The sequence below is a fragment of the Falco biarmicus genome, chromosome 4, assembly GCF_023638135.1.
Source record: "Falco biarmicus isolate bFalBia1 chromosome 4, bFalBia1.pri, whole genome shotgun sequence".
Taxonomy (NCBI): Eukaryota; Metazoa; Chordata; class Aves; order Falconiformes; family Falconidae; genus Falco; species Falco biarmicus.
The window spans coordinates 12,937,600-13,009,688 of NC_079291.1; the positions used below are offsets into that span (position 1 = coordinate 12,937,600).

A 72,089-nucleotide genomic window follows, 5' to 3' on the forward strand; every position below is an offset into this window, starting at 1 on the left:
CTGATTGAAAACTCTCCTACCAACTTAGCAGATATTTAAGTCAGAGAGATGCTGTGGCACATCACCTATGTGTGCACAGAGAGGATTCTAGCGTAGAAACCTCCCTGACCTCCTCCATGGCGCACCCAGATGCAAAGTACTCAATTATCTGCCATGGTCTTGTTTGCTTTGAAATCACCTTTTACACCTTCGTTATTAGCCATACAGACACTTTCATATTCTCATTCCTGATACATTTGAAAAAGGGTTTATTATTTGTTTTTATGTCTTGCAGCCTTTTTTTTCCCTGAGATATATATTGCCTTGCTTCACTGTATTTTACATATGGTTTCCCAAGTTTCTTTTTCTCTGTTTTCCATTTTACTGTAACTTACACCTTTTGAAAGGTTTATTTTACCTCATAGTAGTCTTCCATATGCTGGTGTGAATGTGTTATCTAAAAGTGTTATCTTTGTTTAAATGTCATACAGCAGTAGGATGTCATCATCATGGAGCCTTTAATTGTTGGGCTTTTCACCATTGCAGCCTCTGTAATTTCCTTTAACACTCCACAGATGGCATCACCTTTCTGGTAAGAAATTCTATGCCCTCTTTTGATGGGATTCTGTCTCTTCAGGTTCCCTTTTGAGTTTTGTCAACTTCTGCATTAGACTTAATCTGAAGATACAGAGCTCTTATTGACATCAACCCAGAGGTAATGTCACTGCAAATATTGTGCTCTTTCACATCCATTCTCCCCTTCCATAATCTTTCCTTTATATATTCTGCCAAAACCTGTCTAATTTTAACTGTCAGCAATGTGTTATCATTTTAGTTTACACAAAGACCATCTTTCTTGAAGAAGCTACAAAGTTTTCCCCTGTACTCACTGAATTTCAGCTCTTCCTTCTTACACCATTCTTACACCCATCAAGACAGCATCTCTTTCTGGCAGCGTACATGATTCTGGAAAACTATTTTGGAAAATATTTTTGTGCCAGTCCTGGCCCTTTACCTCCTTTTTAAAAGCTTGGATTTTGACTCCGTAACATGTTTCCTACTATTAAATCTATCATAGCTGTCCACACAATGATTCAACCACTGAGCCCTCTCCAGATTTCTTAAGAGCCTCTCTGGATACCTTGTTTTATGTTTGCACAGTGACCATACAAGCCACTCTCTGGTTGTCTTTGGCATTACAAACTTGGCTATCACCTGCTAAATGCTATCCGCTGGGCTCTCCATCCTATCCTGCTTCATTGGGTTTGGGTTTTTTTTTTGTCTTTCTGCTGCCCAGACCTGTCTGAGTTCTCTTGTTTTGACTTAACTCTGCTTTTAAGGATGGTGAGAATGTCAGCTCCTTGCCCTTGCAGTTCAACTGCCCTTTACTTGTAGGCTCACTGTATGCTTTACCCGAACCACACAAATTTTCTGAGTCACTCATTTACATATATGGCGGGACTTCTATACTAAAGATAACCTAACAAGACTGCTTTACTTGATTAGCCATCAGTATTTCTGTTTAATTAAGGATTATTAATTGGCTGTCACAATGTCCAATATTTTTGTGCAAAATTCCTAAGCCAGTTCTGTACTTCAGATGCAGAACTTAGTTTAGTCAGCTGCTTGATATGTGTAGATGTGTTTTGAACTAAGTGAAACACCAAGTTCCTGGTCTTTTGATGAAATATTGATGTAATCTGCTAAATTGTATGTGCTCTCTCTCTAGGCTTGAGAAGGAGAATAGGGACTGAATCATTGTTGTTGATGTGAGCACACAGATTAAAATTAAAGACAGATCCTGAATTATGTGGATAAATCAGCACTTCCACTTTAGCCAGAAGCTTTCCCTGTTACAGGGAACATACTGAGTTAGTAGGTGGAAAATCTATGTTACTAATGGAGTACTATTCTTTAAAGATAGAAGAGTTTTGATAAATATTATTGAGTACCACCATTTTTCTTTTCCTTTTTTGGTTAGCTTGTTGGGAAACTGAGTATCTTCTACAACAATTTAAAGTTGATTTATTCACATTATAACATGCTTTAAGCAAAGCTAAACATACTAAATCCCGCTTTTGTCTAAACTGGTACCTGGGTGTCACCAGCTCCTGACAGCTCCATTACAGCTAATATGTGAAATGCAGAGCTCAATAGCAGCAGTTGTGTAGGGAGATCAATCATTGTACTTCTTGTCTGTTATCTCACCATTTGTTAATCTATTAAACATTTCCTCTAAGACCTAGAAACTTTCCCTTTATTTTCTATTTCATAGCCTTTCCTCAAGACTTTTTATTATTTCTGTAAAAATGGCTGCTGCCCTTGCTTTACCTCTGTTAATGAGGGCTTCTTTTAAATACATACTTTGTCTGCTTTTATCCTCTTTTGCATTCAGGCTGCTTAGGGAAATGCAGATTAATGATTTCTCTTCTTCCACCCTCTGACTCTGACTTCCTCTCAGCCTTTTGCAGTTCCTTGCCATCATCACCTGACTCGCTGTTCCCAATTCTGAAGGTGCAGTGAAATTTAGTTTTTCTGATAAATCAAAGAAATGCCCTGACATTAACAAAATGAAATTTAAAGGAGTAAAACACAGGTCACTGCTCTTAACAGGAATTGTACAAGTGAAGATGAATAACAGCAGCAGCAATACAGAAGGATTTGGTTGCTTCAACAATCAGGAAGCAAATCTGTCTCAACAGGACAATGTGATGAAAGTCCCAGATCTCACCCTGCAGTGCATTGACCAAACTCTTGTATGGAAGACATAAGAAAATACTTTGTATACTTGGAGCATGGTAGCAATTGTTTGTTAGGTGCCACAAACCACATAAAATGTAGACCGACTGCAGTGAGTATTTGGCACCGAGTGCCATTTTGCTGTTGAGTAAGGTCCATAAGGAAGGGCTGAATAATTTGAGTTCACTTAGCCTAAAGATAAAGGTTATCTTTGCAAGGAACAGCAGCAGGCATGATAACAGTCTTCTCAGCAGTATCTTGATTAATAAAAGTGAAGTGCAAAGCAAGAATAAATATGCATAATTTACAGCAAAGGAGATGCAAATCAGATGTGAAAGGGAAGTGGTAAGGGTCATCATCAGTAAAAGTGAATATATCAATGTTTTCTGGGGAGGCTGCAGACTTGCCTTTTCTGGTGGCTTATAAGAACTTACTATACAAATGTCTCTCAGGGATAGTACGGGTATATTGATCCTGCTTCAGATGGAAGAACACACTGGATAAGCTCTTTCATTCTTCTACAATTCCTGATCTCCCCTTCTTTCCTTAAGATGCTTTATTCCTTGCTTCTGACTGTCCTGCCTTTCCTGCTAAATTAGCCAGTCATAAATGCTATCCCAGTTCTTTCTTGCAGGATGCTGTAACTGCAGTCATTGAAAACACCGGCATGAATTTGGGCAAGTAAATGAGCTGTACACTTTGAAAGCTTCTTTGCTAGGAACTCTGTAAATGTTATAAGCTGATAAGCACAGCTCTGTGCAGTGAATAATGTTACTGTTTAAGAAGCTATGGTGTCTCCAGAAGATTGTCCTTCCCTAAACTCTCAGAAATGAAGTGCTACAGACTTCCCCCTTTGCATCTGTCTGCAGCGCAGCAGTGTCGTTGTCTTTTCCTTACCCTGATCTGAAGCTGTTCCTGAGCTCAAATAAGTCAGCTCTGATTTTAAAAGTTCAGGACTACAAGTAAACCTAGGCAATGGCAGAGAAGACCTCGCTGTCTTCCTGAAGCGTGGCTCAGCATGCAGCAACATTTTTCCATGTCATGGTCCTCAGTGCAGTATATTGTGGGTCTGTGGATCAAAATGGTATTAAACATGTGAGAAAATACCTACTTTTATTAATCCTTGTGGTTCATGACTTTCTGTTCTTGGTTTCAGGTATGCCAGCATGCCTTGTGCCACCAACTGACATAGTGTTTGCATTGGACTTTCACACAGAAGTTACACCTCAGGTATTTGAAAGAACAAGAGAAATGGTAAGTGTAATAGTCAATGTCACCAAAATCAGAGACAATGACTTCCCTGCAAGAGCCAGAGGTGTTGTCCCCTACACCTTGGTTGTCCACAACCTGGTCTGCTTATCAGAGTCCTGCAAAAAGAATAAACACCTCAGAAGCTGTAAAAATCTGAACCATCAGAGATCTTCAAGTGCACATAATATTGGCAATGCAATGAAGTCGTTGTCAGAAACTTTTTCAAGTGAATTATCCGAGGTCCTAAGAAAAGAGTGAGCCACATATCTCAGCCAGATCCCACCACAAGTGTGTCTTCTATTAAAGACTGCAGTCCTGAAGTAGAGTGAATTAGATATTTTTCCTGACACTTTTGCTTTTAATGGTATCCCCGTCAATGAGAAATTGTTTAAGGTAATTAGTTTCCTTAGGTGTTGGGGGGTTTTGGTGGTTTTTTTGCAGTCAATAAAAAGATCTACACAGGCAAAGAAAGATGTAGAAGAGAACAGCTTGACAGTTTAACAAAGCAATGTGGAAGGGGGAAGGGAAAGATTACAAGCAGAACTGCAGATTTCTGTTCAGAATTAGTTTTATGCCATTACAGGATTGAAACTCCTGAATCTGGAAATCAGTAGTTAAGAAAACTGAAGGTGTCTAAGGCATCTGGTAAAGAATAGCCTGAATCTTGCTGCCTCCTTATGGTTAGTTGAGAGCATGAGTTGATAACAAATTTTTTAATTGTATAAAAAAAAAATAATTATGCTTTTCACACTACTTCCTTTCATGCTTTCTTGCTTCCTCTCTCCCCACACCTAATAAATTCTGATATGTTAGTCAGTTGAAAACAGTGTTTATAAGGTTTTTTGCAAGCCATGCCTTTAACAACTTCCTGCTGATTCTTACAAGGTTGTGTAAACTCCTGTGTCCTCTGACTGCCTCTCATAACTCAGATTAGTTCCTTGAATTTCTGTCTGTGCTGAGTCCTGCAGGGATTCATGGCTGCTCACCAGGTGAGAGTATTTCTGACTCTTCCTACATTTTTTTCTCTTTCAACCTTGAGGTCTACCCCGTGGAATAATTCCACATTACTGCTTTCTTTTCCATTTCAGCTATCAATGTAAACTCCTGTGAAAGGCTGTTTAACATCTGGTGAGAACGCTTTATTTTAAAATACCATGTATAAACTTTGGGGATCATATTCATCCTAGATGTGACTGGTAACAGAGAGTTTACCTAAAGATGAAATGGGTGCATAGTGTGTGGTTTTAAATCAGAATTTGTTAGGTAAAAATTTGTATGCAATAAAACCCCAGATATGTGACTCGGAGAGACTGCCAAGTAAGATTGAAACTGAGCAGAACACTGTATTAGAATACATGTTGCGCATAGTATTTTCCTGCAAAGACATGCAGAAATAGTAGATTTTCTTCAGAAGAACTGAACTGTTTCAATCTGTGGTAACTCCAGTAGCTCACTTACAGAAATTCAATTACTTGTTAATCAACACTTCAATTACTTCTTAATTATTTCTCAGTCATTCGAGTATAGATGGAGTATATATCATCCATCACAGCTCACTTCTGTGCTAGTTCACTCCTAGCTGTGAAAGACAAAACAAGTTTATCCACAGGGAATTTTAGCGCCAGCATCTGTACTTAAAGGAAAGGTGGTAAAGAGTTTGCTTCATTGTCAGCAGTGTGATGTGATTACACCGAAGTGATTATCTCAAGGTGTTAAATGCACTGATGGAACAAGTATAATTTTAGAGATGTAAGATACCTACCAAACCAGACTGCTCATTTCAGCACATGCTAAACTTTTAGTGACGCTGATGTGGTTTCCATGCAAGGAAACATCAAATTGATGGGTCCCATCACATTGCAAAGAGCATTCACTTTTGTGGAGATTTTGGCTGAGCGTTTCCTTTGAAAACAGAAATCTCAAACAATATCTCTGTGGGGAGCAAAAATAGAGCTCAGCATAGGTCAGGAGTAGATCTTATCTTCTCCTACCTGTCTAAACATGACATACATACTTGTATACTCTCCATTTATAGTCAGCACAGATTCATCACTTGCTCAAGAACCCTCCATTAACTGCAGACTCTCAGCCTAGACCCAAAACTTTTGTGTTGTTTTAGCTAAGGAAGATGAGACCTATTCAGTCCTCAGTGCTACTTCATGCGATCAAATATGTTGTTTCCCAGCCAACAAGCCTGTGAACACACCGATTCCAAAATTGCAGTAGGTGTTTTGTTACAGTGGAATCTGAACCATTCCTGAAACGATCTGTGCTGCAGTATGGCTAGCTCTTAGAGCATCCAGTGGTACTTCTATTAATTGCAATGCCTTATTGTTTAATTGCCCATTTGGTGGTCACTAGCTCAGAGAGAGTTTTCTGCATTAACTTCAGTGAATGTGGCTTCTGCCTCAGTCAGCATTAAGGGGCATGTAGCCCAGAATGTAGCTAATCCTCTAGGACTAGTTTGCAGGGCTGGATCTGAATGTAATAAAACCTTGTTCAGAAACTAAGCATGTGCAAGGTCATATTCTTCATTGTTTTATTTTAATGTGCTTTAACTTTTTTCTAAAGAGAAATACTAATTAATTTATATTCTTTTACAGACAAGTGCAACCCAGATCTCTGTCCTTGTAAACATCACGTGTTTTCCACTCCAGGAATATGTGAATGCTGCTGCCACCTTGGATAGTTCATGGAAAATGATCAGCAATGAATTCCAGAAAGTTAGAGACTTCCTGAACAAAACACTTGATGCTTTGGAGATCTCCCATCAGCATAGTGGAGATAGAGTAGCTATGGTGAGCCATCATAGTCTTCCAGAAGCAAAAAAACCCAAGTGGAATTAGAAATTTGATTTTACAAGCTGCTAAAGAATTAATGAGAGTGCATGTTACAGAATCCCTTCAATAGCTGAATGGAGAGCTGCTGTTTGCTTTGCCATAAAATGGACAATTAAAAATATTTTCCCAAAAGCTACCAGTCAGAGAAACTACAAGGATATCATTATTTGATCTGCTGGAGAATCCAGTGAAATCCAATTAGAAGCATTTTTTTTTCCATTGCCATTTTTCTGAGGTATCTGTACTTTGGGTTTGCATTTGTTTTTAATTAATTAACAGAAACCGCTGACCCTGTAATGTGTCCATAAGAAGATCCCAGCAAAGGCTTCTCATGGCATAAGCCACAAAGAGGTGTGAAGGATGTATAAAAGGGAGACAGATTCTTTTTTTCCAATCTCTACTGCTCTGCAGATTCTTGCTAGAATAGGTTCAGAGGAAATAACAAACCGTAACTGACTCAACACCTTGGCTCTCCACTATGGTCAGCAAATGGGTATTGAAAAGAAAGAATCTTTTGATTAAAAAAAATACTTTAATCTCTAGACAAACATTAAAAACTTCAAAAAAACTTAACTGTAGTTCTGCTAGCTATTGCTTCCCATAGGTGTAAATAATGTGTGTTAGGAATGCTGTATGCAGATTAAAAGATGCTTTTAAACCTCAGTAAGGTAACTTTGGGAGAGAGCAATTTGGGCAATGTGGTAATAAATAGTGGAGAAATAAACCCTTGTTATTGCTCAAGGTTAAGCGTATTGATGTTATGAACAGTAGAAAATCAAAACCTTTGAAAGTGAGTTCAAACTCATTATACATTTGATGGTAAACTTGATTTCTTTGTTCTTTCTTGACAGGTTCTTTCAACAGCCACAACCAGAAAATCTTAATGAAAGGCACAGCAGACAGCTTCCAGTGATCCAACCACTGGCCAACAGGCCCAAGGCTTTTGTGAGTCCAGACATTCATCTTTTTGATTTGAAATAGGCAGCCAGAGTGGAGTCTGTGCACTATACTGCTTACTTCCAAGAAAAAATTTGGGTGCTCATGTGCACGTACAGTAGCATGTGTTTGATTACACATACTTTACCTTTCATACTGGCTTGTTCCTTTTACACTGGGGTCCTTTGTGCTGAGCTGACTTGACTTTGAATGGTAGAAAATGAAACTGGAAACATAAAGACCCTTAAGACTATGGGCAAAGCGGGCAGGTGCCTGTGGTGGGAAATCACTTTCATGTGCAGGGCAGCCCCGTTGTCTGTGGCTGACTTGTTCCTGCTTTAGCCACTGCCAAGAAGGGGGCCAGGGTGTTTAGGGTCTCTTTTAACCCTGTCGAGTCCACCTCTCCCAGCAGCAGCTGATGCATCTTCAATTCCTCTCTTTGGCAGCAGGCATAGAAAGCCATACTCCTCTCCATGCCTCCTCTGCCCCCAAAACATCAGCAAGCCTTCATCCTTCCCCTCCTCTTCCCATCAGCATCGTGGGAGCTGCAAGACCCTTGCTAGTGCTGGGGAGAAGGGAGGAAAGGCAGATTCTGGGTCACAGGAATGGAGGTGGGCTGGAAAGGAGGACCCCCCAGGGCACAACCTTAAGGGAAAGGAAGAAGAGGGCTTTGACTTGGTGTGGGTGGGAGAGAGAAGGAGATGCCTTTAACTCGTGTAACACTACCTACGGTTCCCAAACCACCTCTGCATACTTGATGCTTTCTCACACTGTTGAAAGCCTTATTTTGCCTCTGGCCAGAGATGTAACTTCCTGCTACCTGAAAGGTGTTTTCCAGGCATTTGAATCTTCTTTATGGAGTGTCCTGCAACTGTGTGTTTTTTCTGTTAAGGATGACTAGAAATCCAGCAAAGTGACACAGGGTGGATGAAGTAACGGCTTAAGGCGTCACAGCGTATATTCAACAAAAGTATGGCGAGTGTGAGCTTTCCTTTTCCTTCTTTTAGTGTATTCGCTGTATTATACCAAGTTTAGATTTTAAATATATACATCTAGATGTAGCCATAAGAAGCTCTTTTCACTTCAGTGGATGAAGAAAGCACTTGGTAATTTACAGTATCAAACATGTATGAATTTTTGGTTTTGAAATATAGTTTTAGGATAGTCTTAGACATCATGGGAGTTTTGATTTACATAACCCTTTGGGAGCTGCTATAACCCTTTTAGTTAGTTAGGTGTTCCTAGGACAGCAGAGCTTAGCATTAGACTCAGGTTTAAAGCAAGCTGAATGCAAGGCACAAAGTACAGTTGAGGATGTGACACAAGGTTAAGCTGATCTCAAACTACAATTAACAGCCTAGTAGCTCTGGCTGCTGAGATTACAGAATCAGCGCAGAGGAACAACGGATATAAAGAAACCCAAGTACTAAACAGGGAAGCTTAAGTGGACTTTATTATAGTGATTAGAATGTACAGGGACAGTAGTGCACTGATTCTTATTTCGTTTCTCAGATTCAACATAGGAGCAGTTACACACAGAAGTACTTGTACCAGCTCTTTGCACATTTAGAATGTGTAATGTGGGGTGTCTTTTTAGCTCATTTTCTGAAGGATCCTTGAAGAGCAATGTAGTCACAAAACCAGGCCAAATCATTTCTCTAGAGATGGCTTGGTATTTCAAGGAAATGCTATAGATACCAAACATCTTTAATAAAATAAGTGATTAAGAAGTGCTAACAGAGTGGTAGGATACAGATAACTGATTTTATGGTCACCTTTATAAAGTCCCTTCTATTCCATGATCTGGAAACAGTCCTTGAAAACTTCATTATAACACTACTACTTTATTACAAATATTTACATACTATGTATTAGTACAATTTATTTCCACACTTTAACGATTCCATCCCTTGATGCAGTTACGATAAACCCTTGTGTGGTCTGGAAAGTTGCAATATCTGTGATAATATCATGATGTCCAACTGGGAGAGACTCTGGACCTTTCCGAGGGGCCTCATCAGTGGGTCCCAGTTTTTGCTTGTTTTGAATTTCCTGTACAAAACCAAAAAGTGATAAATATTATTTACAGGAAGGTGAGCATTTGCAGAAAGGAATTGTCACACATTAGGTTGTCAGTGTTAAAAGACCAAAAAACCTCTTAAACAAAAACCCAAACACAAAACCTCTCACCTGCTGGTAGCTTTCTTAGGACTACACCTGGGTTCATTTCTTTTCATCACACACAACGTAAGTCTTAATCTGAACTGACATTACAGCTCTCTGATTAGGGAAAGGATTTTTGTTTTCCCCCTCTTATATTTATTTCAATGACACTAACTACTAAGATTTTATATTCGGGGGGGTGGGGGGTGGTCAGCTACAGCAACACATACACCTTAGCTCCCCAAGGCTTTTATAAAAGCTGGTTCAATAGCATGAATGTAATTGTTTAAGAACTGCAGATGAAACACTACAATATTATAGTGCATAAGCAGACCCTCACTGACAGGTTTTTTTTCCCAGTCACCTCTGAAGTAGCATTCATTCAACTAAACTGAAATAAAACATTGTGCTACTCAACAATGAGCAACACCGCCAGTTCCAAAAGTCACTCTGACGTTTGTAATACAAACCATATTATTTTGGTCCCACTACATCTCATATTGCTTGGCTAATCCTACACAAAAGACATTCCAAAGACTGATCAAGGACAAAAGTGTTAAAACACTATATTTCAATATCCCAAAAGAAACATATGAATGGCTTCTGCATGTAAGTAGTATTTGGTAAGTCTAATTCTGTCCAAAACAACTGATTTTTTAATTTTGAAATAACTTCTTCCTAACTGCCTGAAGACACAACACTGACTCCATCCATAAAAGGTAATAGTTAGATAGATAGTTATAATTCAAGCCATGTAATTAATACATCAGTGATGTAATTAATATCACCCATGGGGCCATCCAAAAGGCAAAGCAGAATAGCTGTCTATCAAAAGCAAAATACCTGAACCACCTCTGTGCCCTCAATTATCTTCCTGTAGTAGGAAACAGATGGGCAGTTAGAACTTCCAGCAACAACATATGATCTCTCAGGGTAGGCTAGATCCCAAAACCTAAACGCAAAGAAACAAAATGAAGCCAAGATGTTCAATTTTATCAGCTTAATACAGCTGTTTAAAAGCTGTCTTGCACTTAGGATGAAAATGAGCGGGCACAAATGCTATATGCTTTCTACACTTAGTAGAAGAGTGATGCAGAGAAATCAACATTCATATCAAGCTTATACATAAGTTATTGTTTTGTTTCTTGTCATGCAGCTTATCAAGAAGCAGCAAGTTTTGCATATTTTTGCTGAGAACAATTCTCTCAGCATACTGATGATACTGACTGATGAACACATCTTCAGCATTATTGTTCTGACTCTTTGGAGCTTACTTAGGCAAAAATTTAGTACACCAGCAGGGGTGGAGGGAAGAGTGTCAAACAAAAAAGTTGTTTTATTACCTTATTTTCATGTCTGAGCCTGCTGTCAGTAATATGGGATTACCAGATGCTGGACTACAGTATATTCCGTGGATGCTGTGAGGAGACGGCTGATAGGGAAAAAGTGATACATAAAAATAATCACCAACAGCTGCTGCCATGCTTCAGAAAGGGAATACATTCTTTACCACATTCATCCACCCTATTTCCAAATCTTTCTGACAAATGCCAAGGTATTTTAACAGACCACATCTTAAATCTGTTGCATTTCTCTGTGAAATGTAAAGAAGGAATCTACTTTAACTCTCCCTAAAGCCTTTTTGGAATCTTGGAAATTACATTCTCAATGATGGCAAATGAGAGAGATTATTTTAAAATAATCAAGAAAGGAAATCATTCTGAAAAGCACAGGGATGCTCAATATATATGAAGTCATTAAGGGTCAGATACACAACAGAAAATTAGCTTGAAGCACAATGTTCCCTGCGCATAGAGCACATTACCAAAATGAACTCAACCTGCAATCTTTGTAGCATGTACAAATTCAAGTTTAGGTAGATCCCAGATCTGCATTTACAACATTTATAGAAGCAGATGTGGTTATTTTTGGGTTTGTGTTTTAAGAACAATATCCCCAATTAACTCCTTGAAGAAGAGCAACTTCATGCTTTAAAGTAGCAGTTAAGTGTAGCAAAGCCATTATATTACAGAAAGAATATGCAGAAGGAATATGCAAAAGAGCAGATGCTTACAGAAGGATGCACAATCCCAGAAACAGTACGTCAAAGTATAAGATGCTACACCATGAATTTTGACTTTGCCCTAATCTTTACAGGTTTGACCAGCCCACTGGCTTTCTAAGAACATCACTGGATATAGTGAGTGTTACAAGTACATTCCACAGATAATGGAAGATACCAATGCAGATTCAGGTTACACTGCTGTTTTACAAAGGAGATGTAATTTTGACAGCAAAACAATTATGGTACCAACATAAATCCCAGGACAAGTTCCTGGTGCCAAACTGGCAGGGCCACGGAGTCAGGTAACTGTACTGATGTACAGCATGGAGTCTGAGGTTGTTCTAGAACTGGACACAACAGAAACTGGGGAAGAAGGAGACCAGACCTGCAGTTCTGAAAGAGGCGGTGCACTGCTGGCCCACAAAGTGAAGCGTCGATCACCAGTTTCCATATCCCACATGGAGACTTCATTGTTGCCTTGGACAGCTATAGGAAACATATAGCCAACACAAAAAATATAAAACAGGTCAGTTGGTTCTCACTACTTGTTCTACTGATATGACATAGAGGGTATGACACAGAGACACTCTCCACTTGCTTTCTGCAGCATTTGTGTTAGTCTTGCTTTAGCAGTAAAGCCATGCACATGTTTTGCTTGGTTTACCACTTGGAAGCAGTTTCACTGTAGTAAAACCACCTAATTTAAGAGAATTTATAGCAAGTTTCATTTAATCTCCAACCCTATTAAAAAGGTATTAAAACTTCACCTTCCTACCTAGATAACTTCTCATCCTTCTTTAAGAAGGATGGATCATCTGTTCAGCAGGGGCAGCAGTGACTGGACAGCTAAGACAGCAATCCAAATTTACAGAATTCAGTAGCTACAATGAAGTTCCACACCTGTGGTTAGCGTGGACAGGCAAAGAATTCTGTTCAAGGGATTGTTTACATGCCTGGCAGCAACCTAGCAGGCAGGGACTTTTTAATAATATTCTGAAGTCATGAAATCTTGTCACTCATTTATACTTCAGCAGGGAAGGAAACACTAGAAAACATTGAGAAGCTTGCTTTATTTGTATGTTTTTTGAAGAAATTTCTTTTTTCTCCCAGGGTGGTTAATAACTAAAATAAGAAGTGAAGTCTAAGAAGCAAGTAAAATACAAAACTCAAATTACTCCCATTTTACAGCAACTTTATCAATTTTATTGTTGTAGGATTAGTTTAAGCTACTTCTCCACATCAGGATGTGTTCCTGACACAGACATTTCAAAGTATATGACAGTGCTACATGCAGTGAGGATGAAGCAGCTGTGAGCATACCAGATGAGGAATCTTAGGAGATTTTTGAAAGCTCTAACCCCTGACACAGCTGGGTTAGATGCAAGTGGGAATTGGAATGGGACCACCTTTCAGTCTCTGCTCTACAGAGGCACTGAAGGCAATGGCAGAATTCCCATCAAATTCGATATATGTCATGAATCTGGGTTTTCTCTTTTATAACATTTTGTCCTTAAAAAGTGATGTGGTAGACAGCACACTAGGAGCAATCCTCATGAGAGTTGTAATGCTCAGCAGACGAGAACTGTAAAGTCTGTCATTTTCATAATGTCTTAACACTACACCAGCCTCTCTCTCTTTATTTCAAAAAGCCACAAAGAGCTCAGTGGCAGAACACAAGTATGAACCTTCCCTTTTTCCTCTCCCCAAGCAAAGTACAAGAAAAACTACAAGGAATTTAAACCCCAAAACAAAACAACAACACAAACAAAGAGACCCTAACAACTCCCCTCAGGGCTTGAAGCAGAAGCTGAAACAGAAGCTGCTTTAATTACAACCTCTGGCACTGATGAGGTTAAGTTTAAGACATCTTTTACCTGCAATTACCCAGGACTGATAGACAGGATGCATGAGCAGGCGTCTGATTCGGGCCTTGGAAGGGTGAGAATGGCTGGAGATAGGTAACTGAAACCTCATGTCCCAGCATGCCATGGTACCATTGCTTGTCCCTGGTGAGAGAAAGCTCCCCAGAGTCAGGGGTATAAATATATGGGGGTTTGCCCATACCCCTTCTGCTCTGTTCTTCAGGAGATAGACTTAAGCCTCAAGTGCTTACAGGGTAGAATACTTCCCACAAATGAAGAGGTGTTTCTCTCATCTTGTTTGAGAAAAGCATATTCTAGTCAAATCAGATTAAACAAAAGCTTGATCTATAGTTATTTTAAACGAAAAAACAGAAGGGGGTGTGGGGCTGGAAAGAGGGAAGCTAACAAGACAATACAGGCTTACCAATACACAGCCAGCATTGGTGTATGTCCACAGCAAACGAAGTTATGAGGCCTAACTTCAAATCATGTTTCAGTGTCCAAGCATTGCTGCTAGATCGCAAATCCCATCCAACCAGAGATCCATTAACTGTACCATAAGCCAGTACTGACTGGGCTCCTGAATTGAAGTGATGCATATCTACCACACAGCCATCATCCTTCAGATCTAAGGACCTGGGTTAAAAGAATAACTGAATTTAGAAACAGATTATGACTCCCTCCAAGTTTAAGACTCTTTCCAATTCACCTGATGCTGAGCAGCATTTTCCTCTTCATGTCACTTCAACACATCTGCCACAAACAACTTGCCACTTTTAGTACAACAGATGCTTATGCTCTCTCAAATCTCTCTGCCCTGACCCATGCGCAGGACTGAGAGACCCAGAGCACAGAGCTATGTTTATGTCTGCAAAGAGCTGCTGACAGCATTTTACTAGCCCGTAGAAGGCTTGCAGGTCCTATCAGCAATCACAAACACAAAAACAGGCTGGGTGGAGAATGGACTGAGAGCAGACCTGAGAAGAAAGGCTTAGGGGTGCTGGTGGACGAAAAGCTCAACGTGGCCCAGCAATGTGTGTTTGCAGCCCAGAAAGCCAACCAAATTCTTGGCTGCATCAAAAGAAGCGTGACCAGCAGGTCAAAGGAGGCGATTCTCTCCCTCTACTCTGCTCTCATGAGACCCCACCTGGAGTACCATATTCAGCTCTGAACCCTCCAACATAAAGGAGGACATGAACCCGTTGGAGCAAGTCCAGAGCAGGGCCACACAGATGCTCAGAGGGTTGGAGCACCTCTCCTATGAGGACAGGCTGAGAGAGTTGGGATTGTTCAGCCTGGAGAAGAGAAGGCTCCAGGGAGACCTTATAGCAGCCTTCCAGTACCTAAAGGGGGTCTACAAGAAAACTCAAGAGGAACTTTTTACAAGGGCCTGTAGTGATAGGACAAGGGGTAATGGCTTTAAACTGAAAGAGGGTAGATTTAGATGAGATATTAGGAATAAATATTTTACTGGAGCAGGTTTCCCAGAGAAGCTGTGGATGCCCCCTCCCTGGCAGTGTTCCAGGCCAGGCTGGATGGGGCTTTGAGCAACCTGGTCTAGTGGAAGGTGTCCCTGCCCATGGCAGGGGGTTGGAACCAGATGATCTTTAAGATCCCTTCCAACCCAAACCATTCTGTGATTCATGCTCCACATTTATCAAATATTCACCTACCCGGGCAGGAACACTCCTCTTCATGTTATACTGCCAGCACTGGCATCACTCACTTTACTGTGTGTGCAAACAGATACCTTCAGGCACAAATGCAGTGTATACCAAAAAGGGAAACCTGGTTTGTTTTGATTAGATTCGGCTTATTTAATTTCTGAATTTAATCTCAAATAAGAGAGGATATTTGAGACAGATACCTTACTTTTACTTTGGACAGAAAAGAGGTCTTTAAGATGGTCGCTAGATTTGCTGGAGCCTAGATGTGTCCCTCACTCAAGGTGGAAGATTAAGCTGTTGAATCAGTGCCAAATACTCAAAACCTGCTCATATGGAGAGAGGTAAGAAAGAGCTAAACCATTCCCAAAGATTCCCCTAAATAGTGTCCCCTCCCCCATACCTTTGCTGCCTTACTCACATTAAAAGCTTGAGAGAAAAAATTGCAGGTCTGAGACCAAACCACATGTATGTTTGTAAACATTTATCTAATGACCTATAAAAGAGCCTCCAAAATAATTTTATAAGCATTAACATTGCAACAGAGGAGGTAAGAAACTACCAATCCCAGTGCATAAATAAAAGACTTGAGAGCTATTGAGACTGTTTCAAGCTGACAATGAATCCAGTGACACAGAAGGCACCAATAACGTAGAGCTATAAATTCTCAGCCCTACACAGCTGCCTTTCAACCCTTCTTTATGAAGCAGAGTAAGACCATAGATTACAGCCTTCCAGTACAGCCTGAGCTCAGCCAGCAGGAAGCCTAGAGCAAATCAAGTGATCTAATCAAGAAATATACTAACAGCCTGAGCTGTGCAGTGAGATTTAACTGCTCTAAGTACATACCTGCTTTGTATTGGATGAATTTTAGGAGATTTAGGGAGCTTTGAAGCTTCAATACTAAGAAGCTGGATGGCACCATTATCCGAAGCTATAGCCAAGTAATGAGAGCCTTGGCAGAATGTAAGTGTCTTTACATGTCCTCCAATCCGAGAGTATGTCAAAATTGATCTAAACAGTATAGAAAGGGAGAGGAAAAATAAGAAATGTTTTAATTAAATTAAAACAAGAAAAGAATTACTCCTCTCAAACACCTACTTCAAACCAATGGCTCTTGAGAGAGCTCTGAAAATAGCATTTTCTGAGTGTTCCAAGCTCAGAAAGCAACACGGCTTGTGTTGCCTCTGCAAGCTTAACTCTCCATCTTTGAGCCTCTGGGTTATAACAGTCTCCAACTGCAGAAGCACACATCCGTCTATCAGTAAAATGAAAGTCTAACCTAGATCTGTATCACATAGCATACCACACCACCCATGTTCCAACCAGCAAAACAGCTTTCCTGCATCAAGTATCAGTGGATGAGATAGTTAAGCAAAAAGCTAATTTGTTAAAAAAAATAAAAATAAAAATCAGATGGCTTTTAAACAACATGAGAATATATTTATGTATGTGTAGAAATGAAATAAAAAAGCTTGTAATTACTACAGCCACAAAGCAGTCTCTTTGCATTTACTAACCACTTTCTTCTTTTACTAATTGAAACAGCTGCATGTTTCATACATTTTTAGCTAATATTTTATAGCTGCATGCCAAGAGGAACAGCAGTATATTTCATTATTGATATCTCTAGCACACCCACAAGGGATTCATATCTTCCTCCCTGCTCTACTTCACTTCACAGTCCAAAACAGCATCCCCCAAATCCCATGAGTTATAAAGCTACCTGGTTGTAGTGGTTTTTCCTTCCATTTTTTGGCTGTTCCAGATTTTCACTGTGCCATCATTTGAGCAAGTGGCAAAAATGGAGTGTTCATCAGAGACCCGAATGCGGTTCACCGCAGACTTGTGTTCATGAAGATGAGCTACCAACAATCCTTTGGGACGCCATCCTACAGGGAAAACAAAACCATAACGGTCGGTGTTGATTTCATAACCTAATTAGGAACAAACAAATCTCCCTGATCCCATCCACCAACAGCTGTATTGGTATATAGTCATTACAGCTGCAAAGCACAGAAGGCGGCATTTTAAACATTAAAGGCAGAAGCCTACTTTTGCTCAATTCTAAACTAAACCCTACTGGCAGATCTGGGTACGATTTTTCTTTTAGTTGGGTTCCATGTATATTCAGTGAAACTAGAAAGAGTGCTTCTACATAGAGTTTGAGAGATACTAGTGCACAGTTCTGCTATCATGCAGATTGCTGTGCTGCAAATGGCAACTCAATACATGCCCAAAATGCACATGATGAGCAACAAATTTGAACAGTCTTGAGTTCCTGGATTGTCTGCAGAGTACTTGAATGGACAAGTTCAGTGTTGCACTATGTGCTATGCTGTCAAGCCTTATGAACCCAGGAAAATGAAAAAACAGCACTTCTAAATCCCACATAACATTTACTCAATTTCTTTTTGAAGGACTGAAGGAATTGAGCTGACACAAAATAACTCTTGCCAAGAAACTGCCAACATTTGTGTGACGTTTCTTCCTCTGAAATAAGCAACACATAAGTATCTGGCTGCACTTCTAACCAGCATCTACTTTAATGAAGGATTAACAGCAGATGAAGATAACAAAGGACAGACCACAGCAAATTTCAGAATATGACACAAACTTCAAATAAGAACACTTTTTCTGGCATCCACTCCCTTGTGTAAGGGAGCACGTCAGCTACTTGTATTGGGCCACGTTATTTCATAGGTTGTAAAAGTCTCAAGAAGACAAACACATGGCTTAGCCAAGCTCAGTCAAGGTTAGCTATGTTCAAACGCTATCTGGTTGGATCATTTTCCTGATGATTTTCTACTACTTCCCTTAAATTTACATGGTAGCTGTATATGCCTAGGTATGCATATCTAATGCTAGATTTACCAAAGACTTTAGCATCACTGCGTTGATTACTGCAAGCCTAGCTGGTACAGACTCTGCTCTCAATATCTGCAGTTTAAGCACAGGAACTCCCAACAGTAAAGGCCAGTGAAAAATCTCCGTATGGGATACCCAGTAACAGCAGAAAACACGAGCAGAAAATGCTAAGGACTAATCTGAGTAAATCCCAATATCAATTTGGAGCTCCAAATATAAGTTGTGGCCATATAAAGATGGTTAAATTATGTTTGCTGCCAGAGCCCTAATCAGCAAAACCTGACTGGCGCTACCAGGGAGGAACAAGAGGTAAAAATGTCTCTCCTTTCCCTCTGAAAGCAACAATGTAGTATGAGAATACACATCTTCTCTTTGTGGGTGGGCACTGTGTCACTGTCCCCACTGCTGGTGGGGACAGGCTCCTTTGTGAAAAAGCACAGCTCAAGCAGCCCACCCCAGTATGCATGCCACTGGGTTAGAAAACCTGGCCAAGAGTTTACAATACTCACAGGATGGCTGAAAATCTGGAGCCACCCCAGGCAGAATACATTTCTCACCTCCCAACACAGCGTTTCTCCTCTTGCCCAAACCAAGCTACAGGCTGTTACAGGATGGCAAGTTATCTGCCATACACCTGGTTACAAACAATCTGCTTCAGAAAACTCACTGGTAAAAGGTGCACAACCTGGGCTTCAGACCAGTGGTTTGGGTCCACCACTGCAAAGGTAAAGATCTAGGTTCCAGACCCTCTCTCATAGGTCACGTATATATTCAGCCAAATAGGTGTTCTGCATAGGAGGCACATTTCCTAAACTAATAATTTCCTCTTTTCCTTGTCTTTTGCATTTTTTCCCTGAGATTATGATATTTTGACTTTCTTGTTTGTTTGTTTGTTAATAATAACCTCAGTGGCCCATGATTTACCTGGAGGTGGGGGCTTGCTTTCCCACTCGGCATTCTCCATCATCTGTTTGGCAAGTCTCTCTGCATTACACTGTTCTCGCTTCTGCTGGATCAGCTGCTGAAGTTCAGTTTTGCAAGTGGTGATGCGTAACTGGTGTGCAGATGGGGATGCTGTACTGCTTAGTACCTGCATAGTCTGTTTCCTGGGTTGAACAACTGTTCCATCAGATGCCTGTAAGAGATAAGCACTTAAAAATAGATGCCTTACATTCCACACACAGATAAATCCTGCTCTTAAGATTACTGGGTCACACCAAAGGAAAATGTAAAAATCTTTTTTAATTGAATCAATTAACAATGAATTAGCATAAAAAAAATTCATGCTTACATGAAAACAATTTAAAATTATCATTTACAGAAAAGCTTACCCACTCAATTCTACCCCATTTGCCTAGTCTGTTCTGTATTCTATTTATAGAAACTGTAATGTGCCACGCACACCTCTATGCCATTAATACAGAAGCAGTTACTGCTCTCAAGACTGACAGAATTACAGGTTAGCTCTTGAACAATTATTTGTTTATATTGGGCTGTAAAAATAAAAATTAAAATGTGAAGTGTCTCTCTCTTGGTACAGAATGGATGCATTTAAAGCTAGCAGAACTTAAGCTCCAGCTAGTAACCAAACAGAAAACAGTGTTCCATATCAAGAGATGCCGCCACAGCTTTGAGGGCTCCCAGCCCATCCTTCTGTAGCCAGTACAAAGTATTACAGGTATGGGACGTTTCAATGCAGCCATGATGTGATACACCAGTTCCAAGTTAAAATCATGGCATCTCTTCTCTTCCTCATAGGGCATGCAATTTGAGGAAAAGTCTTCCCTGCCAGAACAGCTTACCTAATAACTGGCTAATCCACAAAGCCCCATCCCTTCGTGCAAAGCATATATTTGTTAGTTAAGCTCTTCTGTTGAGGTGACTAAAATTACTTCCATCCTCTCTCAATTCCTATTTCAAAACTAAGAACTCAAAAGTCAGCTACTCTGCTGGAGAACACACCAGGGAATAGCATGACCAGCGTCAAATAACCTCCAAACAAAATAAGAACACCACATCCCTATAGTCCCACTTGGCTTCAAAACAATTGAATCACTTCAGTTTAAAATGCAAAGATAGTATTTTTCAGGAATACCTGTGGAGAGGATGACAAAGTGGCACAAATGCCAACTGAGGACTCTGAACGGAGTGGTTTCCCAGCCTGGATGGCTTCAGGATCAGTAGTTTGCCCATGTCCTTTAGATATTGGCTGGGAGATGTTTGTTGGTTCCAGGGACCCAAACATGCTTTTCCATTCTTCATTTACATTTGAATCTTGCTTTACATGTTTTCTAGCTATAAGCAATTAGGAGGGAGGGAGGTGATGGAAAGAGGGGCAGGGAGGAAGGGGGAAACCAACCACATTATCATGACAACATTCACTCACGCTGGTCATTACTTTCAGGCTATATGCAAGTCCAACATATACGTGCCAGTTTATTATTTATATATAGAGAAAACTCTACTTCTACATTAAGTCAGCTGACAGGAATTTATGAGGCAAACAAAACAGAACACTTGCCACATGTGTGCACACCTCATTAATCCTACAACTGACTCATGCAATAAATCATTCCAGTATAGGGAAAGTTTGCACCTAGAAGGTCACAGGATTAAACTCCATGTGAAAATTTTTACTTTTTAAAATATTTATATATAAATAATAAATACATAGATAAATACATAAAATAATTATTTTTTTTTTTTTACAATTTATTACAGAACCATAGAATGGTTTGGGTTGGAAGGGACCTTCAAAGATCATCTACTCCAATCCCTCTGCAATGAGCACAGACATCAGGGATAAACTGGTAATATCAGAGTATGCAAATTATTGCCAGTGTCAAATACAATCAGTTTTCTGTCACAATTGCAACATCACCTGTAGATTCAAGAATGTTATCTGTAAACAGGAAACGTTTTTATTTTCAGCATTCCTTGGGAGTCACTTAAAACATAAAACAAAATTTGGGACGAATTTGATTTGGACAAAGTCAGTGCAGAAAAGTTAAAGGCATGAAGACTTTGCAAGGGACGGTTTTGGGTGAAATAAGTCAGTTCAAATACAGACTTCATATACACTCATTTTTAAATCCTGTCCACTACTGACTCCAGAGGATGCAAAAACATAAAATGAAAAATCCTGTGCTTATGTATTTTCCTTTAAATGATATGCAAGACATTTGCAGACAAGCATCTTAACTCTGGAAATAAGATGCCAATAGCTACATGGTTTGCAGATATTTCTGTATTTTTATGTCTAAAAACACAGAGCCTATCAGCAGTGTAACAGAGGATGGATTTACAAGCTTGAGAGAGCAAAGCAGATGCTCAAATACTGTATGGAAGAGAAGAATTTTGAGGATACAGAGAACTGGAACAGTTAGCAGCAAGTGGATTTCAAAGCTGAACAAGGAAATGTAAGAGGTTTTTCAAGCTGAAAGAGGAGCAGGCAAAACAGTAAAATGGGGGTAGATGAGCAGCTGAAGACCCCTAAGGCCAAGAAGCATGTACTTGATGGGTGAGCAACAGTTGGCACTCCTCTGTGTGAGACTTTCAGCATCACACCTAGGCCTCAGTTTTCTCCAGGTTACCTCAAGAAAACACCCTGGATTTTCACAGTTATAGAACTCATCACTTCTTGACAGGAAGCAGACAGAGCAGAAAGGTAGCCTTCATAATTGACACTGTTACCATGGGTCGCTAGAACCCTATTTGTCACAACCAGCTAGACAACTGCTGCATATTACTACTGCAAATGCAGTCAAACTGATTTAAATATTCTCGGGGCAAAACATCCCCATCTTCCGCTGATCCAGAAAGCATTCCACCACATCACATTTCAAATAGCAGCAGTAATCCTGTTATTGCAAACTCAGTAAGGATGGTGATAGTTATGTAGGCTGAATTACTGAGAATAATTGTTGAGTAAGTTAGACTTAATTCTCTGATTCCAAAAGAAAGGCTATACTTTATCTATAAAGCTCACAAAATGTACCAACCACGTTTGTCATCAGGCTCCTGCTTTGTTTTAACAAGATCCACTTGTCTTCCAGTTATTCCCAGAGCTGACAAGTCAATCACCCCTTTCTGACTGCTGTCGTGCAGATGGCTCTGATCCACTATATTGGCTTTAGCTTTATTTGATTTTAACATAAAGTCTTTCAGTGCTAACAGCTTGTCTTCTTCCTCCTCAGTCATCCCCTATAGAATAACAGGAGAGATAGTATCATTTGCTTTTGAACAAGAACATGCATCACAGCATGAAGATGTAAGAAGCAGTAAAATTAATGACTAACTCAGAACTGGAAGGAGAGCGCACAACCCCAGCATTCAAGACAATACTCTATCGCTCATACAAGATGTTAGGTAAGCCGCTGTGGTATAAGAATATCTTTCCTCCTCAAGAACAGGGCTAGAAATAGCAAAAGGGCAGAATAGCATTTAGTACTGAATTGCTGTCTGGTGCGAGCTGCTTAACTGCCACCTAGGCCGTACCTGGGGCCCGCAAGCCCTAGGGAAAAAACAAGACACACTCAGCTGCAGTTCTTCCTCTTCCCAGATCTCAATACTTTGTATGGGTGATTCTTTGTGCTTCCCTCTTCATATAAAAGCGTCAATACTTTCCAGCTTTGGTTTTGGCACTGCATGTTTCTCTCTTCCTAGCGTCGTAGAATGGTTTGGGTTGGAAGGGACCTTAAAGATCATCTAGCTCCAACCCTCCTGCCATGGACAAGGACACCTACTATAGACCAGGTTGCTCAAAGCTCCATCCAGCCTGGCCTGGAACTCTTCCAGGGAGAGGGCATCCACAGCTTCTCTGGGAAACCTGTTCCAGTACCTCATCAACCTCACAATAAAGAATTTATTCCTAATATCTCATCTAAATCTACCCTCTTTCAGTTTAAAGCCATTACCCCTTGTCCTATCACTACAGGCCCTTGTAAAAAGTCTGTTCCCAGCTTTCTTATAAGCCCCCTTTAGGCACTGCAAGGCTGCTATAAGGTCTCCCCACAGCCTTCTCTTCTCCAGGCTGAACAATCCCAAGTCTCTCAGCCTGTCTTCACAGGAGACAAATGCATACTCCTTTATCCGACACAATACACAGCACACGTTCTGTAACACTGCTACACCACAGATGTGTCAGAAATTTGAGATGTATTTTTTTATTTTAAGAACTTAGGTTGTATTTGGGAAATCCAGACACAAGGTTGCCCTATTTCTGGCAGATCTTTTTAAAATCTTCCTTAACTTTTAAAGAACTTGTCCTACAGGCATATACTAAAATCAATGAAGCTAATCGTTTGAAGTATTAGAAGGACTGGGAGTCCCTCACAGCAGCAACTGTGAGGTCAGGGTCTGTGGAAATGTACAGAGTCCAAAAGCATCTCAAGCCTGACTTTCAAAGTACAAATTAAAAAGAACTACCTGTGAAAGAAGCTTCTTCAACAGCTGTGCAATGGCAGGGTCCTCTGGTGGTGGGCAGTCAGGGAGAGCACCATTCCTCTTCTTTTGACGCATGTGAAGGTGTCGGAAAAGGCTTGTGATATCCTTTGATCTTAAGACGTAATCAAATATGGAACGGCTGACAGGCTCTTTAAGTACACTTAGCAGGACTATTTCTTTATCTATCTGCAATTCAAAAAAAAGAGACCAGTCATCATGGAGCACGATGATAGCCATATAAACATGAGAAAATCTAGCAGTAAATACTGTCATCTCATGCCTAGAGTGTTTGCATTTTTTTCTCCTATCATTAAAGTCAGTAACTGGATAGCTGCAAATATTTATATAAACACCTTCCTCTGAATGCATGTTCTGAAAAAAAAAAAAACAGTTTCCAGCTCAGTCCTTGTCCTGGTTTCAGCCAGAATAGCGTTAATTTTCTTCTTAGTAGCTGGTACAGTGTTGTGTTTTAGATTTAGCGTGAGAGTAATGTTGATAACACACTGATGTTTCAGTTGTTGCTGAGTAGTGCTTACTGTGAATCAAGGACTTTTCCAGTTTCCCAAGCTCTGCCAGTGAGCAGGTGCACGTGAAGCTGGGAGGGAGCGTGGCCAGAACAGCTGACCTGAACTATCCAAAGTGATATTCCATACCATAGAATGTCACGCTCAGTATATAAAGTGGGGGGAGTTGGTTGGGAGCCACCAATCACTGCTGGGGGAGTTGGTTGGGCATTGGTCAGCAGGTGGTGAGCAACTGTGTTGCGCATCACTTGGGTTTTGGGGGTTAGTTTGTTGGGGGTTATTTATTTCCTTGGGTTGAATTCCTCTCTCTTTCTCTCTCCTTTTCATTAAAATCATCATTATTTTTATTATATTTTACTTTATTTCAATTATTAAATCATTCTTAACCCACTAGTGTTAACTTTTCCCATTTCTCCTCCCCATCCCACCAGGGTGGGAGGGAGCGTGAGCAAGCAGGTGCATGGTACTTAGCTGTCAGCTGAGGTTAAACCATGACAGTCCTAGAGAGATGCTTTCTAGCTCACAATAAGGAAAAAAAAAAAAAAGTCACGTAGGACTTCAAAATTATTGCACATCATTGTGCCAATAACCTAGATTCAACTTCTCTCCTTTCTTGAAAATAAATACATGTTGGTCATGTCAGATTTTCTCCATTTTCTTTCCCCTTTCTGCCAGCAGTCTCAGAACAGTAACCTGGCATTGACAGATGGGATTAAAAGTTCTACTACTAGTATGATGATATTTCAAGCACCGTTTTTCTCTGTCCTACATTTACCCTATGAAAACACCAAGTAGAAGAGCTCTTCCCCTGTGTCAGTCAGATTACCAGGTTTCCTCCTATGTATACAAGGGAATAAGGATGCACAAACATGTAATTAATATTCAAAAGCATACTGGAAGATTAGTAAACAGTCGTAAGAAACTTATGAGTTAGGGCATAATTTAGAATCATTAACTGGGGAAGTCCTTAAAAAGATTGTTCATTACTACTAAAACAAACCAAAAAAAAAACCCCACCAAGTTTCTGTTTTCCCAGGTAACAAATCAATGTCTGTTTGTGTCCAGAGAACATGTCTGGACAAAGTCTTGTAGGCAATGCAGATTACTTGCAGCCCCAATATTCCTTTGAGTTTATATCTTTTAGTACTTGATCTTTGTTGTTTCAAGAGCACATCTTAAGATAACGGGGGCAGGCAAGCCGTATTCATGAAATAGGCCCACAGTTACAGTCCTACAGTTAAATAGCCAAACCTAATTCAGACTAAAATTAGGACACAAATGCTTGTACAAAAGTTGGAATACTCAAAGTAATTAATGGGAGATGTTGGGGTTGGACTGCAATTCTTCCTTCACAACAGTGTCAGAAGACCAGAAGACCTCGTTCATATAACGTGCTTTGCATAGCTGTCTAAATGAAAAACAACTTCAAAAGTGAGTCCAAAGTGAGGACTTCCTCATTGCATTCTAACTCAATGTTACCCTCTACTTGCTTACTATATTTAGTGTTGCATAGCAAAGAAAAATTTACATACTAAAACGAAGCAAGAAGTGAAAAAGACAGAAATTTAACAATCAATGCCTAAAACACTGCACAAGGTGTCTAGGGAGTTGTAAACAAAGAAAAATACTATTTTGATGAAGTTACCACCTCCATGGTTTACAAGAAAGTGTTAAACACATGAGGTACTTTTCAATATAAGTACTGCAACTGTTTCTTATCTATTTAAGCACTTGAGAGATGCATTCTGCAGGTCCTAAAATTATAGCAAAGATGCCTATATGATCATACTAGCAGCATCATGCAGGTCATTCCTAGACATGTGCTGTTATGATATGGCTTAACTCATTCACACAGAGAGCTCTGCCCTTACCCTTGGCAAAGCACTGAAACACAGGAGTAGCACTGCTGAAATCACAAGCACAGTAATCACTACTTAACAGACTGTTCGTGTTTTCAGAGGGTCAGGCCCACAGTTAAGTATGTTAGCGGGGCAGTGCTGGAATACTCGATCTTGTACATGAAGGCATAGAACTCAGAAACAATTGTTTCACAGCCAACTTTTCATGCCTTTTAGACTCCTAGAAACTAGCATAGTATCGCGAGAGTTTGATCGTAAACAAGGCAGAGGGGCTTGAACCAAAGACATATCTGTTGATTTTAGGCTTTGTAAAGCGTTCTGCAATTGGCAGCAAATTTGTGGAAGCAGTCTTTCAAACATAGACGGCAATGCCCATTCTTCAATGTTTGCCAGCAAGTATCGAAGAACTATATCGTCTCTAACCTTAACTGAAAAAACACAATCTAATATCCTTATCACCAGGACCACAGCCAAGACAGACTTTAAGAATTCTAACTGGTTTAGATACATACACGTTAAAGTTATTTAAGGTATTACCTGTATTATTGGTTGCGTGATAAAAGGATGGAGGTATGGCATGAGCTTGCAGTAGACATCAGCAATATTCAAATACTGTGCTACCACAGTGATAAATCCAACTGCACCGTAACGTATCCAAAGATTAGGATGACACAGGAAAGGTGCTGAAAAAAAATTAGGCTGTTAAAATACATCATTCATGTTAAATAGAGGGGAGCATCCTATATATGGCAGCCTATGATGACATTTCCTTCCCCCAGAATTATCCCCAAACTGAGTCTTCCCTACTGCAGGGCACCAAGGTTAAAACACTCATACTGAGAAAATTATTTCATTGTGCCTGTGCTGGTCAGCTTCCTTGCTGTTGCCAAACAGCATGTTTTTCCTATTTATTCATGTCAATCCCTAACTGTCAACTCCAGATCTGCAAAGACGACTAATCAAAAAATAAGCCTCAACCTTATTCCAGACAATTATGGAGAATCCTAATACCAGTGATTTTTTTTTTTTCTTTTTAGAGTAAATACTTTATTCTTTCCTTCTTCCCCTCTCTTCCTTGAATAGTCACTACTCGTACTGTAAGACTCAGAAATCCATTTCAATTATGTGGGTTTTAAGAAGTTGTGATCGAGGGACTGTATCTAGTCATGAGATATATTCACAGATCATCTGCCTCAAATTCTGAGCGCATTTGAAAAGCCATGACATTAGGAAGAAGCAGGCTACATCTCCAAAGATCAGTTGGTATTTTCTTTTCCATAAATAGCTGGTAAATCTTGGGTACACCTAAATCAAATTGATAAGCCTGATGAGGAAGGAGAGACCAACTCTGTATTCAGGGTTCTATTGAGTTAAATGGGGGGTTATGGTTTTAGAAATAGGATGAGAAGGGATTGTCTGAGGGACTGGCTTCCCTTCTTCCTCAAAGGTCAATAGGTAAGAGTTTGCAAGTTATGTGCCTGATCAACTTCCAGAAGTAACAAGGAGGTTTTCTTTATAGGAGGTTGGCATGAAGAACAAGGAAAGGCCTTAAAGCAGGAAGTTTTTGGACTAAGTGTTGTTTGCTGCTGTCCTGTATAAAATCAGAGAAGATGCCTCCAATTTGTTCCACCAAAATTATTATTTTAGAATTGGTTCTGAGCACTAACATGGTCCAACTAGCAATAGTTCGTTAACACAGTTTTTGTAGATTCTAAAACAGTACTATAGGTTTGCACATTGGACAGCTAAGCTGGCTGCAAACAGCTTTATGTAGTACTAAAATTTCTTAACTAGGAAAATAAGGCATTCTCCAGTATTCCAACTTACCAATATCACAAGCAAACTCGTAAATATGTGGCTTTTGCAACAGCCCCAACTGGCACATACAAGTAAGAGCATTGAGGGCTTTATAAATGACAAATTCTTCAGCATCACTGAGACCTTGCTGAAGTAGAGGTTTCAGTATCGATGAGCTCTGCCAGCCAACATAAGCAGCAACACCTGAAACATAAAAAGAACACATAAAACCCCAAAACTAGCACTTCCTTGCCTTTCCTCACCGAAGTTTAAAATTACTGTCCCACAGAGACATCTCAAAACAGATTATTAGTCATTAGAAAAAAAAAAAAAAAAAAAAAGGAAGCTGCTTTCCATTAAAGTCAGACTAATATTCTGAAAACTGTTTGATAAAAGCAGATCCTTGTGCCTGCAGAGGTCCTTCCAGAAGCCAGGCATAGATGTCAGCACACAACTGGCCAGCAGAAGCCTGAAACTGCAAGGCAACACCAGCAGCCTAAGGGGCGGGGATGCAGTGCCTGCATTTGTACATGGAAAGGACAACTGAGCAACAATGAAAGTCTCTGCTAGCAGGATTTTGTCTTTTAACTTAGCAGTGACTGTAATTTGGAAGACCTGAAAAGACCGAACTGGATACTGGGCTAATTTTCAGCAACAAAAACCTATAACATACATTCACTTAGCCACAAAATAAAGAGTCAGTAATAGTCAAAAAGGAACTTACAGAAAAATCTTCTAAAACTCTTCCAGCCTGAAACGGCTGCAAGATTTGCTGTTTAGTTAACTAGTCTCAAATTACTTGCTGGCATGAAGCCACTTTGACCCTAGTTTCAAAAATAAATGCAATTTTTAAATAACTTATTTCAAAATCTTAGAAGGAAGCCAAGACCAAAAGCAGCTAAGTGAAAGTAATTCCTTTGAAGCTGCTGGGTAAAAACGTATTAACCGCATCTCAGTAAAAGAGACTGCTTTCCTATCCTTCTTCCTTTCCCATGTGAAAACCACCCACTGGCCACATGAAACTGTCATTTGGAAATGCTTGTTTGGATTAGATAACCCACGTACAATAATTAATCTCTGGCAATGGTCAGGGAGATGGACCTTGTCAATTTCTATCTTTCCTCTAGCTTTACATCCATCAAGTGAACATTCCTTCCCAAAAAACAACTGAGCAAGTCCTCTTACTGTTCTCAAGAGAAAAAAAATGAGGTTTTCATTTAATAGCTCAGGCTTTTTGTTGCTATCGTCATTCGTGCTACATAGCACAGACTGTAACCGCCTCTGCTTCTAACTCAAGTTGTTTGGGACTGATAAATACCACAAGATTCAACGTCCTTTCATCAGAATCTAGATTAAACATAAAATTACTTTATCATAGTAAAAGTGATAAAGTTATAATTAATATACTTGCTCATGTATTAATGCTGGGCTTTGCAACTAATTGCTAAAAAAAGAAGAGAATAAGGTAGAAATAGCACAGGTAAGAGAAATCCCCTCGGTGCCGCTGTTACAGAAGGGCACGTGCCCACAGCCACAGGCCGTGGTGCCTGTACACACTTAAACACGAGTTTGAACACTCAGTTTTAAAGATGTGCAAAAGCTTTAAGTAAAACAGTGTGAAACAAAAATATGAGTTCTGAACTTTATCTGAATTCTTCTGTGGAGGTTTTGATACTGGGACAGGAGGAGGAGCAGCTAAAAATATAGTTTACATGTCTTGACTTTCACATTTAATTGCCTCACATCTACCTACATGTCTTTTGCAAGAAGGCAAGACACTGTGACCTGTGCTTTCACCACCCCATTGCTCCTTGCAAACAAATTCTGACAAGTTATTAGCATCGCATCTTGTCAGGGCTTGCCAGCACAGCACTTTGTGGCTTCCAGTCATAATGTAATGCGTGCCTACCATAATGGCCCTGCTGGAAGTTTGACCATGCTCTTTTTTTCTTGCCTTGCATCTGAAGTACCATTTCACCCCCCAGGTACTGCAATGGAAAACCTGGTCAAGAAAACCTGCAAATCCTGAGTGCTGACTCTCAGCAATGGTCATGTGGAATAATTTCCAACATTCATGGAACATTACATAAACTTAATAACAATTTTAAAAAATCTTACCAGTGATGACATCAGCTGTTAAGCTTTCTGAGATGACAGGAATCTTTAAGTGAGGTTTTAAGGCATTAAAAAAATGTTTCAAATTATAATTTTAGGCTATACCAGTACACAGTTTTCATCATGTGAGCAGGTCTACTGAAGTTAATGGGCCCACACACACGTGAAACACTGCATCTACTAGACAACTTGCAAAAATCTTAGTATTTACTTGTCACAATTCAGCTTTTTGAGTTATTTGCTTTAGCAAAGACTCAAAAATAAAAAGCATTTAAAGTTTATTGTTTATGTTAATCCAACTTATACTTAAATACCTCAGTCTCATTGGTATTAAGTATCTGGACTAAAAGAAAAATATACTTGTAATTACATTGTTTCATCTTCACTCCCAATAATTCACCAAAGTCTTTTCCTATAAATTATAGAATTCTTTATAAGAAAGGACCTTTATATGACTGTTAACAGTTTCCAGGATATGCAAAACTTATTTACATTATTATCTCGCTACTCTGTTTGGCTGAAACCCAACATTTACCAACAATGCTGTCAAAGAAAGCTCCTCGAAGATGCCAGTCATTCTTATCATTTAAGAAAGTGATCATATGAGATAGAAGAACATCATTGGCTTTCTGACGTCCAAAAAAGACACAGAGACGCGTTATTCCATTTTCCATCAGTGTCTGTTTCACAATATTCTCTGGGTCACTTAGCAAAGTCACAACTTTCTGCTGAACCATTTCATGCAAGGCTTGCAGCTCTGCAAGAGACAACACGATGAACATTTGGGTTGGCGAGAAGCATTATGTGCAGGCGTACTACCTGCTGCTAAAAGAGCTACACTCAGTAAGATGGGCAATGCAATATAGCCTCAACAATTCCAACAACTAGCTTACCAAAGACTTCAGACTAAGCAGGAGGTGGTGGCAAAGCCAAAAAGTATAGAGATGTGAGACATTCTTACCAAATCAATAAATTCTAAACTTGTCATAACTTCAACTAAGATGATCCAGCTTATTTCATATATATGTAGGTGAAATGCAGATGTGAAAAACAAAACAGAACCATTCAACTGTCTTTCTTCCTTGTGTTACTTCTTTCATGTCCATGCTATTTTGAGGGGTAGGGGACAGTACTTCTTAGAAATACAATTCATACTATGAGGCTTCCTCTGTCACACCTCAGCAAATCTGAGCACCCCATGCTTTATGTGAAGGAACTCAAAGGGGATTTTTTTATGTTTGGTTTTGGTAGGTTTTGTTTGGTTGTTGTTGGGGTTTTTTTAAAGTATCATCCTACAACTAGTTAAGAGATAATTGAAACATGCCTTTTTCCCTACCAAATGGAGTATGTGTGGGATGTTTACCAATTATGATTAGTCACAGATTGATCTACTTAGCCGAAAAGAGAAATGACAGTTCTTAACCACAAACTCTTCCCAGCTTAGAAGACTTGCCTGGCATTGCTCTGGAAATTTATGCATCACTGAAAGTCACCGGAGCAGACACACAGGTCACTCCTTCCCAAGGGAAAGGAAAAGAAAAGCCATCCTTAGGATTTTAACTCATTCTCTGTCCTACAGTTACAATAGCACAGATAGCAGTGTTACCACCCAACGGCATCCCAACATTCAGCTTCTTCAGGCAAAAAGACAAGAACTGCCAGGCATAGGAACAGAAAAGAAAGAATGACTGAAAAATACAGTACTATACCTATGGTAGAATCTGACAGTTTTTTTCAAAGCTAACACTGCTTGCCACTTCATCGGAAGCAGTATTTGGAACATAGCCATGTTTTCACAGCTGACTTGTTTACAGGACTGTGAGTGAAGCTGGATACAAAACCAGGCAGCCAGCACCACAGTCAAATACCTTGGGAACTTTTGGAGAAAAGAATGCCCATTTACACATTTTTTTTTTGTCTCTCACAATGCTCAGAACAGAGGTGTCTGCTTCTGCACGAAGCTGCAACACACATGCTTTGATACTAGTCAAGGCAAAGCATTCTTCCCATTTAACAGGAAGGCTAAGCTTTAAGAGGTGAGGAAGATTAGTACTAACTAGGAGCTTTGGCCCATGATTTGCTATTATAAGCAGGCAAGGTAAGCAGAAGTGACATTACCTGTGTCATAGTTATCACTAGGATGAGAAGTTTCATCCATTTCTTCACCATTTGGCTCATTTTCCATATTGAGATTTTTCAACTGTACCAACTCCAGAAATCTCAGAGCTGTTTCTGCCAACAACGCTATGTTTTCTGCAAAGGAAAACATTTTGGTTAAGAATTGTTCTACTTTGCCTATTTACATCAGTCTGACAATCCCCCCGATGAGGGCTTATAACCGTTGACAATACCAGTCATGATGGACAAATGGAACTGAAATTACACAACATTCTCTGGTCAACCCACTTCTGTTGGCCTGACTCCAGCAAAGCTACCAAGTATATTAAATCACACGGTATTTTGTCACAAAAACAAGGGTAGAAATTTTAAGTATATCAAGTGGTAACAAGGACTAACTTCAGACTTCCAGAACTAGCCCTAAATGCCACCTAAACTCAGGCTAATGACTAAATAACTTGATAGAACTTAAAGGCAAATTAACCTGAACTAACTAACATGCCCACATGGTAGACTGCAGCAAAACAACCGCAACAAACCACTGTGCCAGGATATGTGTCCTAGAGAGTAACAACAGGGTTACCCCTAAGCGCTGGATTCCACTTTTAGAGCATTTATCCCCAAATCCATCCATGTGATTTAGCACCGTTCTGCAACGTTTGGAAGTTGCTAACGCAACTCAGGCTATGTTATATGGGTCAGGCCACTGCTGGCACAGGAATGATCCTGTTGAGGCAGAAGACCCACTTAAGCAGCCATTCTGAGTGTCATCCAAGACAAGAGCAGCGTGCCAATGGAGCCTGTCCACAGCCCAGATCAAATCCTGTTAAGTCACCCCTCTGACCACTATCAAAAAGCGTGCTATAGTAACACAAGTTAATGTAATTATTAGACTACCTTTAAATACATTTATTTATTTGAAATTGCTTTCTTAAAAGAAAAGCTATCTGAAGTTAAGGAAACTTAATCAGACTTAACCACCTACAGTTCAAATAACTTTTTCAAGTTTCAGAAAATATTCTAGTTGTACTCAGTTTGAAAATAAAGTCAAAACCACTGAAGAACCTCTGTGTGAGCAGGTGCAACTGGAGTCTGTGGGTACTGAGACCTGTAGCCTTTTTGCACTTGCAGATAAGGAAACTGCATTTTGTTTCTTCTATTTCAGCTTATTTAACAAGTTCAGCTTTATATTAGTTTGTTTAAAGGTTAATTCTAAAAAGACTATAATTTTACAAGATTTGGGGTTTTTTTCTTATCTACAAATAAAAGTGAGTCATGAAGAAAACTGTTCTTTCATAAAGCCCTAAATGATCAAGGTGACCAAAAGCTGTTGGTTCCATTCATTAACTATGCATTGTCTTCAATAATTAGTTTTATCAGCTGACTTAGTAAACAAAAGAAAAACATCACCGGGAATTTTCAACTCAGTTCTACATTTATATCCAAAACAAACCAACACACTTAAAAATATGCTAGTCATGGCAAATAAGGGTACATACTAAATAGCAAACACAGGCATAACTAAAAAGTTTCTTCCTGAACCAGGCAGAACTCCTATCTGAATATCATGCAAAGAAAACATCTGCTACACTATAAGGCAATCTATTACATAACAAATAATGTAACTTCAGCCCCTAAATATCAAATTTCATTTTGTGAAACTACCTCTGAAGCACAGCAACACACTGATGCTTTTAGTTCCACATTTATTTCAGTTCATTCAGGCTGCTCTAAGCAAACAATCTGAGCTAATGAGATGTGAATTAAGGTAAATTAATACAAACAGCAAAAGGCAGGCAAGCTCAGAAAGCCCTGTTCACATATTTAGCTACACAAAGACCACCTAGACAAGTACTTTTCTTTGTTATGCTCTTGCTTATACAGGGAATAAAGCTGGGGGGCTTCCCTGAGCACGAGGCTCTAAACTGACCCTTACCTTAGCCATGGGCAGGCCTGCTGTGTTCTGCATCCAGCCTAGCCCAAAGCATATGTACACATTCTGTAAGTTGCTTTTACATGCAAAACTACAGAAAAGAATGAATGTTAATTTTAAAGACAGTTAATTCATCTAGCAGAGAGCAAACAGGTTTTGTCAACTATTTAAAATGTAATTATTTACTCTGGGTACAGATCTACACTGGAAATCCACCTGTTAGTATAACTTAACTCATTAATTATTAAGTTGCTGCCATCACCTGCACCAGTTAGCTTAAGTGAATACAGGTGTCTTTACCTGCAGTCATTTATGAGACTTCTGGGGAGATTTACTGAAATAGAAACAGCAAGCTCTGTGATGATTTTGAGCAGAGGAGAAAACAGTTAAGGAAACAGAGAAAAGCCCAAGACTGGAGTTTTGACTGGATTTCCTCTTACCAGCATATGCAAGTCTGACGATGGTGGCTTCATCCTGGGCCAAGTGTGCAATGCCTGGCAGAATGTATTCTGGGTAAATGTTAATATCATTGCGTGGCACCTCTTTGACGAGAGCAAGAACTTTAGTTAGTGTCCTCACAGATTCTGCCCTCACCCTGGGCACAGAGTCGTTGCTGAAATGTAACAGATAAGGAGTAATACGATCCAGAAGAATCTCTACACTTAATCTTGGTGCTAAATGAAGAATCAGTTCCAAAGCGGCCAGTTTTGAATCACAGTATTTCAGAGTCTGTAAACAGGAAGTTATCACAGACACTAGAATAACCAGCCCATTCTCTTTTGTCTCTCCCTCGGCTTTCTCTGTGCGATCATGCCCACAGAGATTGTGAATGATGTTATCCAGATCTTTACGTATGACCAATATACGCTCATCTGCTGACACAAATGTTTCCTTGGCAAACTGGGCCATGTAAGGCTGAAGGAAAGTGTAAAATATTTCAGGAAATGCATTGTTACGTTGCTGTTTCAAATAATCTTCAGCTGCTAAACGTTTATCTGGCTCGCGATGGACCATCTGAGTGACCTTGAGAAAGGCAGAAGTAGGAGGGAGTGGGAGAGAAAGATTAAAGGTTTAGACATTTGTAATACATAAACAAAACAAAAAAACCCCAAACCAAACAATAAATGATTTGTCACCAAAGTAGGTGAAATAGACTACAAACGGACCACACACATGGTTCTAATGCTGTAGTCTATCCTTACCAGTTCTCTGATACTGCGGTCTTCAATTTTGTTTAGGACTTGATCAGGGGAAAAGAGGCCATTTCTGTAAGCCAAAAGCTGAGATAAATCAAACAAGGGTACGCCTTCTGTGAAAAGCTCTGCTATTACACAGCCTGGGGAACGAAAAAAGAGTCAAGGATGTCAGAGGATTATAAACAGACACTTTAACTTCACTTTCTACATGTGGACAAAACCAAACTCTATGCAACTCTTATTTGCCTTATTTTTAATTGAGCTAAGTCGCCACATTAACTTGGGGAAAGGAGATGCATCTCAGGCTCCAAAAGCTGGCTTTTACACTTGATCCTTGAAATATCTCCCAAGTATTTTATTTCAAACATGCCAACAGTAGAGGAGTTTGCAATTAGGAAACATGAGGCAGTGACTTCAGCCACCTGCCAGCTGGAAAACACACCACCCGAAAAGGAAGCCGCATCACTGTCACGTGGAAGAAGAGTGCCAGTAAGTCAGCATGGATCAGGCAGTAGGTCAAAATTAAGCAGCCCTTTTACAGAAGGTAAGGAAATAACCTCTGCTTCCACAGTGATGCTGGGAGACTGCACAGATTCATTCACACAAGCTCATAAGCACAGTGAGAAATACTACAATTGCCAAACACAGCCCTCCCTGTTGTATGACACACAGTCTTTCCCAAGGTCCCACTCCCGCAGTTTGCTCCCAAGGGTCAGCATCTTGCTTTATCAGTGGAGTGCCCTAGAAGTCTGGCCATAAAAGCAGCTTGTAAAATGAAGTAACCGTTACCTTTAAATTCAGGTTTTTCAATCACTTTAAGAAAAAAAAAAAGCCAAACTTAGAGCTTTCAAAGTGCTGAAGACAAGCCCGAGACCCAAGACAAGCTCCCACGGTCAGACTCTTTAAGTATTTGTGAGTGAGACTATGACAGCAGCTTAGTTAGTTATCGAACCTCCCACCTGTGGGGAAAATGAAATGAGAATGGGCTTCTAAAGCCAATGTTGCCACATTGCCCTGAAAGCTGTCTCAGCCCCCAGGCAGCTGGATTTTAGGTGAACCACTGATTGGCTTCCTCCTCTTGGGTCCCATAAGGCATATGCTATGTGTCCCAGAACCTCAGCCACAAGATGATGGTCTGTGGCTTTGCAGAACCATGTCTTCCTCAGGGCAGAGTTGAGCCATAGAGAACAGTTTGTGACTTCCCTCCTCTGATAACACGGTGATGCACTTATGTAGCTTGCTGTATTGTGTCTCTACTTTTTCTGTGAAGGAAAGATCTGGGGTTGGGTCTTGCCTAAAAAAAGCAAGTTTTTCCGCATGCTGTTCTCTAAGCCCACTGTTAAAAAAACAAACAACGAAACAACCCCCCAAACCAAAATAAGGTTGTCTGCACCCCAACACACAATCATAAACACACTGCTTTCCCCTGATGGGTCCAAGTACCTGCAGAAAAGATATCCATGGCACGTTTTAGCTCCCCTCTTGTTCGTTGGTTGCTGTTTGCCAGGTCTACTAAAGGAGTTGAAGGGTCCCGCATGTTTTCCAGCTCTGTAGCAAACATACTGCCATCGACAAAGCGCTCGGGAGCAATGTAACATGTTCTCCTCCGTGACGTGTCAAAGAAATAATTGAAGTCAGCAGGATTGTCTTCAGGAAGGTAAGTTGGCTTAAAACTGGCAAAGTCAGTTAAAAGAACCCAGTTCCAGCTAGTCACCATGATGTTCTCAGTTTTAATATCCCCATGGCGGACTCCAGATTTGTGTGCTTGGTCCACCGCCGTAAGGATCTGGAAGGCAATCCACCTTTTTTCAATGTTGTTCAGGAACGGCCTGGTACTAATTCGATCATAAAGGTTGTCCCGCACGTACTGTCTGAAAAGCATGGCGGCCTTCTCGGACAGGGTCGCTTTCTGGAAGGGAAGGCAGTTCTGTGCCGAGTGCAGCCTTATTTTCAGCTCCTCCAGCTCCTGCTTGTAGCTCGTCAGGGGCAAGGTGGGGTCCTGAATGGCGAACACCTTCACCACCACCAGTCCCTCCCGGTGCTTGGCGCGGGCGACCTTGAAGAAGCGGGTGCTCCCCAGGCTCTTGTCGTATTCGAAGTCGTGGATGTCAGAGAAGTAGCTGTCCACCGAGAGGATCTGCGAGGGGGCGATGCCAGCCAGCTGGTTCCCCATGGCGGCACCTCCCCCCGGGCGCTGCCACCGCACCGCGGCTCTCCCGCGTCAGCCTGGGGAAAAAGCACACACAACGCGCCCTTCGCACCGGTCGCAGCCGCGGGCTCGCCCCACTGCCCCCGGGCCCTCTGCCCCGGGCCCCCCGCCCCGGGCGGGCCCTGCCGCCGCGCCTCCCACCCCTCCGCAGGCCCCGCCGCCGGGGCAGCGCCGGGCCCGGGCCCAGCGGAGCGAGGCGCCGCGGCGGCGGGTCCACCGTCCGCAGCGCTCACCGGCGCGGCCCGCCCGGCCCAGGCAGCGCCGGGACCCCCAGCCCCGACGGCGGGACGGAGCGAGGCGGGACTCGGCGCGGCGGAACCGGCACCGTGAGGCGGGCGGGGAAGGGGCGGCGCCGTGAGCTCACGTCCGGGGCCGCCCCGAGCCCCTGGGGAAAGGGGCCGGCGGCGGGAGCGGCCTCAGCAGCGCAGCCGGGGGCAGTGCCGCGGGCCGCCCTGGGTGTCTCCTGGTGACCTTCTTTTTTTGCCGGCTGTGTGCCCTGGAAGGGCTGCTTCTTGTTTTGTGCCTTGTAATGGGAGGAGGCGGCAGCAGCAGCACGGTCATGGCCGGGCACTTCGCTTTGTTTAGCAGCGTCGAGGAGGACCCGAGGGGGATACAGCATAGCCGTTGATATTTATTGATAATTCGGTATCATTTCTGCTCCTGTGAGGTGGGCACTGGGGCAGCGCGAGCCATGTGGAGCAAGAAGGTGCTGGGAAGAGAGCGGGCGTGTTGGTGGAACAGGCCTCAGCTGCATCAGCCAGCACCTTCCTTCTCTCTCTGGGCAAACGGAACTGCTGCCGTTCCTTCTCCTGATGCTCGGCAGACAGAAAAGTCTGTGGGGCTTTTGTAGATGATTTCATGGCTAGTGCAAGATGACTTCACTGCTAGGTCTGTCCTGACAGGGTTTCATGTATCTGAAATATGAGAAAAAGGCTTTTCATAGCAAACTCAGAGGGACACAAAAAGGGCGCCTTTCTTACTGTTCGACCTTAAAGTGCTTGAGAGCAAGAAGCCCAAGGCAGAGTTTGTTCATCCTTCCCTTTGCTTTTTGCCTTTGCCATGTTGTACCTATAACAGGTGACTGAAGAAGTGATGTTTGGGTCCCTCGCACCAGTGCCTGTACAACCAAAACCTGCCCAATATATGATTTCCACCAGCCATGCATGAGGTCACTGAATCGCGTTCTCTCCGAAGAGGCTGGGGCTGTGCTAGCAAGGGCTTCCTGCCAGCAGGACTCTCCCACCGGCAGTTGAAACCTGGATGTTCACCATGTCCCAGTACAGAAATCTTAGCCAGGCCTAGCGTTACGGTTAGGACTAGGGTGAGGAGAGTAAGAAAGAAAGCTACGGGCAGGAAATAGGTGCCTAGGCGCCTTCTAGAGTTGTAGCTTGCTGCTGGGCCCTTTTTTTCTCCTTGGGATGCCATGATACGGACATAACTGTTCCACTCGCAAGACCTTTACCTGGATGGCAGGCAGGGTATACATCGAGTGCTGCTGAGGGGGATCTGGAAGAGAAGGAAAACAGAGTCACTCTTCTGCTCTGCTTGAGGCTTGGCAGGTCGGCTTCATGCTGTAACACTGATGCTCTTGACCTGCTGTTTAGCTCCTGTCGTAGCAGGTAGAGAAGGGAATGTGGAGTCGTGACTTTTTGACTGAGATAGCAAGCTAATGGTACCCTGTTCTGATCACTCTTAATCGCCTAGAACTTCAGCCCCTCCTTTTAGGGCATGACATGGGTGGAGGCAGCTGTGTGGACGGAGTAGCTGCTGAAAGTCTGTGGCTAAACTGGACATTGATTGTCTTGTCAGTAGGTGGGTGATCAGCAAATCTTGGTTGGCTTGTCTGCAAAACAGTTATATAGAGGTTGCTGTCTCTGATGGGGAAAGGTAGTGGATTTAAAGAAAAATTTTCTTAGTTGAATCAGATGCATGGAGTACCAATTCAGAAGACAATATCTGAGGCTGTTCAGTAAGCATAAATCCCATGAAAACTACTTCAATTATGTTCTGGCTGCGTGTTCAATGAAGAACAGAACTTCCGTTCATGCTGTGACTTACTTCATGCTCAAATCATTGAACTATGACTGTAGTTACAGCAACCCCTAGTTAAGGTTTTGAAACTATCAGGGTTTGGTCAGAAGGCAGCCAGCTCACCTTGATGATGTGCCTATCATGCTCTTTGAACAGCAAACATGTTACTGCTAACGATGTTGGAGCCTACACCTCCCAAAACTGAGTGCACAAGTGTTTATGCTTCCCCATGACCCAGCACCCATCTTGGTTGTGAAGGGATGCCAGAGACTGCATAGTCAAGCTCCAGACTTGGCTGGAGAGGAGCATCTGTCAGCCACTGTGGCTTAGCTGTGCTCTCCTCCCTTTGCTCATAGGAGGTAAGTTCAGTTTTCAAAAGCGGGTGGGAGGTTTTGTAACTCCTGTAGGCAGACTTTGCTCCCAGCTAAGGTGTTACTGTCTCCTAGCTAAGACATATTGTCTGTGCATATGGTTGTGCTGGGCTAAAGTCACAGTTTAAGCCAGTTTTTCAGCCACTTGTCTTAGGATGACGGCCTCTGCAGCGCTGCCGGGCGTAAAGCATGAGAGGGCAGAGGTGCTCCGGCAATAATAGTTGCACATTTTCATGCACTCTAATTGGAGTTAACTCTGGTTAAGCTAAACTGGTCACAATAAATGGAGAAGGTACACTTGTGGCTTCAGAGCAATCAAATTGAAAAAAATGAGTGGCTTGTGTATATGCTCTCCTCCTACCATTCCTCCCCTTCCTAAGTTATATACTTTTCAGGTGCTTCTCTATATTAAAGACTAATAGAAAGGAAAACTTATCATTTCACTACGGTGTCTTTGGTCAGCACTTATTCAAATGTATGCAAGAAGTAAAGAGACACTTTGCAGTTCCTGTTGGCTACACTGAAGTTAGTGGAAGTGAAATAGGCTGCCAAATACATTGTCAACTTTTTCCCTCTCTCCCAAGTCTGATTCCCTTCTAAAGCAAACATCCATGGGTACCTATGGAAATGGTTTTGCCTTTTATCATGTCTTGAAAATGTCAGAACTGTGCTGCTTTTGCAGAGTTGAACTTCGATACAGAAAAGCAAAAACATATTTGTACTAGAAATCTCATTTAAATGGTGGACGAGGACTGAAAATACCCTGGAAACTCATTGTGCTCAGTGTTATACCCTACAGACTTCTATCGTTCCTCGCCCAGTATCAAGAATTTGCCCCATATGTAGAAATTCATGGGAAGGGATCAACATGCAGATTGTTTTAAAATAACAGGTTGTCTGTAACAGGGGGAAGAATTGTGTCTGTGAATCACAAAAAAATGCTTCATCAGGCAATGAAGGAAAAGGCACAGGAGACATAACTCTTAAGGAAACTCCAGGGTTTATGGAGGTATTCATGTGGTATAAGGGCCCTTTCTGAGAAAAGGCTTTGTTCGTTATCTCAGGCTGCCAGGCTGCAGAGTGATTATGCCTTAAATTGTAGTGAGGAAGCAACTAGCACTAAATCTGGCTCTCTGAGCTCACCTGCAAATGAATTCTGTGCACACCTGTCTGCAATGAGGAGCATGCCCAAAGCCTCCACATCTTAAGTACTGGGGAAGAAGATGATTGTCTCAGATGAGCATGGAGGGAGTAAACAGCTTGATGGAGTGTGGACTAGCTGCAAAGGTGCTTTGCTGTATGTAGACATATTCCAGAGCAGAACTTGGGTGGATAAGCGATTGTATATAATCAGCACTTATGTATGCAATAAAGGATCTCACTTGGAGTCTGTGATTTCATATGCCACAGTAAGAAACCAAAACTGATTTGAAAGAAAAAAATAGGTTTAATGAATCTCCACTCTAAAGCATCTTGGAATAAGAGAGTTTCTGAAACTCTCAAATCCATATGTTTTATTGAAAAGGGGCTTGGGAGGTTTTCATTTAAATGATTATGTCAGTGTTTTGGGTAACTTTTTGCTTTTTAAAAGGTTTATTGATCTATCAGTTTACTTAATCTGAACGGTGCTTTTTTCATTACTAATTTCCAAAGGGAGTCAAGATTTGTTCATCTTGTCCCTGATAAGTATGTGCAAACGTTTTAAAAACCTCCTGCAGCACCATTCTGCTCTATCAAATATTCTGACAGTCTGTCCTGCTGATTTAGCATGACTTCACCGCATGTGATATGGCAGTGATCCGAGGGACTTAAATGGGTAAGAGAAATGGTTTATAGAATACTTTCTTTAAAATCACCTAAAGGAGGACAATTGCCTGAAGTTTAGCCTCCAGACTGACGTACTGACAGATTTGTTCCCTAGCTATGTGCTAATTGTTTTGGAATGAGAATCACTTGCTCCTGGATGCTTCTACCAAAGCAGCATGTACAAAGTTAATTCCATAAAACTCAGCAAGAGACCATATGGAAGGGAAAAGTGATATTTATTTTAAACAAAGTTGATTTCAGTTACTAACATATTGTGTTATAGATGTCACTCCCTTGTACTCCCACACCATGTACTCGGAAGCATCAAGGCGTGTGCATGATACTTTCACACAAGCTTTTCTGTTAATGTTTCATTCAGACAAAGTTTAGTATTTCTGCCACACATAAAGTTAAACTATACTAGCATACATTCCCACCATTAAGTTGTACTAGAGCAGTTTTCTTCAGTGTCTGTGGCTACTTTTAACTGGGGGGGGGGGGGGGGGTGTTTTAAAAAGAGAAAGTGGGAAATCGTAAAGCCAAGCTCTAGTAACACCCTAAACATACCTGTAAGCTGTTGGTAGTGCTTACCAGCCACCCCCTGGCAACCAGAGAAGAGCAGGAAAAATGTTTTCTTTTACAGAACTATGGAAATTCACAGGGAGAAATGTCAGCCCATTTCAAACTTGAAGTAAAAGTCTAGTAACTCATTAAACTCAAGGACTGACCTATGTTAACTTTCCCCCTTCCTGCCTTTGACTCCCCTGTCCGAGACTCTGAAATGGCTGTTCCGTATTAGCCACAAATCAGCTAATAGCCATCTTTTCTTGGCCTAAGTCAGCTCCAGTACCAGCCAAACACCTTTTGCTCTTTTATGTATTTATTGGGGTTTTTTTTTCAAGACTATGGCTATTTAGTCTTCCTCAGAAATCCTGGGTACAGAACCAAAGCGGCGCTCCCAGGCAGTGCTTTATTGAATACGTACTGAGCGTGTTCTTCCATAAAAATCCCAACCCTCTGCTAAATGAGCTAATCCCGGCAAGATCTGAGTCCGCAGGTTTGAGCCCGGGGGAAGAGTCGCGCCCAGTCGTCAGGCGCGGTGGCACTGCCGCGCCGCCCCGCTCGGATCCGCTCCCTTCCCCGCGCTCCGCCCCGCCCCTCCGCCCGCCGCGCCCCGCCCCGCCGCCCGCCGCGCCCCGCCCCGCCGCCCGCCGCGCCCCGCCCCGCCGCCCGCCGCGCCCCGCCCCGCCGCCCCGCCCCGCCCCTCCGCCCCGCCCCCCCGCGCCGCTCCCCGCGCCGCTCCCCGCCCCGCCCCGCCGCGCCCCGCCCCGCTCCCTTCCCCTCCCCTGCCCTCCGCTCCGGGCAGCGCCGCACCGTTCCGCTCCGCACCGCTCCCTTCCGCGCTGCCCTGGCCGGGCGAGCAGATGCTTCACACCCCCCAGGGCTCGGGGGCTCCCGTCCAGCTGTGACCTCTCGGAAATGCGAAGTATTTCCAAGCAAGCGGACCTCTGCGGAGAGGTTTCGTGTGTTTCATCTGTTTAGTTTGTACGCGGATTAGAATGGGGGAAGGCCCAACAGAGTAGCTAGCACATTTCGGAAGTCAGTTTGTATAGGCAGATTTTACGGAAAGCGGAGACCTTCCCAAAACAATTGTAGCTCGCCATTTCCAGGGCTTTGGCTTCCCGTGCCTCACTAGTTCCTGTCTCAGCAGGCAAGAATTTTACCGAGAGAGGGGACTGACTCTTCAAGCATCTACTGACAAAAGGCTGAGTATTATGTTGTAAATGCATGCACATATTAAGCTATCGTTTGCTGGAATTTTAAAGGCAAAAGACAGTATAGAACTGGGCTTGAACATAACATTTCCAAGCAAAGAACAGCAAGCAGGTCCTAGCTGCTGTGAAACCTGGATCTATGTTTAAGTTTTTTAAAGGGGTTCCTCCCTTGCCAGGGAGATGACAGGAGTGTGATCTCTTTGAGAACAGGTACAGTGTGGAGAAAGACTGCTGTGATAACTCAGTTGTTAAGCAAGAGCCAGCTTGCCTGGCACACAACTGGTAGGAGAATTGGAATGGCAGCATCTGGGGTGGTGATGCAGGGCTGGGAACATCTGGTTGGCCAGTGGCATTAGTTACAGGAATGTCAGCGAAGCAGGCAGTGAAATAGTTATGGCCAGTCCCATAACTGAGCACAACAATTGCCCTCGAGGCCTGTGTGTGAGAGCAAACACTGTGATGCTGGGTTTGTCCCCATGAGAAAAGAGCAAGAACAGAACTGCTGCTCTTCATGATCTCCGCATGTGGACACACAGTATTAAAAACAGTTGCATCTTACTCTTTCAATGACAACTTCCTGGCAGAAGCAGAAGCAGTAATGTTTATGCTGTCATATCAAATAGCGCCCTTTCTTTTCCGCTCTTACCCTTCCTCACTGAAATACTAAAATATCAGGTAAAGCCATTCCTGGAGTCTTCTGTCTTGCTGGAGGCAGAGTTTATGTTTGGCTCTAAATCCCAGTCTGAATACAACATCTAGTATTGTCAAAGATTTTGGTTATTCAAATTTGAGAGGAAAATGGTTGATTCAGGCCCATCTTTAGTGAATGATCTATTATCAGATGCCTGGGATAGTTGTATCAGAGCATAATTACATAAATCTGTGCAATATTAAGTTGTTATCATTCTTGCTTTATGATGAAACACATGGCAGTTTCTGGTTTTGATTAGCATCTCCATTACCTGCTCTCAGTAAATAGATTTTTTTTTTTAAACAGAAATTGGCACGCATATTCACCTTCCACACAATCTAGTTATCCAGCCTGCTTTAATGTGTGCTGCAAGTAATAAATGAGCAGCTGCCATGGCTACTGTAGCCATACAAATACAAAGAAAAGCTTTTTAGTTTTTAAGGAGTGGCTGGAGTCAGGTAATTAACCCTGATTCCGCTCCTTGCACACAAAGCGCATGGAAGGAAATGCACAGGGCATCCCTGTGGGTTTTGCTTTTATGAGCGGTACTTCAAGGACTGCAACATCACTGCCATTTCTGGGTACAGCGAGAGAGTAAGAAAAAGCAAGGCTAAGTGCTACAATGCTCAACAGAATCCTCTCTAGCAAATCTAGTTGTGATTAAGTTGCTGATAACAAAGGGGTCTTAAAAATAATAGATTCATCTGGAGAGCATCCTTCTCCTGCTTCCTTTTCCCTGTTTTTCTCCTTTGGTCTAGTCTCTCCACTGCTTCAAGAAAAGCATCTCTAATGCGTCCAGGAGTGTGAAGGTGTTCACCAAAAGATTTTGCAACTTTTCTGAGCTCTTGGCTTTTTTCATATTGATGCATTGTCATTTATGCATCTTAATATGCCACTCCTATATTTTTAAAGAATCCCTGATATTATAGAACTATTTTAAAAATCACTTTTTTAACAGGCAGGGTAAACCACATTCTCATATGTAGCAGATTATTATTTTTCTGTCAGCTCACAGTAAGAGGTCTGATTTCTGTCTGCCACCTTCACTGGGAAGTTCTTGGTTTCCTATAATGAGGGTAAAATTGGGTCCAAGAGTGTTAAATTATATCTTCTCCAGCATAGAAGAGCACACCCAGGCTTTCAGCCATATCACTATATTTGCAAACACCAGTGAAATTCTTTTTTTGGTCTCACTGAGCCATGACAACATGATAGTCTCTTAGAGCTATAGATTGGATTTCAGGACAGAAATTGCTTCTACCAGCTAGTTCGAATTCTTGTAGAGAGGCAGAAATTCAGCCAGAAACTTGCTGCAAAACTGTACATCCTGCTTGAGCTGTAGGCCAAGAATTGCAACCTCTGTCTCAATAACAAAAAACACTTACCAGGAAAGCTACTGATATTAGTTTATTGGAGCATATTTTCTCTTGGTCTTTTTCATGTCCCATTCAGAGCTTACTATTCCTTACTTCACTTGCCTCTGAAATTCAAACCGTTAGTGGTTGCTCTTTAAAAGACAACAATAATTTTAATTTGCTATAAAATTAATCTGAAGCGGAAGTTGCATTTTCATTCATACTTTTACTGTTCATCTAGTATATTTTAAAGTGTATAGGGCTTTGGGCCAAACATTGGTATAAATCAGAATAAACACTTGGCTGACTGACTTGGGTATCTTCCGTCAGCAGTCTGTTTCTAGTTCATGGTTTGGCCCTCTTTGCAGCTGGGATACCTGTTTCTTTTCCTGCCAGCTTTTTCTCATGCGGTTTTCTTTCTTCTTTTACATCTTCTGTCTGAAGCAAAAATCCACCTTGGTTCAGCAGTCTAACATCTTTCTTTGTGATTCCTCAACATTCTTTCCAGTCAAGTTTTCAAGCTTCTTGGACTTCTGTCCCTGCAATCCACCTGTTTTTAAAATATACTGCTTATTACCTAGGTTATGTAATTCGCTGTAATTTATTTTGCTGAGACAGCAGTTAAGAGTGATAACTGCTGGCATTGACTCACATTGCTGTTTGTGCCCATCCTGCCTATCTGTTGACTTCAGTAAGGCTGGTCACGGAAGGTTTGCAAGCCTCCGCAAGAAAGTATGTGCAGTTCCTCCTTATAGAGGCCCTTCTTTTTAAAATCCCTGTAGGTAACATTTCATCTCTGTTCTCTCCCCACACCCATCCTGACTCCCCAACCGTGTTTTCTGTGACCCCACTCCTAAGGCATATTTGAGCCTTGCATAATGCCTAACTGGAGAGGAGGGAAACAGTGATGACAGCTAACTCCCTTAGCTGGCTGGGCAACTGGCTGCTAAACTTAAGAGGGGGAATCAGCTTTTGTCCTTGGTCTCCACCATCCCCTTCTACACCAGCACTGACTGCGAGAGCCAGCTCAGTAACTGGTGAGGAACTGATTTGGAGTGACCGGATGCCTCTAGGGAGGTTCAATTCTAGGTGTCTTCTGGGCTTCTGCAGTCTTTTAAAAGGCTGTGTGGGATGTTTTGTTGTCCTTCTGTTGCTTTTAACTGTTCCATGTCTCTTTTAAACTTGGGGACAGTATTTGGGTAGCAAGTGAATGAAATAGTCCTCTTAGCATCTTTGGAAAATAATACTTTGAAGAGCAGCAGAGAGCAACCTAGAGGGAAAATATTTCCCACGGGACTTGCACATTTTGGGGTAATTGTGTTTGCAGCCCTGGATCGTTTAGAGACTTTCTCAGCATGCACACTGCAGACCACCAGGAAAAAAAAAAAAAAAAGCAAAAGGAGAGGCTAAACAACTGGATTTTCTACTGTACTACCATCCACTGGCTGACCAATACACTCACTTTGAAAAAACGCATCGCAATTCATCCTGGTAAAAATCTGAGCAGTGAAAGAACAGCAACAGTGAGCTGCAGGGTAGGGACCACATCTACGTGGCTCAGTGCTGGTAAATTCACTCCGGCTATGAAACTGGAAAGAGGCTTTGAGCTCCTCTTGGGTCGTACTTTTGCGGCAAAGCCAACTGATGGCAAAAATACAGTAGGAAGGGACACTTGGGGAGTTATGGAAGATTATTAAGGGATGTGCCTTTGTAAGGAAATGCCTCTTCTTTGCACCACAGAGCCAGGCACAATACTTGTCCTTGTGCTCTTTGAATACAAGGACAGCCTGTGCCTCGTGTAAGAGCAGTGTTGACCATCTCAAAACATTTGCAGAGAAGCAAAGCACAGGAAGGGCCCACTCTACCACGTGCTGCAGCTCAGCTGCACAACAGCACTGTACAAGGAAAACATATTTTCTACCTTCAGTAAAAAGCTTATCGCATTAGAAGCAGCAGGACGAATTCTGCTATGCTTCCATTTTAAACTAATTGTGTATTGGGGTATACTCAAGATAATTTTAAAGCAAGATTTTTTGTTTCCAGCCTGCAAAAGATTCCATTTTCCAGCTGCTGGAAAACATCATGAGCTGATCCTGTAATGAACTCTCTCATGTAAGAATAGCTTTATTACCATTAAATGTTGCCAGCTCTTAGATTTGTGTTCTGCTGCATAAATTCCAAAAAGCAGCTCAATGTATTTAGGAGCTATTTCTCTGTTTTAAAAGGAACCAGAGTCTCTTCCAGGACCCAAGCCAGATCCTTTACGGTTTAAATGAAGACAGATTGCCATGAGCTTATTTCAAAAGATGAAGAAAAAGTTTTTGCAAAGCAATTTCTTTTTCCTTTTTTTCTTTTTTCTTTATTGCCTTCTGTTTTTAAGTAACAAGAACTTGTGCGCTTTTTTTTTTGTTCTGAAGAACAGTGAATAAGCCCAGCAAAATTACACTATTGTATGTGCCCACTAGTCAAGTATTAACATTATAATCAATTTTTTCCTTTGGCAGAGGGCAATAAAGGTCCCGAATCCCTTCTCCCTGATTCTACATACCAATTCCATAGGGTTCAGTTCACTTCAAACCAGGGTGGAGCTGTGTTGGAGGGACTATTGATGAGCTCTGGAGGATTTCTCCCTTCAGTTGTTAATTTGAATATAATCCAAGTCAGTGTTGATGACTTTAGGTCAGTTCTGTGTTGCCTGACTTTTGTAAAACAATGGAAGTCTCTTCTAAATCATGATGGGTGATTACTGCAACTTTTCACTTTTATTAGCAGCCTGAAGTACTAAATAGGAAAAAGAGGCAATTTTCTTTTCTTATCTAGAAAGGTATAGGCAGAGCAGCACAAGAAATTTGCACTGTTAGTCATGTTGCATATACCCATAAGAAATAGAATGGAATTTGCTACAGGCTGCAAAAGCACTTCACACAAATAAATTTGCCAAGGAGAACATCAGTTCTGAACTGTGTACCTTCCAAATATCTGGGAAATCTGCCTGGGCAACAGAGTATGTTGGATCTTAGTGGTCAGTGACACACGCATGTTGGATTTAACTTATAAATCTTTCCCAAAGGAGCTGGAGAATGGAAAAAACCCCAAACTATAATGCAGTTGGGCATTTGTCAGTTCCCATTATAAAAACTGGCTGCTTTCAGCATGTCAAGGCAGATTTAAACAAATGAGGTCAACTAAACAGTGATTGTATATATACATAAATTAATGCATGAGAGCTTCCAGTAATTTATCTATTAAAATGCTGCTGTGATTTTGACTTTGAGACGGGAAGTTCCTTAGAAGAATCAGAAGGCAGTATCCCATGGCAAACAACCAAAAGTGGATGAGTTCAAAGGTGCAAGAGGATATGTATTCAGTTTGTCCAAGAGGGAGCATGCAGCTGTGTCCTAATAAAAAGAGATAACTGAGTTTATTTGATCTCCTAGGATTGTTTCCTTCATAAACTATGCAAGAGAGCATTTTTTAATTCTGTGACTTTTTTTTCATAATGGTTTTCAAAACAAGGCCTAATGTCAAGAACCCTTCTTTTCTAGTGTTAGCCCTGACATTTATCTATTAGTGTGTTCATTACATAGGATCGCTCCTGCACTGCTCCTGGAGAACTTCAAAGCAGTCACAACAGCAGACCAGCCTGGAAGGCCACGGCTGTGCCTGGACTACAGGTTTCCCATGCATACTGGGCAGAGGTGTACAGAAAGGGAAGGAGCCAGGTCTGACATGACAGTGCTGGGAGAAGCTTCTAGTTTAATTAACACTTGGAGCACCAAACCATTGGACTCACTGCAGGGACTTCTTTCATTATCTGAACCTAAAATACAGTTTTGCTTGTCATGTCCTGACTAGAAGTAGTGTACCTACAGCATGCTGAAATTCCAAATGTATGTCAAAAATTTAACTGTTGTACCCTATTCAGCCATCACTTGGTGTTCCTCAGTTGAAACAAAACTGCTTTTTCTTCCACTTTTTCCTCAGAAAACCTGTTCACAATTATAATTTCTTAATGCAAGAAGGGCTGAAAAATTTGGCATCTGAACATCACCACCTTATGGCATGCTGTACCTGAGCAAAAATTCACCCACACGCTTCACAAAAGCGGAGTCCATGGAAGGAACAGTTGTAGCACTTTGAAGTGCTATTTATGCTGTCAGTTCTCTTTCCATAAATGTTTTTAAATCAGGGATTTAAATTAAGCACTCACATTAATCACTCTCAAACTAATCAGTGAATCAATTCCAAATCTGGCAGCTATCAGTGTGATAACAAGATTTGCTGCATGTATACTCCCAAATTTTGTTTCCACAGTATTTTATTGCAAATATAAAAAGGAAAATGCAGTTGTCAATTATCAGTGAAATAAATCCAGGATAAACTGAAGAACAAAACTTCAGTTTTGTTGATGAGGTGTATATACCCTCATCAACCTGTCAGTATGGATAAAACTACCTGTGAGTTGACATTTAGTACTTATTTGCTAGGTCTTCTTGTAAATGATAAATCATTTTTTCTGTTTGCAAACCACATGAACTGTATTCATCATTTGAGACTCTTTACATTATTAACAGTGTGGCAAGGAGTTCAGAAACTTAGCTGAAGAAAATATTCAGGAGAACCTATATAGTTTATGTTAAGATTCCATGCTGATCTTTTGTACAGATGCCTTCCTATTTTACCAGAAAGTTTCCATAACTTTGTATTAGACAGGAAAGTCATGCTTTTTCACTTCCTTGGTGCATTTCCATACTGCAAGTATTCTGAAATACGATTTGAGTAACAAGAATCATAGGATCATGGAATGGTTTGGGTTGGAAGGGAGCTTTAAAGATCACCTAGTTCAACCCCCTGCCAATGGCAGGGACACCTTCCAGTAGACCAGGCTGCTCAAAGCCCCATCCAAACTGGCCTTGAGAATTTCCAATGATGGGGCATCCACAGCTTCTCTGGGCAACTTGTTCCAGTGTCTCACCACGCTCATCGTAAAAAAATTCTTCCTTATATCAAATCTAAATCTTTCCCCTTTCAATTTAAAACAGTTTCCTCTCATCCTATCACTACAGGAAGGCTGGGATCTTTTTTACTCATGTAATGCATGCAGTTTACTGTGTACTTTAGAAAGTAAGAAGTTTTCATCAGAGCTGATGTGCCAAGGTGTAAATTTCTTCTCAGGAGTGGTCTGGCACAACATGGGTCCTAAAAGAAGCCATGGCAAAACAAGGGAAGGAAGACCAGAGGCTGAAGTGCGAAGAGCGTACAGCCAATTTAAGCAACTGGAGAACCTGAATACAAAATAATCCTATTCCTCCTCTGAAGACAATAACACAGAGAAATGTGTCTTTGGAGCTAAAGCTGGTTACTTTCTAGCCTCAACATGCTTCACAAAATTATTTCTATGATATAGCCAACAATAACATGCCATTATCTGATGAAGGCTGCGGTACCTTAAGAGCCTCACTGAGCGATGCAGAGCTGGGCCTGCATGTTTACTCCAAAAAATGCCAAAAGACAGGATGTCCCTGTGCCGGAAGGAAATCCCATATCCTCACTGGAAGAGTTTAGTGGCCAAAAAGAGGAAAAAAATCTACCATGAAAGAAAAAAAGAACTCTGAGGTTCAAGAAGCACAAAACAAAGTCTTGATGATGTATCCCTTTCTCCAAGTCCGTTTCATTATCTGAACTATACCTTTACAAGTTAGAAACTTTGCTAGTAATGATTTTTTCTGCATAAGACCCCTACTAGTATTTCCTATTTAGTTATTTGTTGCCCTGGGCTGGCCAAGAGTATGCAGGGCAGAGCGTACAGCATAGCCCCCTGATTTGAGAACAGGGAAGTAGAGAATACAGAGGATTGCTTCATCTGGGAGAAAACTCAGCAGGAAAGGGTTTGTGTTCAGGCATGGATCTCATACCTTTTTGTTGGAGCTGTAGTGAGCATGGGGAGGGTGGGCATGGAAGTGGGGGACAATGACACAGGCAGGGGTCTATTGCAGTATGTGCACTTGATTTTTAGCTATAGCAGTAGAAACCCTCGCCTTACGCTTTCAGTACAAAAGCCAGGGGCCTGAGCACCCTGGGGTACTTGTAGGTGTTTCAAGAAAGATGAGGACCATCCTGTTCTTGCACACCCCAAAAATCTCCACAGGAACAGCCAGGTTTGGCTCTAGGTCTTGAAATGACGTGTGGGCTGCTGCAAGTAAAGCTACTCATTAACTGTTTATTAATTCCTTTCTAGAAGTAATTTCTTCTTTTTTCTTTCTTTTTCTCCAGTAGACATCTCTTCCTCTGTTTTTGTGTCATGAAGATAACCTGCAGGGATAAAAGGAATTGGGTTTGTGCCCTTATTTCTAGAGTGTTTTGGGTTGGTGGTGTATCACTCGATAAAACAGCCATCCTATTGCTAGGCCATTTTAATAATGATTTAGACACTTTTCCCTGATTTATTGTGGACTTTTTTTCCTAGTTCCTTGTTTTCTTAATCCAAACATCCAGTTTATACATACATAACCATTTAATGTAAACAAAACATAGATTTCTTCCAATAGTGATTTGTAACAGTGATATAAAATTTAAAAGGAAGAAAAGCAGTCTGCTACACTTAAGGAACATCTAATACCTGCAAAATCTCTTCATTGCTCTAACCTATACTCTTCAACATATAAGCTTTGTTTTTCTAACTGAAGGACCTGCAGAAACATCACATCTGCACATCTGATCAGCTAAAGCTAGGCAAATCTGAACATTAATTCAGTGGAATCATCTGAACTGGTAGACATCCAACTCAATTAAACAGCTATCCTGATAAGGAGATACAAAAGTACTTCTGAAAAGACTTGCCATGGCATAAAGTACCCACCAAAGTAAAATTACAGCAATAAGGATATTATTCACAGCATTTCATTTTTCTTTGGCATTTATTTCCTTGTTATTACTGGAATCTCTGTTTGTGATGGAAGTGAAGTTTGGCATTTCACACTGATTTAAGGGCTTGGTAATACTTAATTCCCTGTGTCTGAATGAATATATCCCTGTTAAGCGGTTTTACTGTCATTAAGTATAATTGTGCTAAATTAGCATCCATGGAGATGTCCTGGTTTAAAAGTTTTTACTATACCAGCAATTGTATACAAATAACACAATCCTGACAGAAAAAACCCAAACCTGTGAGCAGTAGCTAAGAGAAGGAATTCATAGTTGCTCTTCAGAACAGCAGGCAGGGAAGTGTCTCCACAGCAGCATCTCCTGAGGCAGGGAAGATTGCTTTTGTCAGCTAAGTCAGCAAAATGGTCGTGGGCCCTGGGCATTGCTATTTGATACAGGTGTTTCTCTAAAAGAGATGCGTGACCATTGCAGCCTCAGGTTTGGCAGAGTCCTGATTTTCAGAGTGTTTGGCACTCTGGCTGAGTGGAAATTACCTGCAATGCTGGTGTTCCTCTGGCTTTCTCTGTGCACAAGAACAGTTTGCTGTACAAATTCTTCAAGTGGTCCTCTTAAGAATTAATGTTACAAGAAGGCTTCTTCCTTTTTGAGCTGTTATGCTTAACATCTAATTAGCCCAGAGTGTCAAGGCTAACATGATAATTCTGTAATCCAGATATTTCTTATGAGGAGTAAAGCATAATTTAAAATGGTCATTAGGAGCTGCATGGTCTTGAAAACAGAAATTATTTTCACTTAATCTATAACTTCGGATAATTGTGCTACAGGTTTCCTTCCAATTTAGTGCTCATTTCTGAAGTTACTAGGTAAAATAACAAGCTGACTTCTGTACTGTATCATATGCTTGATCACCTGCATATGCAGAAAGTGGCCAAAGAACAATTTCAGATAACCAAGTGATTTGATGCATGAGGGAATTTTCAATATAATTAATCAGCATCTGGGGACATTAACAAGTTTGCTTAAGAAGGATTGTTAGTTAATCGAGGTTCACAAACTAAGGTTACATAGCAACCTTTAGTTCAGCCTTGAAGCCTTGCACTGAAGGGTGTTTCAGAAAATTATTTGAAAAAATGTTTTTCATATCTAATAATTTGCCTCTAACCATCCTTAATTACTAGCCATTTGATTATCTTTCATCTCATGTCCAGTAAGCTAAACTGACAGAAAATTATCTTCCTCTTTTATATAAAAGCAAGACTAAGAGCTGGTCCTTACCTACCTACAGAGAACCTTTGAGTAACAAAACCTTGCTTCCAGTAGTGCTGAAGCATGTTAAGTATCATTAATTCATATTCATGTGCACACAACAAACAAATGCATATTTTGAAGCTATACTGACATAATCTATCACAGCCTGCTTCAGTCAAAGCACCAGGACTGTGTTAGATGGGAAGGAAGAATGAATTCTAGAAGAAGGTATCTCCACTGATCCTGCCTTTCCCAAGCCTCTAGACATTTAAACCCAGATATCTGCAACTGAGAACTTCACAGCTAATTTTGACAATTAAGCAAAAAGACCAATGGACTTCCTCAGGTAACCAGGCATAATGAGCTGTATTCTCTGGAGAGTAAGGGATTTGGTTTTATAGCACAATATTGCCTCCCAGAGATGACTATTTATGCTACCTTTTCTGCATTGTTACAGGAATAATATTACCATATAGCAAATTGCTTTTTCACCAGCAGCACCTACCTCCTACATAACACACCTTCATTTGTGCTTCTTGGCAACTCTTGCACTGCCGCATGCAGATCCCCATGTTGGCTTGGCATACCAGATGGGATGCCTTGGCTTGTGCTTCAGACTAGAAGGCAGGTTTTGTAACATTTTGCTGCACATTTTCATGTGCTAGTAACAGGAGCATGTGATCCCTAATTCCTGAGGTACAGCATCACTTCCTACTCCCATGCCAAGCCTTTTCTGAACAGGCTTAGCCAGCTTTGAAACTGCAACAGTCATTTTTCTCCAACACCTATAGACAGGGACTAGAATAATACTGTGAAACTGCCTTTCAGATCTTGTGAGTAAAGAAGGATCTGCAACATGTGAAAACCTAGTATCAAAATATCTTCTAATGCCATACTATCATCTAATGCTGGTTCCTGGATATTTGATTTAACATCCTAGTATCATAACATTTCTATAGACCTTCAGGGCAGTTTTGAGTAAGGTCATTAAAATTGTCTCAGAAGCTAATAACTTTCAATATTTCATTCTTTTATGTTTAGTTCTTAATTACTCATTGTTTAATTATGTCTGAAAATGAGTACTCTTTTTCAGCGAAGAATGAAAGAACATGGTTTATACAATTTATATTTTCATTTTCTTAAGAAATTGCTGTATGAAGGAATCACAGGGGCCACATTCGGACCGGCAGATTACTCAGCTCAATTGATCACTGGATTGGTTCATGTGTCACTCATGGAAGTTGTGTAATTTCCATCCCTGAAAGTCTTTGGTCACAGAGTAAACAAATGCTGTGAGGAATAACATACACAAAATTTAGGACAGAGCAATGGTCTATGTCAATGTTCCTCAGCCTTTTTTAGTTGAAGAACAAGCCAAACTTTAAGCAAAGGAAGATATATCCTATTTGTTTTTTTCATAATTGTTTTCTTGTATAACTAAACAACATGTGGGCTGCAATAGGACTGTTCGTGCTTTAAGATTTTTACTGTCATTTTTATTCATTTGTTTGCTTATGTTTGGCTGTATATTTTGCCATTATGGGGTTTTAAATTGTGCAGCAAATGTGCCATCTAAGATCTGATGAACCAGTGGTGAAAACAGTTAAGAAGAATTCAACTAGGTAACTTCTACAGGTCCTTTCTATCCATTTGCTTTACAGCTCTCTGATACTTAGGCATTTGCAAGCAGGTGTTCTCTGGCAGCCCAGCTTGTACCATTCACTCCATAGTAGTAAGAGTGAGGATGAGAGATTTTCCCCTGCATTCTGCTGGTCCTTTATACACACTGTTAAGTTACCAGGGCAAGCAGGAATGTTTACAGCTGCTGTCTACAGTCCATTCATCCAAATTTCATTCTTTCCATGACCTTTCTTGTAGTAGCTGTGTATAATGTTCGTAAAAACAGCAGATTTTGAGGCAAGGGATTTGTTTATAACTTCTCATTTACTTCGGCCTATTTTATTTCTGATGAAAGGTCCTGATTGACAAAATGAAGTGTAATTTGTTTAAAGACCAGCCTAGACTGATACTGCTTTACAGCTAATATTTTATGAGGTTTTGTGAGCTCTTGAGTCAGTATGAATGTCATCGTGGGAAATATGTTTAATCTTTCTGCACAGCTGTTTTTATCAACCTTCACCTCAACCATTAATAAACAGCTGATAATGCTCTCGGGGGAACTTGCCATGACGCATACTGAAATTGGTTTCTCCAACCTGTCCATTCTGTTACCTAGTGGAAAGTTAATGCTTTAAATTGGTCAGAGAGTTTGAGAAGACTTGGAAAAATTCAGGAGTGGTTACACAGGTGGCAAGAGGTCTGACCTTAGCCCACCGTCTCATGTGAAATGAGAAGACAACTCATCTCACTGGAACCAAGACCACTTTTTAAATGCTGTGCTGAATTTTGTGATTTGCTAATTTATATCCATAGCTCAGCTGCTCCAGATGGAAACTCTGACTCACAACCTGGGGGGCTGCAAGTGAAGTAAGGCCAAAGCACTTTCTGCCTGTCTGCAAGCTCTGAAGGGAGGCTGTAAGTACAGTAATTTGATAAATGCTATTCTGGACTAATGCTTTAAAAAGACTGGGCTGAAAACCTTCTTTCAGTAAAATCAGTAAGGACATTTCCATTGTTTTCAGTACAATCAGAAAATCATGCTGAAGAGGGAGGAATGTAATTTCAGAGTGACTTCCCTGACAGTAGAGGCTATATGCCATGATTTACCTAGAAAGTTATTTTTCTAGTGCCTGGGAAATTCTGGTTTTCAGTTCAGTCAAAATTACTCTGTGTTTGTCAACAATATTTATTCATGACACATTACTCTATAACATAGTCTTTCTTTGCTGTGTTTACCTGACAGAAGTGATTCAGCGGGACAATTATGCCATTGGGTAGATGATATTTAGGGTAGAATGTCTGAATTGTCCCTTGGCTGGAAGAGCATGTGAGTGTTGCTAATAGTTATTCATTGTGGCCAATCTAGAACTTAAAAGGTACTGAAGGAGTGCTTCAGTTCTGAAAATACATATGCTTTTGAGTGGAAAAATGGTAGTATTATAAGAGAACTTCTTTATCAGTGTTTTGTGACCTTGAAAATGATACCACAAGAGTGACAAGTGCTTTCCTGTGAATTTATGGCCATGTTCATACATGGCATCCTATAGTATCCCAGTGTAAACCTTTAGAAGTCTGACATGACTTTATTGGAGGTACTCTGGATTTACATCAGAGCAAATTCATTGGAAAGCATCCTCTGATACCTTCAGTTTTAACTTTCATGGTACTCTAGAATTCAATATGGTAGTTACACAAAGGGACTTTGTGTATATATATATATATAATGTCAGCTGTAGAAACTAAAGCCTTTTATTTGCAGCCAAGATGTAAAGTGTGCATTACTCTTGTAAAATACCTGTTTTGCCTTCTAGTGTCCCTTTAGCTTTTGGTACAGAGGATCACAGCTGAATCTGAGAATGGAGGTAAGGCTTGGTTTTCCTGCTTTTCACAGAAAATACATGTAGTAAACACTCCTCTTACAACAGTGCGTCATCTATGCTACCTGCATGTACATGCTTAGCACCGGACAAATTACATGAGGTAATTTTGCAATGGATAGCAAGTGGCTGAAAGATGGAAGCATTCTGTAATTTAATACCAGACCTTTGGAATTATTGGTTTTAAATGTTTAATAACAGATGCAACTTACAACTATTTATTAGAACCTTAGAGCACTGCAGGTTTGTTTAATATCCCAGCTAGTCAGTGTAACCATTTTGTGGTTACTGAGTGGTTTTCTACTGGGAAGATGGGGAGGCAACCAGAAGAGTGAAAGTCCAAGTAGAAGGTCTGGGAGGGAATCATTTCTATTCTCTCTGTGTCGTACACCATATGTTGAAAATGCTCAAATAGTTCAGTTACCAAACCTTTAATAGTTAAAAGTTAGAATCAAGGCAAGTGGGCAGGAAATGTTTTTATATATGGCTATTCTGTCATCAATATGCAATGAATCAGTGGTGGCACAAAAACCCACTTGATAGAGTACCAGTGTTCACTTCATCGTAGTGGCCATGACGAGACTAACTAGGTACTGGGACTTAAAGAACCTCTTACCCTTGGGGGAGATTTGGCCTGTATTTCCAGCTGCCTGAGCTTCATGTCTTGTGAGAAGACAACTCATTGCAAATGCATTGGGTAAATTATGCACAGATACTGTACCTGAGACACAAAAATGGATGTAAAGACTGCTTTCCTTTTCACTGAAAGCTCTATTTCTGTTCCCACCACCTTCTCCTGTATCAGTACATTTATTTTATTTCCATTAATGGGCACTCTGTGTACCCATTTAATTAAGGGAACGAAATAACCCAGTACTGCTGAATCGAATTCTGATATAGTAAAAATAAATGCAGTTGCTTCCTATATGCAGGCTTCCCAGGTGGTTAATTGACAGTTTAAGCAAATGATATTTTTTTGCACTTAATAATTTGTTGTTAAGTGTGTCATAATACATTTATTTACAAAATCTAACTTTGTATTGACAGCCAGGAGTACAGCACACTTTTTGTAAAGTCAGTCTGAAGATTGTTATTTAAAGCAGAATCAAAGCCTTACAAAGAAGACAGGGTCTTTGCTTCCATGAGGTGATAAGGGAAATTGCATTGAGACAACAGAGCAGGTTAGCTTCCTGTGCTCTGGAATGGAGAGCTATGAGAAGCAAAGGGCAACAGTAGTAAATTACAGGGTGATGGCATCATGTTGTTTCATGGGATGCCCTGGCAAAACAAATGGGAGGAGAACAGTATTACATCTTATACATGCACTGTAGGCATCTACAGGATGATTGAGCGACTTGTGTGCTTAAGATGGGTTTAAATAGAAAAATGGGGAGAAGAGAGGGGTGAGATGCCCTGTTAACTCCAGTAGTGACACAACTAACTCCACTAGAAACCCTATTTGAAATGATCTCCTGAAAGCATGAAACATAACTCTTTATTCTCCCACCCCAAAATCATAGCAGCTCAAGAGCATTCAATAAGTTTGATTGTTCTGTGTAGAGGAAGCCCTTGAGGTGACTCTCACAACGAAAACCCTGAAATGGAGGCATAAGGAAAATGTAGGCTTCCTTTTTTGTCGCTGTTTTAAAGCCAGCAGGGCACCGCTGGCATCAGCTTTCTGCATCAGATGGGGAAGTGGGTATCTTCCCTTACAAGATAAGTTGCTGTTGGAGAGCAGCAACAGCCTGAAAATGCCTGGAGCAACTCAAGACAGGCTGGAAGTGCACTGTATTTGATGCCTTAAGCTGGGCCCTATGGCGTATATGCCCAGCTAGCTTTGGCAACAAGCTCTCAGGAGCGCTGTTTGAAACCTGCTCCTTCAATCAAATGCATGTAATGCCAAGAAAAAATACTCAGGGATGGAGCAAGTTTTGCTGCACTTCAAAAGGCAATGCAACAAGGGTATAACAGTGCAGTATCCTAATCCCCAATGTGCACATTCCCATTGCAGAGACATGGGGAAAAGACCCTGCAGTTGATACCAGCAGTGGATGATATTCTGCTGATGTCCTGATCTGTCCCAGTTCTGCAACGTTCTTTCTCAGATTTTCTCCATAATCCATAAGTTAGCAAGACTTTCCCAGTTATATGCTGCACTGAATAACCCAAATACGGGATTTGTATGGTAATTTTCTTTTCTGACTGACAAATTATATACTGTTCCTCTGGCATGAAAACTCGATTGAGTCTGGAAACAGCATTTGTGCATATTTGGTGTATTGATCATAACGGGGAGAAAGCCAAGAGCAGGCCTTCTCCATAGAAATGCAAGTGGGAGCGCCATGTCTTCTCTCAGTGATAAATGGCACTGACACTGTGTTTGCTTTGCTATTATAGTCTCTGGAGGTATCTTTATGCAATAAAATTTTTGCTAACATACCCTTTACTTCCCTTTTTTAATTTGCTGGGTGTTTTGTTGCCAAATTTTACAAAAACCAAACACATTGTATCACTTCTTCCCAAGAGACCTTTTACTAGTATCGCTGAGCCTGAAATTTTTATTTCCATGTGAACGCAGTAGCATCATATCATTCAAAACAACTGATGCTTCTGTGGCTATACCAGATTGAGGTCTATTCTCAGTTACTCATAAGTATTCAGCAGTAATTTAGCTACAAATCCGTGCACAAAAAAAATTCATCTGGTCCCTTACACCTAAAGACACCACTTCTGGTGCAGGAAATCCTTGACCTGCAGACTGCTGGAAACTGATGAAAGTACCATGAGGAAGCAGCACTATGTGCCTGCTCTGTTCTTAGTCGGTTCTTTGGGCATCTGTTACAAGCCACTGCAGGAAGCAGGTTTCAATGGACACATACTCTGATGAGGTACTGCTGCTCTTATGATCACTTAAGGCAAATGGTGGGACCTACGAAGAGAATCCACGGAACTGCAGCTTGTGATACAAGAACATCACAATACACCTTCTGTTTGGCAGAAACGGATGAGGATAGTCTCTCACCTTGTGTCAGGGCCCTAAGGGCACTCCCCACCCCTTCTAGGGGTTTGGCTGCCTGGGCTCAGGGCCAGTCTAGTGCCCTGTGATGCAGCTGGTGGTCTTATGGAGAGAGTTGGGAGGACTCAGGTCCGTCCCAACTTCCCATTCATCCAGGATCTGGTTTTGAGCTCATACTCTGGCTCCTTGGGTCACAGCCAATCTACATTGTGCCACTTCATGGCCATGCCCATGCTTGGCTGTGGAACCTGCTGATGCATGCACTGACCCTGACCCATGAACTAGCTTCCCAGCCTGACCCCAGACTTGCCTCATCACCCATGGACTTGCATGATGACCTGGGCTCCAGGCCGTGCCTGGCTATTCCCTTCCAGCCTGCCCTGCTCCCTCCATGAGGGCAGCAGGGTAGGCCCTGGCTGGTGAGGCCATGCCCTCCTGCCCTGCAGATCCCCCGTGGCTCACAGCTACATCTCTTTTAGCTTTATGTCTCACTTCTTGCTGTGCCACACCAATGTCTGTAGCCCACACTGACATCTGATGTGCTGTGAGAAGGTCAGTGACCCAACCTGTGATACACTGACCATTGAACATGGAGCAGGTGATGGAAGGTTGGTGTTTTGTGCACCTATGTCGTTTGTGCACGTATTGGATCTGGCTGAGCCTCACAGCAGCCCTCACAGTACTGTGCTTTGTATCAGTAGCTAGAAAAGTGCTGATAACACACTTCTTCAAACAAAGTGTTTTGGCCACTGCTGAGCAGTGCTTGCACAGCATCAAGGCTGTCCCTCCAACCTTCCCCCCGCTTCACCAGTAGGCTGGTGGTGGGCAAGATCTCAGCAGGGGACATAGACCCAAACTGACCAAAGGGATATTCCATTCCATATGACATCTGCCCAGATATAAAAGCTAAGAGAAAGGAGGAGGAAGAGGGGGCATTTGTTATTTACGTTTCTCTTACAGAGCAACTGCTATGCATACTGAAGCCCTGCTCCTGGGAAGCAGCTGAACATCGCCTGCTGATGGGAAGTGGAGAATACCATCTTTTGTTTTCCTTTGCTTCTCCATGTGCAACTTCTGCTATTGCTTTCATTAAACTGCCTCTATCCTGATCCACAAGTATTTTTTCATCTTTTCTCCCTATCCTCTTCTGCTGAGGAGGGGATGATAGCGTGGCTTGGTGGGCACTTGGCATCCAGCCAAGGTCCACCCTCCACAGCACACCTTTAACTGTGGGACACAGGCACACACCCTAGCTGTCACCCCCATCACCCCCCATCACATTGCCTGCTTGCCTCTTTGCCATGTGAATCTAGCAAATGTGGTCCCACATACTGGGAGAAAAAGTGCTAAGTCTGACAGTAATATTATGCTTGGTTATGCAGCACCATGGATCCTACAATTCAGTTACATCTTCACAGAGATTCTCCTGCAAAGAATTTATGAAGTTGAAGGTTGTGCCAAACAGAAAGGTTAGGGGTATGTACGGGCATGGCTGCTCAATAAACTCCAGCAACAATGGTAAAGTGACTAAGACATGTCTTGCCAGGGGTTTGTAGAAATTCTTTTGACTTCAAACAGGAGGTGGTAATAAAATGGCCTGGGCTGAAACATGGCTTATGGCTCACTTGCGGCCATAAGCTAGGTTAATGAAGATCACTCCAGCTACCAACAGACTGGTTATCAACTTATGCAGTGGTCAGAGTTGGGAAAAGTTAATAACATAGCATACTCTGCAATTGGAATCTGTTTATCCAGTTTGCCTCATGAGACAGAAAATTGGTGGTGGGTTTTCTCTTTCTGCCTGCCTGCCTACCTTGAGAATTCAGTGTGAAAGGAAGCTAGTTTCAAACAGCCCTGATGAATGATCATTTCTCTGAACAAAATATATAATTCAAGTGTCATCACCCTTTCCTGTCAACAAGTTTCAGTGCTGTTGGGAAAGGATTATTTCTATGTTACTTCCCGCCTCTGCTAGAACTGAACCATGTCCAGGCTCAGGATGAGAATGTACATATAGCAAATCATTTAGACAAATTGCTTGCCTCAGTAAAGCATCAACTTATATTAACAAAACTTTTAAACATTTAATATTGCATCTGGTCTGTAATTTGGTTCACTGTAATTTTTCTTTTAATAAAAAATCCATTTATTCATCTCTTCAATATGCCACAGTTCTGTTCAACCCTCTTTGTAACTGTGGTGCATTTTTTTCTTCCACTTAGAGACCTGGAGCACTTTTCCTGTCTGCTTACATTTGCACCTTACTGTGCCTACCCTCAGAACCTTGCTCCATTTCTCTCTAGCTGATTAATTGGTGTTTCATCCCTTTCCTTTTTCTAAAGAGTAAGTTGGGGTTTTTCCTCATAAGTCATCACATGTTGATTTGTTTGTATTTTTGCTAATTCTATTCGTATTTCCTTTTGCATCTATATCCTCCCCTTGTGTTTTGGATCAAAAGCATTATAAATAAATTAACAACTCTTTCCCTGTCTACCAGGATAACTGCTTATAAAAGTCTGGTTTCTAATACTATAGAGTTGATGAGGGACTTATGCCCTGAAGCACACTTCATATCCCAGCCTGTACCCTTTCTAATGAATGTTCCCATTATATGCTTACTTATCCAATCTTCTTTTGAATCTGAGTAATGTTTGGCCTCTGAGATGACAGATGCAGAAAAAAAATTTCCATGTTTTAATCACTTCCTATTTTATTCAAAATAAAATCTATTAAAAAAAGAGAATTCTTTCCTGCATTTCAGATGTGCTGTGGCTTGGTTCTTCCGTTGTGTAGGGTAAAAGCAAATAAGACCTCAGCTCTTCTTTGCTGTACCTTGTTCTTCTGTACTGTCATTCATTTCCCTCTCTCTGTCTCCTGCCTGCTCTAAACAGTTTGCATCTTTTCAATCCTTCTTCATATAAAAGCTTTTGTATGACTATTCATGACCATGATCTGTCTCATGTCTTTGCACTTCTGCAGTTGTTTTTTGTCAGATGATCATACATCCAGCTATAGGTGCTCCCAGTTAGACACATCCTTAGTTTCTAAAAGAGAAAATAATACACCCTCATCTCATTCTCTTAGGCATACTTTTTTGGATCATCCATGCATAATGCACGCAATACCTTCTGCTTGATGTCTTTAAAGTAGCTGTATATCCTCTGCGCTAGAGATCTAGGCTATCTCAAACTGACAGGTAATTGAATCCTAAAATAATTTTTGGAGTGTGTACAAAGCAGAAAGAACAGATTGACATGCAGCTACTAGGAAGAGCATCCTTTGATATATAAAAATACAAAGTCTAAACCAGACATAATTTTCTAGAATCCATTTTCTGAATGTCTTTTTACTTCCAAATACCATTCTTCAAGTCAGCCATTTGACAATTTAGTACATGAAAGTCAGAGCCTATTGGCCAGGCTTTTATTCTACTATTGTGCTGATTATTCCTTTTAGCTGTATGTAGGTTTCCAACATGTTCTTCTTTTTATCTGATCAACAGAGAAATGAACTGGCCTGACAGGTGAACCTTTTATAAATGAAGTCTCTTACAAAGCAGGGTATGGGCTTTTTCAGTAGATTCTAAGCAGCTTGAACTATTAAATTGCACCTGGAGTTTCAGGTGCTCAGCATTTGGTCCTTACTCTCCACCAGCTTTCAAATTACATATATGCTTTCAATTAGATCCTTTATACCATGTTATTGGCAGGATTCACATCTTATACTCTAGGATAAGTCACATTTCACTTACAGTATCTCCTCTCCTGTCCTTGCTTGCTTACTTCATCAGCCTGAAGTCTGAGATCTTTGTGAAGACAAGAGGAAAAAAACCCCTAGAATTACCTAGCAGTACTCTTCTTAAACCATGGGCTAGGCCAGGTGGTTTAAAGTGAAAGGAAGGGGCCGCAAGGTGAGCCCTTATAAATTCAGTATTGCAACCCCCTTCTGTTTTTCTGTGGTGTGTAGTAGCCTTACCAAGAGACATGTTCCTAGAGGAACATTTGGAAGGTCTTCGGAAAAGAAGAATTACAGTCCATGAGAAGATGGGAAAAAAGGTTAGTTGGTTAGTTATTTTTGGTTCTGAGCTGTTGAATGGTAACTATGTTTAGAAAGAAAAAAGGTTTATATAGGTATAAAGCCACAAGGAAATACAGCACAGTATATTGAGCAGCAGGTTTGAGAAGCAAGGTTGAGTTGCTACAAGATACCACTTCTGCTTTAGTGAAGTGTCTCCTTAATTTCAAGGAGAAAGTTGTATGTCAAATCTGACAGAATGCATGTTGAGGTTTTTCTGTTATCTTTCCTAGTCTTATGTGAGAAATAATTTGAAAACCTAGGGCCAAGTGTTTAAGGGTGACTTGCTGGAATTTGACTCAGTTTGGAAAAGACTTTTCTCTTGTTTAGGTGTGAAGAGGAGGAAGGTAACTCAAAAACAAGCAGGACTTTTGGGTCTTACTATAACTTTTCTGAAAAGAGGCTTTAAAAATCTAATATTTTTTTTAATCTTATGGGGCTCCTAGCAAGAATGAATCTCTTATCCCTAAGAAGATGTGTAGATCTAATCCTTGATGTCCAGTATGCAATTTCTGTAAAGCCTGTACTTAAATAAGTAACAGGGTTTGTTAATAATCTGACCTTGTATGTCTCCAATTATGTCTCAAATAAGTGGGCCTATTAAAAACCAGGACTTAAGTGCTCTCCACCTGAGGCAAACCTCGAGTGAAAGTGCGTTTGCATAGGACTCTTCTGAATAAGAGGTGGAAAACATTCAGATGAGTCCTCTTCAGAGCTGGAAGATCTGTATGTCTGTGAAATGAAGGCTAATGAGAAAAGGCCCCCTTCATTGCAATACTACACACACACCCTCAAGCATCTTCTGTTGGCTAGGACCTTACTGGGGTTTTGGATAGGCTGGCTGATTTCCTGTGCTTCAAGGCAAATCTGAGGATAGCTACTGCACAACAGCTCTATAGGATGATTAATTGTGTTAGGCAAACAAGACTGTGGTGATGTAACATGTTGGACCTTGGATGAGAGAGAGTTAGAGGCGAGAAGAAGCTCAGCTGGCTGCCAGGTTCACAAGCAGTGGACTTCAGCCTGGCCTTTCTAGCCCTGCTGCTCTGTCAAGCACCCTAAAACTAACCCACAGCCTACCAGCACAGTGAGGAAGATGCTTTCATGCTCTTTTGAGACATTTGTGAACAATTAGTTATCTTTTCTATTCTGGCAAAGTTAATAGTTCACAGTATATTATGTGTTCAGTAGGCAAATAAAACACAGTGGATTTCTGTTATCTAACTCTATCATGGCTTCTTGCCGCTATGTGCGGGAAGCTCCTTCAGGAAGAATTCAGTAGGAAAAAAGCCTTTCTCTGCTTCATAATCCTTTAATATGAATACAGAATTGCCTGGGCTACAATGTCAGAATAATTAACAATGAAACACCAGTGGCAAGGGAGCTATCAAATGGGATATCTCCCAATCAGTATTGAGTTTGGTATTAATTAATGAAAACCCTAATTAAGGTTTCTATTAAACAATCTGGAAGAAAAAACAAAGCATGCATTGATGAAATTTGCAGAGGCCAGGCTGTAGCTACAGAGTGATTGATCCAGAGATTTTGGAGTAAAAGGTATATTTTAAATACGGTGAGATTTTAATTTAGATAAACATTAAACAGTGCACTAAGGGTAACACTTTATAAAATGGAAGGCTGCCGATTACAAGTCTGTAATGCAGAGAAGAACTTAGGAGAGCAAGTAACAAATGGGGCACAAATCCCAATACCATACAGCTTTAAAAAGACCAAAAGCTTTTTTGGCTGTAGAGAGAGTAAAAGGGAGGCCATTTGTAGGACAGCAGCCATAAGGATATCTATTCTGTGTTTCTAGTGTGGCAATGCAAGTGTAAAGCTTCAACAAGTCACCCTTGTGAAATAAACTCTTTAATTGTGACCTCAAGGTTGGATGGTAAAGGAATAAAGTTTCTGAACACGATGCAGAGGTGATAGATATGTGTACACAGCCTTGGAGAGGCACGTGAGCACAGTGTGCTCCACTGACAATCCATCTTTCAGCTATGTGGCACCTGATCGGGCACCCTGCATATGATCCATTGATGCCAGCTCCTGATGCATTCCTGTACTTTGCAAAATGCAATAGGAAGGAGCTGCTTCAGTCATGGAAAATGTAGCAGGATATAAGAGTAGAACTTTCAGCCTTCATTTACCGTCTTACCAGCCTGTTCCTACCAGCCACAAAACTGAATTAACGGTATCTTCTGATTGGTGGGGAAGGCTGATGACCATGAATAACATAACCAAGGAAAGAAGTTTTGAGAGATGGGTGCTGCTTTTGAGCCTTCTTTTTAGAGCTGTGGTGTCTCTTTATAAAGTGACTTCATCTAGATTGAGGCCCTGGCAAAGCAGAGGTACCATTGCAGGCAGCTGCTTCTCATGACTTGGTACTTTTGGGAACTGAGATGTCTCTAGGAAGAAAAGGGGGAAGCAGACTGCTTCATGCATGTGTGGGAGAGGTAGAAAAAAAATCTCAAAATATTTCAGTGGCTAGGAGGAGTTATAGGCCAGTTATCTGGTCAAACAGTCCCAAGTAAGCTATTAGCCACGTAACTTGTAGTTTATGTAGTTATTTGTGTGTTTGTGAGAATGCTTCTACACAAAAGTACTGTTTAATGTTTGAGAGTCATTATAAAGACTCAGGTAAATTCTTTCTTACAGTAAAACTAAATGTTATATTTTGGCACTGCACCAACAATGAAACTATACGCTTGGGAATCAGTTTACTGGTGACATTTTTAAAAATTGTATCTTCTTTCCTTAAAAAGCACTTATTTTTACACAGAATCAATGATACCAATTGCATATGCTTAGGACTTTTTTATAGTAATGGCTTGTAATTTCACAGAGTTGTACAATAGCTGAGGTTGGAAGGGACCCCTGGAAATCATCTAGTACAATACTATTGTTCAGTCAGAATAATACAGTCAGAAAGAGCAGACTGCTCAGAACGGATTGTAAAGTTTTTAATATCTCCAAGGTTGAAGACTCCACAACCTTTCTGAGCAGCAAGTTCCAGTTATTAATCACTATTACAGTGGCTTATTAAATAATTATTTTTAGATGGAGCTTCCTGTGTTTCAGTTTGTGCCCATTGCTTCCTGTCCTTTCACAGGGCAGTGCTGACAAGTCTCGCTCTTTCTTCTCCATTTCAGCCCCTCAGGTATTTATGTACATTAAGAAGATCCCACTGAGCCTTTTCTTCTCCAGGCTGAACAGTCCCAGCTCTCTCTGTCTCTCCTCCTATGACAGATGCTCCAGTCCCTTAATCATTTTTGTGGCACTTTGCTGGACTTACTCCAGTTATACCCATGTCTCTCTTGTACTGGGGAGCCCATAACTGGACGTGGAACTAAAAATATACTGTTTCATTAAAATCTTAGAAAATCTAAATCAGTGATTCATATTGAAGATCAGAGTTTGCATCATTCAAAATAAAAAAGGAACTGGATCAGGTTTTAACTAGAATTGAACTAATATATCCTGCCCACAAGAACAGGAAATTAAATGAGTTTAAAATCTTATACTAACAGCTATGTTGGAATTACTGTTACTTATCAAAGTAATGAGGTGGGGAGAGATGGAGGAAGAAGCAAATTCTTATTGTGACAATACACAAACCCAAAACACCATGCTTCCTTTAAGCATATCCTATATCCTTAAAGGATGCAAAAGGCATGGTTTCATTGGGATAGAGAATACTTGGCCTAAGAAACTTTGAAATGAAAGGTTTTGAAAGAGGGAGGTCTTTAGCTGAGACGTCAAGATGGTAGAAGATGACAAAACAGCTCACAATGAGCAAGAGTTATATCTTGCAACCTGTCTGTCCAGTTACTCACAGGGAGTAGTAGGACAAAGTCTGTATTTGTGTTCTATGTGTTTTGTGTGCATACATATATATAGGTATACACATATACCTGTATAGATGCGCATATATATATTATTTATTATTCAATAAAAAGAGAATTATTGACATCTTTTACAACAGGATCTGGATGCTGTTTGTAGATTTTGACTGATAGTGATATACTTTATTGCTATCATTAAAGATTTTTATAATATGGGGCAGGGGCTGTTTAAATGCTGTATGGGAGCTGCTGAAATCACCTTGACTGATAGAACATGCATTAGTTAAACAAATAGGTTAATGCTATTCTTGTTGGTACTGGATAGTTGCCATGCCAGAGCTGAGGGGTTTAGTCTGTGTTCTCTGCTGTTTTCTGAATACATAGTAGATCATTATTTTAGTATAAATTGGGTTTGTTCCTAGGTAAACCTGAAGTGTCTATATTTCTTTCATTGCCTTTTAAATATATTGTGGCATAAGAAGTCATGGGATTTCTTTAACAAAAACACAGGGCACAACAGGAAGAAACTGTTCCTTCAGGTGTCAAAATGCCTGTTAGGAAATTTTTGTCACATTATGTTAAACCAGAGAAAAGAGAATCTTTCACTAAAACTCTTAAACTAAAACATTCTGACAGCTGATGTAGCATGTTGAAAGCTTGTCTTTGCTTCCCTTGGCTTGTTACTATCTTTCTTAAAGGGGGGTGGAAGGGGGGAGAACATTAGTGATATGTACCACTGACTTACTCTTGTTATTGCACATTTTTCTAGTTAAGAAAGCCAGTTTAATACTTCATCTCTGTTGCAGTAAGGAGTTTAAGGGATATTAAAGAAAATGTAGACTTCTGATATTGGCTAAGGCCAAGTTATGTAGCAACCAGATGATGTTCTCCTACACTTTGATGGCTCCAGCCATCTGGATTACTGCATATGTCTCCCTTTGTGCTCAGTAAGTACCCCTATGCAGCATCTAAGAGGTGGGTGTACATGGGCTGCTGGAGCGCTGATGTTAGGCTAGCCTGAAACAAGCCTGCCAGTTAAGTGATCCATTCCTCTGGAAGAGCTTGGTCATGCACTTCAGAACTTTGTGAAGAAGCATCTTCAGCCTGGTGTGATTTTTCAGTGAATGGCATAAACCGTAACACTGATCTTAGGTAGAAGTTACAGGTTATACAAAACAAATATATCCTAGTATTTGTCCATTTTAAAAGAACCATTACAGTAAAGTGGAGCTCAATGCTTTCACCTACTTGAATCATCTATGTCTGTGGCTTGTCTTCAGTTTTACTATCCCTGTCTTTCTGCTTATGGCAATTCTGGCTTTGCAGAGTGTTTACAATTAAAATCTTCACGCTGTGATGTTTCACTGATCTTCATAACATTCCCCTGGCTTCACAGCAACAAGTGTATTTGGCAGTTCCCAGTGCTGACAACTCCAGTTTTCTTCCTCTGCTGTGCAGCTGGTCAGAGCCACACAAGTGCCAATAAATTTGATAAAGCACAGAAGCAGTGTTTCTGACTCGGCATGTATTTGTACCAAAATGAGGGCAGGAGAGGTATTATGCTGAGTGCTCAAAACTGGCTGGCATCTCTAGATGGGGAAAGTGAAGTAAAACTGGAAGATCACCTTGTAAGCAGGCCTGGTGTCCTCCAGAGAGATGGGCTGAAGTATAAGCAGCCGAATGGTCCTTTAGGAACATGAAATCGATTTGCTGAAGGCAGGTTTCCAAGCATGAATGTCAGGATGGTTGCCTGTGTCAACCCTCCAAACCTGAAGGGAAGGATATGTGTGAGAAGTGTGGGATGAGCTAACACTGAAAACAAACATGAAAATCTGTCTTGGATCCTTTCCTGGATCCATTGAAATATTTTTGCATAGCTGTGAGACCTAGAAGGGATGAGTGGGAGAAAAGTCCTGCAAAAGCTGTATTACTTCCCCACCATATGAATGACTTGCCACAAACTGTGCTGACAAGGTAAAGAAATTATTTCTTTTGCCTTCCACAGCTGTTGATGTGCAGGAGGCACATAATGTTGCTCTGGCTGGTTAGTCTGTGGCAGCTGTATTTAATAGCTTTGGGACAAATTCTGTAGTATTAGCCAAGGTCTAAATAATTTCCTATAGACTGAAATATACCTTAGCAAAGACTTTAAAGACTTTGAGTTAATCTCCAGTGGCTGTGGAGTTGTGGTGCAGACTGAACTGCCTTGCTGTAATAAGAAGCCAGCTTCTCTCTGGGACTTTTCTGCTTAAAAGATTAACAACAAAGGGGAGGGTCTGGGGGGACCCAAGCCAAATTTCCATAACTCTAAACCTTAAGAATTTAGGATGATAACTGATGGAAGTGTGCTTTGCTGCTCTTCCATCCACTACAAAAGCTAGGCAAACACTAACTACTTCTCTGCTGATCAAAGGCACAAAGCAGAGAAGGGCTCACAGAAAGAGGAAATGTAATGACTTGAAAGGGAATGAGTTTGCAGGTAAGATTCGAGGCAAAACCTCCAACTGCAAGCTAAGCTTTATCTGAGCTTACATTGTTATGCCTTGTAACTGGTGCCTTGCAGTTCCAGTTTGGAAAGCGGAGAAAGAAAGAAAGCATTAATCTGGCTGAAATCCACATAACAGGATTGTGTGCGAAACAAAAGTGAAATCAGACAGTGCAGTCAGTGAAATACAGCTTGAGGAGGAGGGGGGAATATGCTAGAAACAGCAGTTTTCTAACCACTTTACTGCAGCTGAACAAGCTTTAAGAGGCATTAAGGTTTGTTCTTTGTGGCAAGAGGGGTAGGGAAAATCAGGACCTAGTTACTGTTATTTGATTATTTTTTTTTTACAGCCGAATATTCTTACCAGGAGCAGGGCTGTTACAGCATGCTGTCAGGGAAATTATTTGCATTTTTGCACTGGTAGAACTGCCCCTCAGTTCTTCCAGCTCACACTGCCCTTGTGGCACTTTAACACTGGTCATTTGTTGTAGGCTGTGCACTTGATGTTTTGGTTTTCACCAGTTGTTCTGCAGAAAAGGATTGTGCAACAGTCAAGGACTACTGATCTTTGGGAAGAGGCAGAAAACATGCATTCAGATCTCAAACTCCAGACGGAGAAGACTCTTTAACTGTGCAGTAACAGAAATTGCTTAAATTATGGATAATCTGCTAGATAAGAGGTCTGTCTTCTCCTATTTCATAAAGCTTCCTATCCATGCAATTTGGAGACTTGTATCGACAGTGAAAGACAAGAGGATTCAAGAAAAGGTAAAAGCAAATTAAAACAGACAAAAAAACCCAAACCCCAACCTTCAATTGCAGCCCTGTGGGTGATCTAGCAATATCGTAAAGGGAGAGGATCAGAAATGTAGCTGCACTGTTTTCTAAATGTCAGTATCTGGGATTAATGGCTGTGTTCAAGTTTTTATGAGAGCTCTGTGACTTTGAGAAAATTTGCCCTGAGAACAAAGGATTCTTGATTCTGAGGAAATTACTGGACACTTAAAGCAATTGAGGTCTGAGACGATGAAGCTTTATGTGGTCATTACCTGTCTGTTGCGGATCACAAGAATCCATATTTCACTACTGTTCTGAGCTGTTCTTAGTGTAATTCCAGTTCATCTTGCATCACTCATCTCCATCCTAGCTGGCTGAAGAAATTGTTAAACTTCCTTTTACTTTTGATAGTTTTGAATCTGCTTGTTACGCTAAAGATGGTATATCTGAGAAAATTAATTTCTAAATATGTATATAAAGTAAAGCAGACTTCCCCTCTCAGCTCTTTTGTTAGCCATAACTTCATGCTCTGCTGTTCTTAGTGCTATAAAGGCTTTGTCTCTACTAAGAGCTGTTAATTAGCCTGAGATCAGGTATAGGGACTGGTCAGTATTTGGGCCTTCTGCCATGTAACTCTACGTTAGATAAAAAGTTGAATTCTTGGCAC

At 41.0% G+C, this 72,089-nt stretch overlaps 1 protein-coding gene and 1 long non-coding RNA gene across 2 annotated transcripts; one reads left to right on the forward strand and one right to left on the reverse strand.

Moving 5' to 3' along the window:
* Window positions 1-9,180: 9,180 nt before the first annotated feature.
* Window positions 9,181-37,913, reverse strand: PIK3R4 (phosphoinositide-3-kinase regulatory subunit 4). Its single transcript, XM_056336678.1, has 20 exons — window positions 37,797-37,913; window positions 36,798-37,580; window positions 35,361-35,494; window positions 34,599-35,181; window positions 32,226-32,360; window positions 30,643-30,864; window positions 28,023-28,196; window positions 26,733-26,878; window positions 23,795-23,998; window positions 22,369-22,570; window positions 20,463-20,662; window positions 19,292-19,502; window positions 17,226-17,391; window positions 16,349-16,513; window positions 14,260-14,471; window positions 13,848-13,979; window positions 12,359-12,459; window positions 11,252-11,340; window positions 10,752-10,860; window positions 9,181-9,797 (listed from the first exon to the last, which is right to left on the reverse strand). The coding sequence occupies exons 2-20, from the start codon at window positions 37,525-37,527 to the stop codon at window positions 9,627-9,629; spliced, it is 4,086 nt and encodes a 1,361-aa protein (XP_056192653.1). The 5' UTR covers window positions 37,528-37,580; window positions 37,797-37,913; the 3' UTR covers window positions 9,181-9,626.
* A 5,215-nt stretch (window positions 37,914-43,128) lies between these two features.
* Window positions 43,129-61,347, forward strand: LOC130149037 (uncharacterized). The gene is made up of 4 exons (XR_008821758.1): window positions 43,129-43,551; window positions 56,159-56,260; window positions 57,157-57,207; window positions 61,199-61,347. It is a non-coding gene; the product is annotated as an uncharacterized LOC130149037 (long non-coding RNA).
* Window positions 61,348-72,089: the final 10,742 nt, after the last annotated feature.

Excerpts from the sequence above, each read along its gene's own strand:
- PIK3R4 (XM_056336678.1), bottom strand. The coding sequence starts at position 37,527 with ATGGGGAACCAGCTGGCTGGCATCGCCCCCTCGCAGATCCTCTCGGTG. Across the intron at positions 28,197-30,642 it reads TTTCTTTGACAGCATTGTTG|GTGTTGCTGCTTATGTTGGC; the intron begins GTAAATGTTGGG and ends TTTATGTTTCAG. Across the intron at positions 17,392-19,291 it reads AAGCAAGCCCCCACCTCCAG|GATGGCGTCCCAAAGGATTG; the intron begins GTAAATCATGGG and ends TTTTCCCTGTAG.